The sequence below is a fragment of the Podarcis bocagei genome (assembly GCF_964188305.1).
Source record: "Podarcis bocagei genome assembly, chromosome: 9".
NCBI classification, from domain to species: Eukaryota; Metazoa; Chordata; class Lepidosauria; order Squamata; family Lacertidae; genus Podarcis; species Podarcis bocagei.
In genome coordinates this window covers 39,754,315-39,824,796 of record NC_138134.1, presented here as the reverse complement: position 1 = coordinate 39,824,796, position 70,482 = coordinate 39,754,315, and the positions used below count along the sequence as shown (strand labels likewise).

Sequence of the window (70,482 nt, the reverse complement as noted above, 5' to 3'; positions counted from 1 at the left end):
GTGGGCAGCTGGCCACTGCCCATAACACAAACTCACAAACCCAAGTGGAAATTTTCCTCTGGGCTGTGAATATTCATAATGACGACTAGTAGAAATTACATAATCATTATTAGCATTACCATCCCTGACGCAATTCCAGTATGTGAACAAATAGGTCTACTTTCTCGAATCTCAACCGTAAGCTTGTATTTTCTTAGAAGGTGTATTACATTTTTGAGTGTGGCCTCTTGAGTGCTATATTACTGTGCAAACTCCTGAAAGGTATCTGGAGGTAGTCCTTGGTCTGGATAATTAATTATATCAGTTGTGGGATTTAATTGTGAAATATACATTATCTACCATTGTTAAGTGCTTTAAGATTTCATTTGATCACAATGGGAGCGATTAAAGCACTTACGGTACAGTAATTGATTTTAATGCAGTAAGACGTAAGTGTTTAGCTTTGGTTAGATTGTTTTCCTTAGGTTGTTTTCTCAGTATGTCAGAAACAATTTCCTCTCATAAAGGGAACCCCCTTTTTTGTAGAAAGCATGACAGAGTAAATAAGGATGGCCCCTCTCCCTGCTTTTGGCGGGACAGTAAGAATGCTTTGCTGTTGTAATATCATTTCTGCTTACAGTGCATTGATTTCAGCTTCTATGGTGTGTCTCTGTAAATGCACAAAATCCAGCAAACCTAGACACTAAACACTGGACTGGGAATGCTGGCCTGGAATCACGCAGATAGCACAAGTTCATGCAATTAACAGCAGGGCCGATTTGTGCTTTGACTTGGAGTGGTTGCAAAGCATTGACATGAGTCTAGTAAAAATCAACAAAGGTGATGCCCCCTTAGCTGTAGTTGTTAATTATTAAGGAGACTTACTATAACGATAGTAACATTAAAAAACAAAAAAAAAACCCAGCCAGTACAGAGCAGGGCTGTGTGAACCCTACAGAAGCACATTCTGGTTTAAAATAATTAAGAGTTACTTATATATATAGGTGGTGGTGCTTGTGTGAGAATCTGAACTTTTAAAGGGTTTTTGCATAAGCCTGACGGCAAGCCTTCACCTTAAGCAGCCTCTGCCATCACTGCTTGTGTTTTTTCTTTCTTTCTGGGTTTCAAAACACTGACTTCTATCTTCTACTCACTATGTGCTGCTCCTGTGTGAACTGTCTAAGCTTCTCCCGTAGCATACCCTGGCCTCCCAGATACTCTGGGAATTTGTCAGAAATTATTAGGATTTAGTGACTTGGGGGAAGGGCATTCAGTAACAGGCTCATTTTCTAAGAGATGGTGACTGGAAGAAGCCAAAATACTTGCAAAAAATGAGTTGTTCCCTTCAATTCTCCTTCAACATTAATAGCCCTCTCTACTGAGTGTAAGCAGACATCCATGCACACTCTATTAATGCATTCAAACCAACAAAACTTCTAGTTCTCGGAACTGTGTTTACACTTCTAGTTAGATGGTTTAACTACATGGTTCATTCTAAAAAGAGAGAGCACTGCAGAAAGGAAAGAAGCATTTACAGAACCATGTAATGTTCAGTACACAAGCGTGGTGTAGACGTTGGGGAGCTTGGAGACATGGGTTCAAATGCCCACTCAGCCAGGATTGACTCACTGGGTCAATCATTGTCTCTCAGCCCAACCTATCCCACAAGGTTGTGATGAGGCAAGGATAAAATGGGGAGATGGAAATCCTGTGCACCATTTTACACCTCCTTGGAGGAAAGGCAGGCTGTAAATGTAATAATAATAAATAATGAATATTTATTACTTTGATGTACAGGTAAAAAATGCATGCATATCAACTTTTTCTATACATCAGTTTCCCTGTAGCCCAATTTTCTACCGACACACAATAAGCCTCATTAAAGATGGAATATAACTAATAATAAATAATAACAACAGTACCCAGACAGACTTAGAAAATATGTAAAAATAATAAAAATACATTAAGCTAAAACCAGGGGAAAAACACTTCTCAGAGTGCTCACAGTCAGATTATTCACAAGCTCACAAGCACCTGCAGACACCAATAAAAAGGTGCTTCATAAGCAATATCCAGAGCTGAAACAGAGAAGACGCCTAATGCGACTCTACAAGCAGGCAGTCCCATGAGGAGGGTGTGACACTGGAGAAGGCAGTCTTCAAGAAAGCAAATACAGTCACACACACAAAAAGTCGCGAAGAGGGCAGATGTAAACGTGCATTAGGTATGAATACTCCCATTAACAACCTACTTGTATCACCTCCTAATGCCCAAGATTCTTCACAAGACAGCAGTCGGTGATACACTACAATCCTATACATGCCTACTTGGAAGTAAGTCTCACTTCCAGTGTGGTGTAGTGGTTAAGAGCGGTAGACTCGTAATCTGGGGAACCGGGTTCGCGTCTCCGCTCCTCCACATGCAGCTGCTGGGTGACTTTGGGCTAGTCACACTTCTCTGAAGTCTCTCAGCCCCACTCACCTCACAGAGTGTTTGTTGTGGGGGAGGAAGGGAAAGGAGAACGTTAGCCGCTTTGAGACTCCTTAGGGTAGTGATAAAGCGGGATATCAAATCCAAACTCCTCTTCTTCACTGAGTTTGAAGGGGTTTGCTCCTAGGCAACTGAAAATGGCTCCCCAAATGACTTGCAAAAATCATTCCTAAGACAGAGCCTGTCCTCAAGCTTGCAGTCTAAAACTTCTGTGCTATTATGGCTCATTCATCTTTTCTGAATATACATGTTTCTGTGGTCTGGTATACCTCCCAGTTCCAGGGAGGGTGAAGGCAAAAAGCTTGTCTTGCTGAAGCCATGGGGAGTACATATTTTGTTAGCATCGGTTGCTGGGAACTACAGAAGGGATGCTTGCTCCTGCGCTCTGGCCCTGTTTGTGGGTTTTCCATAGGGGGCATCTGGTTAACCACTGTGAGAACAGGCTGCTGGACTAGATTGCCATTGGCTGATCCAACAGAGCTCTTCTGTTCTTAATTCTGATGTGCGTATAAATGTTGTCTATTCCACATGCAAGAACCTACATAGCAGCCTTTGCCAAAGATGATGATAAATTGACAATAAGGTTAGTGAGGGCTGTTGTCTAGGGTCCTGCTGCATACTAGGGGTTAGGGCTGGGAGAACTCAGGAAGGAGTATTCATGATAAGATGTACACAGGATGAACAGTTCTGCTGCATGTGCCTGCAGATCCAGTGGTCATGTGATATAGCTACCAGGCCACATGGAAGGTCTTGTTCTAAGTTCTGAACAACTCAAGACCAGGTTGCCTGAAAGAATGCCCACTCCTGTAGAAAACCTGTATGATCGCTACTTGTGACACCTCACCTTACAGGATATTTAAAGGGTAGTGACCCAAAACGGGCATTTTCTGCTATTGCCCCTGTGTTATGGAATTTCCACATCTTCTGCCATGTGAGGTAGTTTCAGGTACCTTGTAAAGACTTGGTCCAGGCTTTCTCTACCCCTGATTTAGGTATCAGAATCCCAGTGAATTCCTATTTTATTTGCTGTTATGCTGCTGTCCTATTGGCTTTTGGTTGTATTTTTTACATTTTAATGATCTTGTTCTGATATTGCACACCGCTTAGAGATTTTAAATACAGTGGTACCTCACAAGACGAACGCCTCGCAAGGCGGAAAACCCGCTAGACGAAAGGGTTTTCCGTTTTGGAGGTGCTTCGCAAGACGAATTTCCCTATGGGCTTGCTTCGCAAGACGACAGCCCATAGGGAAATATCCGGGACAGCAGGGAAGCGCAGCGCGTCTTCCCCACTGTCCTCGGACCTGCTCCGAAGCCGGGCGGTGGGGCGGGAACGCCTCCTCCCGCCACCGCCGGGCTTCGGAACGCTGCTCTGAAGCCGGGCGGCGGGGTGGGAACACCTTCTGAAGGCGGGCGGGGGGCGAAAGTCTTTGTCCCCCCTGCCTGCCTTCCCAGGGGCTTTTAAATCGCCCCGGACAGCGGAGAAGTCCTCCGCTGTCCCGGGGCGATTTTAAAATGCTGCCCGCCAGCATTTTAAGATCGCCTGGACAGCGGAGAAGTCCTCCGCTGTCCCGGGGTTTTTTAAAATGCTGGGGGTGGGAAGAAAAGCCCTTGTCCCCCCCCCCAGCCTTCAGAAGAGGTCCGGGGACAGACTGTCCCCGGACCTGGTCTGAAGGCGGTTTTCCTAGGAACGCATTAATTGATTTTCAATGCATTCCTATGGGAAACCGTGCATCGCAAGACGAAAAACTCGCAAGACGAAGAGACTTGCGGAACGAATTAATTTCGTCTTGCGAGGCACCACTGTATATAAAGTGGTTTATAAATGCTAGCTTGTCTTCCAAGACTGGCTTCCAGGATCCGGTCTTAGCCAAAGAAGGCTATCTGCACTTGAACTGGCAATAAAGTCTGCATCTACAGAAAGGCTTATACCTCTCCTGCTGCTCCCTATGCACAACACTGAGTGTGTTTATTTAGGGGGGAAGAGAGAAGAGCATCTCTGTACTGGGGGCCAATGTGTATTAAGGTATTTGCATATAGATCTTCACATCTGAAGAAGTGTGCACGCACATGAAAGCTCATACCAATAACAAACTTAGTTGCTCTCTAAGGTGCTACTGGAAGGAATTTTTGCATATTATCAGTTCTTAAATACTTCTCAATCTGCAAACTGCCTTATTAATGGTCTCAACAATTTGACAGCTTGTTTTGCAAATGTGAAACTGAGATGGAGCGACTGATTTGCATAAGGTGACCCGGTGAGGCTGGAGGACAGAGCTGTGGTTTTACATTACCCAGGTGTGTTGGATCCAAATGTGCACTGCCCATGGCAGCTATATTTATATCAGCTTCTTCAAATACAGTGGTACCTCGCAAGACGAACGCCTCGCAAGACGGAAAACCCGCTAGACGAAAGGGTTTTCCGTTTTGGAGGCGCTTCGCAAGATGAATTTCCCTATGGGCTTGCTTCGCAAGACGACAGCCCATAGGGAAATATCCGGGACAGCGGGGAAGCGCAGCACGTCTTCCCCACTGTCCTCGGACCTCCTCCAAAGCCGGGCGGTGGGGCGGGAATGCCTCCTCCCGCCGCCGCCGGGCTTCGGAACGCTGCTCCGAAGCCGGGCGGCGGGGCGGGAACACCTTCTGAAGGCGGGCAGGGGGCGAAAGTCTTTGTCCCCCCTGCCTGCCTTCCCAGGGGCTTTTAAATCGCCCCGGACAGCGGAGAAGTCCTCCACTGTCCCAGGGCGATTTTAAAATGCCGCCCGCCAGCATTTTAAGATCGCCTGGACAGCGGAGAAGTCCTCCGCTGTCCCGGGGTTTTTTAAAATGCTGGGGGTGGGAAGAAAAGCCCTTGTCCCCCCCCCCAGCCTTCAGAAGAGGTCCGGGGACAGACTGTCCCCGGACCTGGTCTGAAGGCGGTTTCCCTAGGAACGCATTAATTGATTTTCAATGCATTCCTATGGGAAACCGTGCATCGCAAGACGAAAAACTCGCAAGACGAAGAGACTTGTGGAACGAATTAATTTCGTCTTGCGAGGCACCACTGTACTGTAAAACATTTGAGTTTTAATCTTAAATGCTCCCGAGTGATAGATGTGCTTTCTCCCCAGAGATAAGAATCTTTTCTTAGGGGGGGGGAAACATATATATCTGACTGCAGGCAAAATGGCACTGTCAGCAGGCTCAGGGGAATCCCAAGGTTTTAGAAGTACAAGAACAACAGCAACAAAAGACTAGGAGTGGAAAACCTTAAACATGGAGCAACCTGATGTTTGGTGGCCATGGAACGCTGTCTCTGTATGGGAATGGGGGAACTGAAAAACTAAGGGAGATAGACTGTGCAATACAGTACAGTGATACCTCTGGTTAAGTACTTAATTCGTTCTGGAGGTCCATTCTTAACCTGAAACTGTTCTTAACCTGAAGCAGCACTTTAGCTAATGGGGCCTCCCGCTGCCGCTGCGCCACCGCCGCACAATTTCTGTTCTCATCCTGAAGCAAAGTTCTTAACCCGAGGTATTATTTCTGGGTTAGTGGAGTCTGTAAACTGAAGCGTATGTAACCTGAGGTACCACTGTATCTGTGAAGGCATGGGTAGAATCCTGTACAGGAATTCTCCACTCTGCAACGTTTTGTTGCAGGTCCCGCTCATTTTCTGATTTTTTTGTATTCGTGTTTAGTAATAAAAGCAATACAGTGGCACGTCAGTTTAAGAACAGCCCTGTTTACGAACTATTCCATTTACGAACTCCGCAAAACCGGAAGTAGTGTCCCGGTTTGCGAACTTTACCTCAGTCTAAGAACGGAATCTGAACGGTGGAAGGGCACCAGTGGCAGGAGGCATCATTAGGGAAAGCGTGCCTCAGTTTAAGAACAGTTTCGGTTTAAGAACAGACTTCCAGAACGGATTAAGTTTGCAAACTGAGGTGCCACTGTAAAACCAAGTTATTTTTCCTTATTTAAGCCTGTCCCAATTTTCTCCTGTGTTATTTTTTCTATATACTTCCAGCATAAATGTAATGTTTTGTGAAATACTTGCCCCCAAACCAGTTCACATCTCTTGATGTGCATGCAGGGTTTCTGCATGCGTGCTGCAACTGCAGGGTTTCTGCATGCATAAGAGCCGCAACCTTCACGTTGCACCAAGGGGCAATTCCACCTAAATAGCTAAAAAGGGAGAAGGCATATATTTGTGGGCAGGTGTGTAGGAAGTGCACACTGCAGGCTCTCAAAGTCACAATACTGTGATCAGGGTGACTGCTTATAAACGTGAGCATGCTTTGTTTACAAAGGTGGACCTGGCAGCAGGTGCTCCCCTCCCATTGTGAATCTGGTGTAACATGTTTTGGTACTACCTCCAGCATTAATTTGTGTCCCAGCCTTGCCTATCCACACAAATAGGCTGGATCTGCTGAACCTAGGAATCCTCACTACTGACACTGCAGGGATATGGAATTGAAAATGACATGGGAAACAATATTTAACTGAAAGCAAGAATGGAAGCTGCAGTGGCTTCAGCTTGAGAAACACAGTTCTTTTTCTCTCTCGTGTGTATGTGAGCTACTGTGCAAGATCTTTTACATATTCAAAGTACTAAAACCATAGGCTTTTTGGAGTGGAGTGTGGTGGAGTGGTTAAGAGCAGTGGACTCCTAATCTGGTGAACCGGGTTCGTGTCCCTGCTCCTCCACATGCAGCTGCTGGGTGACCTTGGGCTAGTCACACTTCTTTGAAGTCTCTCAGCCCCACTCACCTCACAGAGTGTTTGTTGTGGGGGAGGAAGGGAAAGGAGATTGTTAGCCACTTTGAGACTCCTTAGGGTAGTGATAAAGCGGGATATCAAATCCAAACTCCTCCTCCTCCTCCTCTTCTTCTTCTTCTTCTTCTTCTTCTTCTTCTTCTTCTTCTAGCAAATGCAAGGGATTTGAGCAGGGGGTAAAAAGGTAAAGGTAAAGGGACCCCTGACCATTAGGTCCAGTTGTGACCAACTCTGGGGTTGCAGCGCTCATCTTGCTTTATTGGCCGAGGGAGCCAGCGTACAGCTTCCGGGTCATGTGGCCAGCATGACTACGCTGCTTCTGGCGAACCAGAGCGGCAGACAGAAACGCTGTTTGCCTTCCCACCGGAGCGGTACCTATTTATCTACTTGCACTTCGACATGCTTTCAAACTGCTAGGTTGGCAGGAGCAGGGACTGAGCAATGGGAGCTCACCCCGTTGCGGGGATTCGAACCGCCGACCTTCTGATCGGCAAGTCCTAGGCTCTGTGGTTTAACCCACAGCGCCACCTGTGTCAAAAAGAATTAGTGAGAAGTGGCACTTGGCATAGCATTTCAACTGAGGTTTGATAGTGGAAAGAGTAAATGTGAAAACATGACGGCATCTCAAGTGGCTCTGTTTAACTGGATCCAATGTGGTGTGTGGGTGTCCCTGTGGCATTTCATTCATTCACTCCATACTATTGTATAGGGACGTTTTAATGTTTGATCATTTTATTTTGCTTTTATATTTGTTGGAAGCCGCCCGGAGTGGCTGCAGCAACCCAGTCAGCTGGGCAAGGTACAAAAAATAAATTAGTAGTAGTAGTATGGCCACCCAACCTCTTAGATCACTCTGTTTTCCCCTCCTAGGCCCTTGGTCACTCTGCTTTATGTTCAGGAGCATACCTGAACATATTGAGATGCAAACTAAGGTAAAGGAAGAAGTGGAAGAGAGTGAGCTCTTTGAACTTCCTCCTTCAGCACTTTTCAAGGGGGAAGGGACAGGTAAGCATTCTTGGCACCTCATGGCAGTGGGTGGGTACACATAATGAAATATGAATGGATTCAGGTTGTAGTAGCTGTGTGTGTGTATGTGTAATCTGATTCAGATCAGACATACTGAAATCAATAGACAAAGTCAATTTTTTCTGTGGATCTACTCTGAGTATGACCATCAAATGATTGGGAATAATAATGAAATGCATCATTTGAGCCTGGACAGAAGTTGTGGAAATTATCTATCCTTGAGTTTCTTCAGGAGATGGGATAATAAGCATCTTCGGGGAATGACTGTAGTGGGAAATTTCATCCCTGGAGAGAGTTTGACACTGACTATCAAGGTCCCTTTTCAGTTGTCCAATATGATACATATATTCATATTCATATGTGAGTAGCCTATAGATTTCTAAGGGATTGCTTTCATGTAATTGTCAGGCTGGTTGAGCACAAAGTGTGGAATGTCAGGAATGCATGCTAATTGCAATTTAAATTGTTATTCAACTACCAAGCAACCAGGTACCCACAGACATAATTAATTTCCTTTACATTGTGTAATACATTTTTATCCCTCTGCGTTTGCTTCATATTATACAACAAAAATATTACAGAGTCACAGATCTGGTAGAAGTTTCTTATTTGCCATCCACCACCCATCTCCTTTAGATTCAAATTCCTCCTATTTTAGCCTTCTGTTTCTTTTCCTGTGGAGCTATATACAAGGTGATCCACTCATATCCCCTTTCAAATACCCCCCCCCCTTGTACCTGTTTTGGGCATAACTTCTGAGGATCACCTAGCCCAACCCCCTGCAATGTAGGAATCTCAGCTAAAGCATCCATGACAGATGGCCATCCAACCTCTGCGTGGAAACCTCCAAGGAAGGAGAGTCCCTTCCCTTCTAAGGAGGACCATTCTACTGTTGAACTGCTCTGTCAGAAAGTTCTTTCTGATGTTTAGCCAGAATCTTTTTTCTTGTAACGTGAATCCATTGGTATAGGACCGGTTGTAGCTTGCAGCTTACACAGTGAAACCCTAGCTCTGTCTACACAGAACGTAGAGTGAATTCAGTGGGGCTATCTCCTACATAAGGGGGGGGGGTAGGATTGCGTCTTTCTGTACAAAGCCAAGAATCCAATCCTTTACTCCACACACTGTTCCCTCTGGCCTCGCCCTCCACTAGGATGCAGTCCATGAAACGTTGCAGAAGATGGAATGCAGTGCCCAGCTGAAAAAAGATCTCAGTGACTTTTCGCATGTAAGTGGACTCCTCTCCAGTCAATCTGTACTGAATCCCATTTTCAGTTTGCATTACTGAAATCCAGCAAAAAAGGACTGCAGTGAAGGGAATAAATGCAGAACAGGAGATACCGTAGCTTTACCTTACACATTCTAATTGCTCTTCAAAACTGTACAGAAACTCTCAAAAGTGTGGCTCAAGACATTTTACTCTCCAATGTAGACTACATTCTTAGCTACGGAAGCCAATTAGTCTGAAAGTTGAATCCTACTTCAATGGGATAGCATTCTCTACCATGTCACACCTGACGCAACACACTAATGGCGGCCATCTAAGGTGTTTGCAAAAGGCGGCTTTAGGGTAGTGCGACCGGTTCGGCTGCACTGGGTGCCACTCTGCAGAAGGTGCCACAACAATACTATAGAATGGAGTGCAAGAGGCAGGGGGCTCTGAATTGTAGCGTTGCACAGGACACCATTGGTGGTTGCTTCACTCTGCCATGCAGCAGCAAAAAGGCTTGCTTGTGTGCAGACAATGGGCGTGGCTTCTTTCGTTCTGTTCTCTTTACCAATCACTGCCCTATAGAGACTGTTGTGACCCCAGCTTTGCTCCAGAACTTTCCCCCTGTACTTTCCCGCCTCAATGGCCCTTGTACACGTGGTCTGGTCTACTCAGAAGCAAGCCCCATGGAGCTCAATGGGACCCCCACTCCCAAATCAGGATCTGCAAGGGTCCATTGAGTGGGGACCTATTCCTCCCCAGTGTAGGATCTGTGAGCCCCATTGAGTTCAATGGGAGGTCCTCTCCGTATAAAACGCCCAGCTCGCATCTGGGGCACCGCCGGCTTGCCGCTCAACTTTGGCCATTCATTCCCACGAGAGCCTGGTCGAACCGAGCGGCTGGGAGGAGGAATCAGAGAACCTATATAGGCAGAGTGTCCCCAGCACCAGCAGGAGCAGCGACTGCGTCTTTCGACTCGACTTGGAGAACAGGCTAGTGGCGTTACCTGAAACAGCCCCGCCTAACGCCGCGCCTGCGCGGTGCCGCCTCTCTCCTCCGCCCGGGTCCGGGCCGCAGTGAGAGCGAAGGGAGGAGGCAGAGCAGGCGAGGCGGCGGCGGCGGCGCAGCAGCTCTCTCTTCGCAAGAGTTGGACAGGCAGCGAGAGCGAGTCCGGCGTCCGCCAAGGAGCCCCGGGTGGCCGAGGGCAGCGCGCACACAGCTGGGGGCTCCGGGTAAGTCGAGGCAGCAGCAGCAACGGGTCGAGGGGGGGGCGGCAGTGGCTCTTTCCAGGGACAGGCTCTCGAGCCCCGTGCGGCTAAGTGGGGGCTTCCCACGCCCGCCCCGCATCCCTTCGCTTCATAGGGGTGCCTCGGTGCGCATCTTCTATGGGACCACGGAGCTGCTTTCCTCGATCTGGTAGCTCTCCCGCCCGCGCGACATCCTGAGCACTGCAATCTAGTAATCCGATCTGTAGGTGTCCGGGGGGGGGGGGATTAAAATCCGGGCACGGGCCCTTGGACGAGGGAGGACCCGGCTTTTTACTGTGGTCCTTTAGAATAACAGAAGCCGTGAAACCTCCCCTCCCCACGGCCCATTTAAGACCGATTCATCGCTGAGCCCCGGCAGAGGCTCCTGTAATTATGATTCGACGGCGGCAGGCGGGCTCTCCGGGGATCCTCGGCGCCCCCCGGGTGAATCTCCTTCCCGGATTTCTCCTCGCTCGCTCGGGGTCTGCTGGGTCCTTCTCGAGGGCAGCAGCAACGTTTGCTGGCCTTACGAGGCGGCGATCTGCGGCTTTCCTCCCGCCGGGTAGCGCGACTCGGCTGGCGAGCGTGAAAGGGGAGGGGAGGCTGAGCAGCCCTCGCAAGGGCAGACGGAGCGCAGCAGCAGCAGCAGCAGCATCGGCTCTCCGGGCGCTGCAAGATCATTTTCTTTCTGCTGAAGTTGGAAGTCTGTAGCTGCTTCTCCCCCGCTCCAATTAGTGTGAGGTGGGAGCGAAATAGGGAGGGAAGGAAGAAACCTCTCTCTCTCCACACTTTTAAAATTGGTGACCCTTTGATTCCGGCCGCCTCTTATCTCCTCAGGGCTGACCTAAGGCTGCCAAACGCGATGCTCTTACTGCCCTTTTCTTGGGAACCATCAAGTTGGGCGCGGGGTGAGGCCGGGAGAGCGAGCGAGCGAGACGGCGCACGTGAGAGGACTTGGCCGGCTGGCGGCGAGAGTTGGCGGTGGGCAGCCGCCGCTGGGTGCCCTTTCCCGGGGAGTCGCCCTCCGCTCTGTCTCCCCCCCCCCCCCGCCCGGCCAGCCTCGCGCGCTTCCCTCGGGCTGTGAGGGGAGGAAAACGGCGGAGATCTGATTACAAAGCGCCGAGGCCACCTTGGAGCAGCAGCAGCCGCCGCCTCCCGCCAGGCGCTGCTGCCGCAAAGTGCCTGAGGAGCTGGTGTGGGGAGGGGGGGGCGACGAGGAGGAGGACGCCCCCCCCCCCGGGGAGCGCGCCGGGAAAACAATAGGGCTGCGGAGAGGGCGGGCGAGGGGAGGCGAGCTTTCTTTCACACCCCGTCGAGGAAGGGGTATGAGGAGAGGAGGAAGCCGCGGGGAAAGGAGCTAGTGGGGGAACTCCCGAGCCGGCGTGAGGCGGAGGTCTTGGGACGGGGCAGCGGGGGGATTCGGGGCGTCCGCCGCCTGGGCTGCTCTGGCGGCGGCCGAGGTCTCTTCGCCGCCGCGGCTCCCGAGGGGCCCCCAATCTGGTCTCTGCTGCCGCCTCGCCCCGTCTGAAGAGAACAGGAGCTCCCCGCCAACTTGGTCTCTCGTGGCGGTGGGCTTGTTATTTTTAATTGGCCTGTTCTGTCTTTCTTTCTACCCCCCCCTCCAGGATCCGCCCCGAAACAAAACAAGCAATTAAATAATAATAATAATGATGATGATGATGATGTTGGGGAGGGTGATGATGAGGGAAGGGGCGTTTTACACTTTTGTTGCCGTTCATCTGAAAGGGGGGGGGGAGCAGAGAGAAGAGTCTGTCTCGGTTTTTTGTTGTTTAAATCACACCACACTCCCTATGAAACACTGGCTAACAATGGAGTTTCCAATTTCAAGTGTTGCATCCAGGCAACGATTGTTAACCAAACCAGGACCGGGGCAAACGTAGGTGAACCTTTTTCTTAATGATCAACTAGTAGTCGCATTTTCATGCCCAGCCCCTCTTGGGTGGTCTTGGGTGGACAAGACAATGCTATGCTTCCGAGTTCATGCCCCCTCCACTTTTGCTTTTATTAGCACGGAGGAGGTGCCTTTTAGCTTGTGAAGTGCAGGTTGCAAGTAGGCAAAAGAGAAATTAAAATTGTTTTTCAGATATTTAAGGGTGGGGTGTATTTTTTTTCTGTTGCAAAAACATGCTTTTTTACAACCTCCAGTAGCCTTAAATTGCATGTTGTGCTGCTAGCCAGAGGGACATTTGGGTTAATTGCTTGAGCTGGGACTATAACATTTCTTTTGGTCTGATTTATACAAAGTGTGTTGCTTTTAAGAGAACTCTCTTTTATTCCAGAAGGTATCTTAAGGTTGATTCAAGGTGCTGAAGCCCCATCCTTTTAGTGGCTCACTAGTGGTAGCCCCAAAGAACACCAGTGTGTCATTATATCTCAGTATCCTCTTTAAAGAGAATTGTACATAGGCTTCTGGGGAGGATATTCTCTCCAACTTTGCAAATTCAATTTTGCAAAGCAACATTTGAAAAGAGGGTGCTCTGAGGTTACAGGTGCCTGCCAGTAGATGCCAGCAACAAAATCGCCAATAACATTCACACATCACTTTGCTTTCAGTAGTTGTGCTACCAGAAGTAATGTTCACCTGGTTAGTGCAATATTGTGGTTTTCAGTAACAACAAACTGAAAACTGCCAGCAATGGATTTGCCTCTGAGCAATGGGGTATTATGTGAATTGCTGGCAAGGAACAATTAGCAATAGCACTGCATGGAAAGATTCCTTTCCATGGAAATAACATGGACTTTGTTCCCAGTTTAAATGTATAGGATTGGGCTATATCTTTTATTATGCTAAGCAAAACAGGCTTGTGTTTGTTTCTTTTTGGGAATGAGTAGGATTTCAAGTGCCATTCATTGAGCTCCTGCTAATGCATAACAGTAGTTGCTGCAGTATCTGTGGTTAGTTGCTCTCTTTACCAATTTTGTATGAATGATGATATGTTACATTGGAGAACTGAGTCGATTGAAAGGCTGTTCTATATGTGGAACTTCAGGCATCACAGTTCTGATATGTAAGCAGGTATTTTGAAGTCTATTCTGCACTCATTGCTTGTGGCAGGATCTCTGCCTCCTATGCTCACTTTATATTGAATACAGCTGAATATTGCTGTAGACCTTTTATTTTATTTTACAGATATTTTAATGGTAGCCCATTTGTTTGGAAGAATAGAAACAAATGGTGAAAAGGCAAATGTAGCTTATTTCTGGAGCAATCCCAATTTGCCTATGCACCCCTTGTGCTAATTACTATCAGACAGATCCAGACAAATGAACTATTTGTAATTCGTTGCCTAAACCTGGTGATGGTCTACTTGCTTTAGATGTAGACTGGAATGCTGTTCTCTCCCATTAGTCTTGTCTCTATGAAATAATAAAGTATAAATTGGTCTTACATATTCTAAGCAGCACCATTCCATTGCACAGTTGTCTTCTTCCTTTAGCACTTTTGGTATAATGTACTCAAAGGGATCTTTGCTGTGCACACAACATACATTTAAAGCAAATATTTTCCTTCAAAGAATGCAGGAAACCGTCGTGTGTGTCCCAAAGCCACAGTTTCCAGGTTCCTCTGGGGACAGTCATGTGCTTTAAATGTATGGATAGCTCAGTTGGTTAGAGTATGGTGCTGATAATGCCAAGGTTGCAGGTTCGATCCCCGGCTGCATATTCCTGCTTTTCGGGGGGTTGGATTAGATGATCCTCAGGGTCCCTTCCAACTCTACAATTCTATGACTCTGTGATTCCACTCAGCCTTGCGTGCGTGTCACTTTTGCAGCAAGGTGTTCAAGTTCCCCTGGTGTGGTACCATCAGTACAGAGGTCCTTGGCCCCACTAAGGAGGAGGAGGATGAGCAGAGAGGCTCTCCAAACATAGCAGAGCTAGCACACCACGGTTTTGAAGCGTGTGAAGTGATACACGTTACCAACCGAAAGGTGCCCCCTTCCTCTCCAGAGTTTAGAATTACCTAACTGTGCCATTGTGCATCAGCTTTTACATTGCAAAGCAGCTCTGAATATCTTTTTTTGTGCAGAACACAGGTGTGTATATGCTACGTATGATGGCGCTGTGAGAGTGAGCCTTGGGTATGCACATCCCCTTCCTGGCCGCCCAGCACTCACTCACACCCTTTAATGTAAAGCAGGGCCCTATGTGAGGCTCACTACCGCACCCCACCTGTGTAACCTGAACACCTGGGTTGTATGGGAACCAACCCTAAGACCTCTTGGAATTGAAACGCCAGTTCCTTTCAGACTGGTTGTTCAGGCTGTTATCCCACATGCAGCAAAGTGTGTGGCAATAGCCTCCAGTTTTACTCTCGTACTTGCTTACAGGGTAGGAGACACCTGCTGAAGCAAATTGAGCAATAGTTTTCCAGGCTGCTGTGTAGTTTGATAAGTCTCGTTTTCCTGAATCACTGGGGACTGTATGGTGAATTTGCCTTAAGGTAGACCTTGGGTAAAACAAGAGCATCAAAATAAAACCATATAATTCCTTCTCCAATTGTTGGGTTTCTGTGCTGTGCCACAATGAAGTACACCCTTGCCTAAAGCAGATACAACTGACACAACAGTGTGCGTGCATGTTTGTGTATACACACACACACACACACGCAATAAACAAAAATTGGGTGTTTTATCTAAAGCGAACCTTCAGCAAGACTAAGAAACGTGCCTGTAACAAACCTGAATTGAACTGAAATATGATACTTCAAATATAGTTCTGGAAGCAAAATTATTGGGTTGTACTGTTTTAATATTAAATTTTGTTCTCTGAAACATTTTACCAGGAGAAGCCTACTCAAATCTAAAATTGGCTACAGAATCTGGAATTGAAATACCAAAGTCAGATTTTCATCTGTGTCTGCTTAAATTCATTTTTATTATAAACTCTAGGTTTCCTTGAACATTCTGGCATTAGGTGGATTTGACAACTGGACAGCTCAGTTGGTTAGAGCATGGTGCTGATGACACCAAGGTCGCAGGTTCGATCCCCATATGGGGCAACTGCATATTCCTGCATTGCAGAGGGTTGGACTAGATGACCCTCAAGGTCCCTTCAATTTCTACAATCCTATTATTCCTATCCTATTCCAAAAAAAGCTGGAGTGGGTCAGAGATGTAAATGTGTCAAAGCAGCTTACAGTAAAAATAAAACCTATATTGGTGTCAATCTTAAAATAGAATAGGTTATGTCTTCTAGTCTTCTCCTCTGAGGGTGGTCACACAATACCTGAGGAAAAAGAAAGAAACATGTGAAATAGTGTTAGGCGTGTGATCATAGCAAATCCATATGTATGGGAGCTACTACCATTTGCTGTGCTTCTTGTCTGAATGGTGTGTCTTTGGTGAGGGAGATGGTGAAGCCTATCTGTGGATATCTTGCATGTGTGATTTCACTACTACCTTAACATTTCGAAAAACCTGGCAATTCTCTAGTTTTGCCAAGTAAAATGGCTGGAATACTGTAGAAAGAACTTACTGCAAATTGTGCATGGTGCCCAAATAACCACTGAAAGCTCATGTTATGTAGATATCTTCTTTCGCACCTTGCTGTTTCATTCTTTTTCTTTATTTCCCCCCTGCCCTTGAATTAAACTCAGAGACACTCTTCGTTCTTCCTTACAAGGAGGTGTATCTATTTCCTCCATCAGCTCCCAGAACAATGGTATGTTACTATTGGGAGTACCTGGTTGCTAACCACTTTTTTGGGCTCCTCTTCCGTTCCTTGCCAGGACTCACGGATGGTAACAGGATTTATCTGGCCAATAGGAGTAATTTTAGGATTACTGCCGCCCCCCCCCATGCAGCCTGTCAGCTGTAACCCAGCCTGCATCAGGGAACCCAGACACATCTTTGACGCAATCTAAGCGCGGGCGGCGCTGTGGGTTAAACCACAGAACCTAGGACTTGCTGATCAGAAGGTTGGCGGTTCGAATCCCTGTGGTAGGGTGAGCTCCCGTTGCTCGGTCCCCGCTCCTGCCAACCTAGCAGTTCGAAAGCACGTCAAAAAGTGCAAGTAGATAAAAAGGTACCGCTCCGGTGGGAAGGTCAACAGTGTTTCTGTGCGCTGCTCTGGTTCTCCAGAAGTGGCTTAGTCAAGCTGGCCACATGACCCGGAAGCTGTACAACGGCTCCCTCGGCCAATAAAGCGAGATGAGCACCGCAACCCCAGAGTCAGTCACGACTGGACCTAATGGTCAGGGGTCCCTTTACCGTTACCTAAGCTCCCCAAGGCCTGGCCAGCTCTATAGGGCCCAAGCACCTTGCTGTTTCTCAGCTCTTGTGGGGGCAGAGGAGCTTCAGAGAGAATTCTTTCACTTCTATCATAAAATTATGTACATAGAAGGCAGTTTTCAATTCAGTTTGTAAAACTTGCATGAAAGTGATGTGTAGAATAGAATTATTAAACAAAGCAGTGTCTTCTCTTGCCACTTCCCAACGTCTTTGCCACTCTAGGATGCTGCTCAGGAGGCATGTTTTGTGTCTTCTCCTCTTGACTATAAAGGAATCTCCTTCCTCAACCTCTTGCATCTATTCATTCTGCACATCAGTGCAGTATTAGGAATGTATTAATCACTTCCTTTTAGATCATCCATCACCTGCTTCCTTTACTGATGGACAGAGCAGAGAATAATTTGTAGCATTCATTCTTATCTTGCACATGAGATGTAATTTGGGATTACTGGGCTTCTGTGAATGTTATGTATGTGGGTGATACATTTAGAGTGGTTACTTATTAATGCACATATTGAAAGCTAGACGTCTAGTGTGAAAGGTAACTTCAATTCAGTCCTCCCTGTTGCAACAAAATGTCCTAAGTTAGATGTCTTTCTCTTAACCACTCTACAGATTTTCTCAATTAAGTAGCATGTTGTCAAGCACCCCTGCTCTGTTTTTGAATGCATCAGTTGTAGATCAAAGAAGCCAGTCTTGGAACAATGGCAGTAATCTCATTTAAAAAGCAACGTGATTCTTCAAAACGTATTTTAGAGCTGATGGTTAAGTACCAGTACCCTTCAGCAATTGGGCACAAACACATGCAAATTTGCAGTGACCGGGAATTGCATTAAAAAAACCAACACTGTGTGACTTGCAAAGAAAAAATGAGTTGCAGCCATGGAGAATAGCCAGAATAAGGGAAAATATCCATTTCTGTGGGTGTCTTGAATAGCTTCTGAAGCCACTTGCCATGCCGGCAAATCCTTGATATATTTCATTATAATTATTGCATAATCTAAAGAATCAAACTCATTTTTTTAATATCTCAGCAATCCAAAATAAACCTCTGTTTTTATAGATGATCTTTGTCCAGGATGTATTTACCTTTAATCCAACATCTTTATTCTGTCTCCCCCACTCCCAGGAAGTTTTAGTAATCTTTCAGTATTCCTGTAACAAAGAACTACATTGTTGTGCTAATGCAGAATAGTAATTGTGCTCTTTCTGCTGTAAGCTTTTTCTTTTCCAGGACTTGCTTGTGATCTTATTATCCTATGTCTGTTATGCACAGTTGAGTAAAACCCCTGCTAATATGCCTTTTTTTTGCCCAGCATGGTTTTAATTTCACCATATGCCTCAAAACCACTTCTTGGACCTTGTAGTCCATAATTCATCATGTATTGAAGCTGATTTTTTAGATCTAACAAGTTGCAGGATAAGGATCCTACTTCAGGTCTGTTAACTGGTTCCTGGTTACCATCAGTTTAGTAACTTGGCTCTGTGTACCTTTAGACACTGAAAAAGCCCACTGTTGTGCATCTTTGCACAACAACACTGTTGTGTGGTGTTGTTGTTGTTGTTTTGTTAAAAAAATTATAAAAATATTTATATACCTCTATTCATAAACATCAGACTAGGTTAGAACAATAGTGCAAAAAACCTATACAATAAAAACCATATTAAAAAAGTTAAAATCAGGAATCTGCTAACTACTGTGGAAAGATATCTTAAGTTTTCAGTATTTTATCCTAGTAGCTCATACTTGTGGAAGGAAGCACCATGTCCCAGTATAGTAAAATGTTTTTCCCCAAAGTATCAAGGGGAAGAAACTGCTTTGATAAACTTACATTTCCCCCTCTAATAAAACATTGTATGTGTGTAGTGTAGTGTAGTGTAGTGTAGTGTAGTGTAATGTAGTAAACTCTGCCACTGAGATGCAACCTAGCATATAGCAGACTTGATTTACAGATTGTGTTTTCATCTTTAAGTTAACGTAAATTGCTTTGCCCTTGCTTTAATGATAAAATTAAATGATAAAATTGGACACTAATAAAGAGAAGTATCACCATTCAATAGAATCATAGAAATGTAGAGTTGGAATGGACCACGAGGGTCATCTAGTCCAACCCCTTGCAATGCAGAAATATTTTTTGCCCAACATGGGGCTTGAATCCACAACTCTCAGATTAAGTGTCTGATGCTCTACTGGCTGAGCTATTCCAATAGCTTTCTTCAAAGGAAAGGAGAAAGCATACAAGAAAAACTCTGTAGTGGTATTGTCAATCACTTAGAGACAGTCATAGCAAACATTTGCTATATGCTATATGCAGTGGGAAATGATCTAAAGTATGGCTTGCATGTTTCTAAACATCTAGTAGACATGCACCTGGATGTCCTGATAGCCACAACTGCATAGTTATGTGTCACACCATAATACTTACTATGGCACCAAAAATCTGCTGCATCAAGCATGAATGGGCCCTTATTCAGTTCACTTAGTCTCACAACAGCCATATAGATAATTACTACTCCCATTTTATGAAACTCAAAAACTGAGGCTAGGAGTGAGGTTCTTAGGTGACTTGTCCTAAGGTTATTCAACAAGTCTCAAGCTCATCTAAGGTTTAAACCTGTTCTGTGTAGTTCCAAGTCCAGTACTATTGACCACAGTGTTAGTTTTCCTTGCCTGGGTTTTTTTTGTGTTTTTTTAAGTTGTACCTTTCACACATCTTTAAAACGTGGTTCATTGGATGTATCTGAAACCTATCTGGCCATTATACGGTGACACAAGAAAGGGCATTTTCTGTAGCAGTGGAATTCCTTCTCAGTGACAACTTCCCAGTATCATCCCAGGATCCACTGAAGACACAACTGGTCACTTGGGTTTGCGGGTAATGATAGCGATATTGAGCCTCAAAGTTAGTCTTTTTTTATTGCTGTGTTATGGAAATTGTTTTGGCTGATGGATATAGTTTAATACTCTTAATTGTTTTTAGAACCGGTTGTTTTATGTGTGTTTTGTCTATAAACCACCCTGGGATCCCATGGGAGGAAAGGCAGTTTAGAAATTAAGAATATGTGCCCTTTTTCTGCCATAACTGTGTCTGATATCCCATCTGCATGTTACGAAAATGAAAATATTTAGCAACTTTTGTATGTTTCTCTACACACGTTTAGGGAATGCAAATAGGGTAATTGGTTGCTAAAATTTCTGTTCTTAGCAACTGCCTGGTTTTGCTTCCTTTCTACCAATTCTGCTACATTTGTTTTCTTGTGGTTTTCCATTCACCTTTTTCTGTTCACTGTTTTCAAATGTTGTAGTGTTCCTGTAATGCAGTTGTGCTGTTTACCACATCCCTGGTTAAGCCCTCTTCCTTATCTGATTCTTTTGCTTCATCATTTGAATTAGATACGGTTTCACCGAAGCATTGGTAAAGACTGAGAATAAAGTAGTTGTTGTTTTAAAAAAAGAGAATGAATTTACACTTTAGGGTGATTCAGATTTCAAAACCATGAAAGACTAAATTTAAAAATATGTATTTGCTTCCAATGCCGTCTTTACTTGCTGGATGACGGCAGTACAATTATATGGTTGTTGTCCCGGCTTTTAAAGTTCCCATTAAAGTCGTATGAGGCAATCTGGACATACAGGTTTGCCTATGTAAATTCTTAGCTTTGCACATATGTTGAGTTTAAGGTACACATCTTCCTCTCCACATTGGATCATTTATTTTACTGACTTTGCAGTAGCAGTCTAAGCATTGAAGTGTGTCCATGGAATTATTATTTTTTTAAACCCAGTGCTGCTGAATTTCATTACGTAGTTTTGCCAACAGGTGGTTGGACTGTTGGGCTGCTCTCTTGTGGATCCTTGATTCATCCAATATCCAGAATTTGGTCTTCAACAATTATATTAATCTTACAAAATGGTTAATACTCTTAGTGTGTGGGTTTTAAGATTAAGACCATGGCTTCTGCAATAAACTGCCTATTACATTTAGAATGAAAAATACACTAGGCATTTCTAACTAGTTTATTATTTTAAATGCTCTTGTGCCCACCAGTAAAGGGTTAGGTTGTCTAGCATGACAGAAGCGGTCTTCTCAGTGGAGGCACCACAGTTACAGAACTCTCTTCTGAATAATTGAAGTATACTGGACCCCACTATAGTGCAGGCTCTCTTTTCAATGCTCCCCTTCCCCAAGGGTACAAATTGGGTGGCTAACCTGTGGCCCTCCAGACGTTGTGCTACTCCGACTTCCACCAGCACTCAGCTAGCATGCCCAATGGTAGGGAATGATGGGAGTTGTAGTCCAGCAACATCTGTAGCACCACAAATTAACCACCTCAGTGTACATGGTTTATGTGATTCAGGGAAGCTTTCGCATAGATAGCAATGTGTACCATTCTGATGTGTCTTAAACAGTACATCTTGTGTACATTACCTTGCGAGAGCATGGCTCTGAAAAGTGCCATATAAATACTTTGAATGAATTAAAAATTAGTCCATTGTACAGAGTCTCTGTATTACATTTGGACAGTTTATTAGCATTTCCTTTTATTGCCATGGGGATAGAGGGGTAAGATCATTTTCTTTGTATACTTTGTTACATTTCAACTAAATAGCTAGTTTTAATCTTTATAATGGTAACTGGCTACACAATTAGGTGTTTTTTAATCTGTTTTGTAATAGAGAGCCATTTTCTAAGGCAGGAAAAATGGCATTTGGTTAAATAGACGTTTCAGGTCCTGCTATGTATGTGGGCAGTGGTTCGGAAAGTCAGTGTGTGACTATGGCTGTGTACAGACTTCTCCTTTAAAATCTGAATTTTAAAAATGAGGATTTTAGTTGGTAAACACCTGACTCCAGAAAGTTGACAGTTCACAAGATCTCATATTAATTTCTCAGAGTTTAAAAACTGTGGCTTCCTATATGTACATATCTTTCATAGGAAGCCTTGACTTCTACACTCAGTTCAGGATAATTCTAAACTTGCTCTTCCATACAAATGTTACTCTGAACAAGGTGAAATGACTAAATTGCTAAACAATTCCAATTGCAATTAAATAAATGTTTGGCACATTGTTCTATTATTATTAGTCATCAAGTTCCCATGGCAAGCTTTTGTGGAGAGTCTTGCATGCTTAAGGATAACAATGTTAGATATGCAATATGTAAAGCGTGCCATCCTACTGTAGCTTGGCATCCATACTCGTGATATTAATGATATGAAAGAAATGTAAATGATAAGCAGTGATGATGAAGTGATGAGTCCAAGGTCTACAATTAACTTTTTGTTTTTAATGCAGTTATAACAAGGTTTTAAGTGTTGGTATGATGAGTTTGAGAAGACTATCTCAATATTTTTTTCATTAAGCTAGTGTAGATCTAGTTATCATAAAAGTTGCTATTAAGCGTTCGGATTACCTTTGTGTTGCATTTAAAACAAGGAAGCTGCATTTCAAGTGGAAATACGAAATAAAAGTGTTAGACAGTATCAAATTTTCACTCATTAGGTAAATGAGTGTCTTAATTTTTGAAGTACAGGCTATAGCAATACAGTAAAAAGAAGAAGAAGAGGAGGAAGAAGAAATTACCGTAAATTTCGCTCTATAACACGCAGATTTTTTGTCCTAAAAAGTTAGGTGAAATGTCTGTGCGTGTTATTGAGCGAATGTGTGGTCCCTGGAGCTCACTCGCCGGAGCGCAGGGGCAAAATAGGGAAAAATAAGATCGGGCGGGCGGGCGGAGGGAAGAGGGAAGGCAGAAGCTTTCCTGCATTCTGCCTCAGGGTCTTACTGCCCACCCGCTTCTGTTGCTGCGTTTGCTCAAACTCAACAAAGAGCAGGGAATCCCCTGCCCTCCTGGCAAGCAGAGGGTTAAGGAAAGGATCCCGTCCTTCCTTCTAATTCTACCCTAGTCACACACACTGAGTGCAGGCTCCAGCCCACCACTTCCTCCTCTCCGTGCTCTAGGGACTCTCAGGCAGCTGAAAAGCATGCAGGTGGGGGGGGGGGAGAGAGAGAGAGAGAGAGAGAGAGAGAGAGGGCTGGCTTGGGTGGTGGTGGTGGGGGAACGACTTCTGCTTTACAATGGTAGGTTTCTCATTTCTTTTCCAAAAGCAGAGAGCCCTGCCCCCAGGCCCCCTCCAAATTACAGCTTCTCCAAGCAATGTACTGCTGGAGGGAGACAGTATGCTTGTTTGGAAGAGAAACCCTACTTCCCTGCTCGTAAGTAACAGCAGGCTGGATTGCAGAGTGAGACATGGAAATCTCTGGATTTATATGCTGTATATCAAATATCTTAATCTATACTTTCTACACGTGGCTGGTAAATCAGAATCTCCTGAGCCAGGAGGATTACAGCATCTCTCCTCTCCCCTTCATTAAAAGCCTCATACTCTTCTTTGAAGAAGTATAACGTGAGAATGTTTTATATATATATATATATATTAAAGTTCTTTTCCTCATTGTCTGCTATACACTGATAATTGCTGCCACAATAACAATTGATTGAAAATGGAATTTAGTCTCCCCCCCCCCCCATAGAGAGCTGTTCTTCAAACGTTTAGCCTTAATACAGTGGCTGATGTAATACCCTTCTGCTTCACTAGGCATTTTATATAGGGACATTAAAATTGATTTTCTACATCTTGGCAGATGAAAAAAAGTGTGTTACATGCCCTATTGCCCAAAAGTGTGCAAGCACAGAGCAAAGGTTGCAGTGACAGAGGTGGCCAAAAAAGAAATACTGTAAATAAAAAAGAAATCATACTTCGTATATCCTGTCTGGCTTGGGGGGGGGGGACTTTTGCTTTCCTTCCCTCCCCATTTAAAACGTGGTGACAAAGCACGGATCCACATGGATCCTCAGGATTTTTGCATTGGGTCACCCCAAATTCACCATCAGATAACATAGCATGTCCATGGCTACAGCCTGCACCAAAAAAATCACGCACCCACTGTGGCCTAGGGTCGCAGTGATGCAAAAACGTGGTTACAAAGCATGGATCCACATGGATCCTCAGGATTTTTGCATTGGGCTACTCCAAACTCACTGTCAGATCACATGTCTGTGGCCACAGCATGAACCACAAATATCATACATCCACTGTTTCATTTAGAATATTTTTTTCTTGTTTTCCTCCTCTAAAAACTACGTGCGTGTTATGATCGGGTGCGTGTTATAGAGCAAAAAATACGGTATTTCTACCCTGCCCATATGGCTGGGTTTCCCCAGCCACTCTGGGTGGCTTTCAACAGAACATTAAAAACAGAATAAAACTTAAAATATTAAAAACTTCCCTAAACAGGATTGCCTTGGATGTCTTCTAAAAGTCGGGTAGTTGTTTATTCCCTTGACATCTGATGGGAGGCCATGCCACAGGGCAAGCGCCACTACCGAGAAGGCCCTCTGCCTGGTTCCCTGCAACTTTGCTTCTTGCAGTGAGGGAACTGCCAGAAAGCCCTCGAAGCTGGACCTCAGTGTCTGGGCTGGGGCAATGGGGGTGGAGACGCTCCTTCAGGTATACCGGGCCGAGGCCAAGGCTAAAATAAATTTTATATTTACTCAATTAATGGAATGAATAATACTTGTCCTTTTGCGAAGCTGTATATGTAATTAACATCCCATATTAGCTCAGTGGTAGAGCATCTGCCTTGAATGCAAGAGGTCCCTGGTGCAATCTCTGACATCTCCAGGTAGGGCTGGAAGAGCATCCCTGCCTGAAACTCTGGAGAGCAGTTGCCAGTCAGTGTAGACCAGGCACCCCCACACTCAGCCCTCCAGATATTTTGGGACTACAATTCCCATCATCCCTGACCACTGGTCCTGTTAGCTAGGGATGGTGGGAGTTGTAGTCCCAAAACATCTGGAGGGCCAAGTTTGGGGGTGCCTGCTGTAGACAGTACTGAACTAGATGGACCAATGGTCTGATTCAGTGTAAGGTAGTTTCCTATGTTTCTGAAAAATAAGTAACAATGTCCTAACACTGGTTGCATAATAAACTTCTTTGAGTATCCCTGTGGATTGTCATGGCTGTCTCCTTCATTAAGGTGCCGCCTTCATTTGTAGGGTCTTGATTTCATTGCTCAATTTTACTGCCAAAGAGGCAAGGTCCTTTGGTGTTTCAACAGCACATTGACCCATTAGGAATGGAACTACTTCAGTAAAATCATGGGCATCTCTCATGTGCATGACCTCCTCCTTTGGATCATAGTATGTTCAAGCCTTGGGCATGAAGGTTTAAAGCAATGGTCCTTGCCTCTGTTGTTTACAAACACGGCACTGAGGTGTCTCCTAGAGCCCAAGAGCCATAGGGTGGGGCTACTAATTGGTGTGTCTGGATTGGTCATCCTATTTGCACACAGCCTACAAATTGATGCTTCAACCATGCTACTCAGCATATCCAGTCTAATTTTGTTTCTCTCTGCTATTATTTTGTTGCAGGTTTCTGAGAAATGACTGATTTCCTGCATTCCCCGTCACTGATGGTAAATTAACAGTTCTGGTGTGCAGATAATAAGTTGCTGCTGTGTGTTTGGTGCTCCATGCACATCTGAGGAAGTAAGTCTCTCTCTCTCATAGAGAGAGAGGCTGTAAAATGCACGTTATGAATTGTGTCTCTTTGGTCAATGACAAAGAAAATGGAGCTATTTCAGTTGAAGCTGGATTAATGATTGGAGATACGACAGAACCAGAAGAACAACTGCCTCCAGCACCACCACCGCCGCCACCTCTACCATGTCCACCTGCAGAAGCTGGATTTTCTTCACTAGAAGTGGTGCCACCTCCTCCACCCCCTCCACCTCTAGCACTGAGCAGAGCTCCACTGCCACAGCTGGTAAATGGGCATGGCCACCAGAGCAAGAAAAAGAGACTACGTAGCTTCTTCTGGAAAACTATACCTGAAGAACAAGTCCGTGGCAAAAACAATATCTGGACTATTGGTGCTAAACAGAATTATCAGATTGACACAAAGACAATGGAGGAGTTCTTTGGCCAGCAAGAAGAGACGCCACCCCGAGGTTCCAAAACCAAAACTTTAAGGAGGTCCTTTAAAGATACTAAACAAGAGGTAAGTGTGAGCGTACTTCCTCTTCGTTAAAGAAAACCTTATGTGTTGGAACTTCTTGCCTTCGTTTCCCTTGCCCACTGTTCTTGTGCTGTAGCCTTATTCCTATCAGGAAAAATGTTTGTTTATTAAATCTGCACACTACTCTTTATCTGTAGCTAGAGCCTAAATTTGCGTGTCGCTTAAAATTGATGGTTGAAGGTGTCTGTAGATCAAGATGCAATGAGATGGGGTTAATGTATTTGTAATTTGACATTGCCTGAAGTATTTAAGGATCGTTGGGACTTTGTATATTAGTGTGTGGTTCAGATACATCTGCTCTCATGAAAAGGGCAAGCCCCTATCTCTCATGAAAAACTTGGACAGTGTCTCAGAACTTGTGCTGTCCAGAATTCCCACTAGTTTTTTATTTGTTAGAGCTTGAGTGGACTCTATGCTTTACTAACCAACCCAGTATTTGTTACCAGAACACACTCTCTTTACCGGGTAGAGGCTTGCCTGAAATGCAGCTCCTGCTCCTCAAAGTCCCAACAGTTCAGAGCTGGAGTGCGCTGAGGTTCTTTGTTCCTTGGCGCCTCCACCATTCGAGCTCCAAGCTTCCAGCATCGGAAGGGAGAGGTGAACTGTTTTGCTGTGCCTCTGTGCAAACAGGTGCTCAGAGCTGGAAGGGAGAGGCAGAAGCTGGTTCTGCCTCTATGCCTGACTCGTGTTTAGGAGCCCTCATGCCTCCACCTCTTCATCCCAGCTGCCAGAGCTGAAGGTGGGAGGTAGAGGCTTGTAATGGATCTATGATAGCACCCAGTAAATCAAGAGTGGCCCTACCATTGGGCATAGTGAAGTGACACCTCAGGCGGCACATGTTGGAATGGTGGTATTGCAAGAAGCTCCCCTGGCTGTTTCTCCAGTCTCCCCCCTAGCCATTCCTGTCTGTTGGTGGGTGGAGACTCTTTTTTTGCAACTTGGTCTGTCCTGCCCCCTCTCCTGCCAAAAAAACCCCACACTATCCTGCTGTCTCACGTGCAGTGGAGGATATAATCTTGTCACTAGTGATGAAGTAAGATTCCAGCACCAGTCTATAATTAGTTTCTCTGCTGGGAAGGGGTGCTTTACCCATCTTGATTCATTTAATTTTTTAAATTTGAGGCAGTGTAAAATAGATAAACTAAAGCAGGTTTGTTATATTGCATTATTTTGCGTGTAGCATTTGCATTGTTTGACACAGAATACGTGAGAGTGGTGGTATTTTTCTTAATGCATGGCTCTGTAGTCTTCAGCTCACTTATTTTCTTCTGACTTTGAGGCAGTGGAGGTGACCCTAGTACCTGGAGCAACGAACCTTCCTGAGTCAGTATGGGCACACATGTTTCTGGTGTGCTTAAGGTCTTTGTCTTGGCTACTTGTTAGATCTGTTTGCACATAATTCATTTCTTCATTCAGGAAAATTGAGGCTGCTTAGTGAATGCACACTAAGGAAGTCAGATTATCCTCCACCAGGGCCAGGGCCTTCTCAGTGATGGCCCCGACCTGGTGGAATGCTCTGTCCCATGAAACAAGGGCCCTGCAGGATTTAACTTCCTTCTGCAGGGCCTGTAAAACAAAGCTATTCCACCTGGCTTTCAATCTGAACTTAGCCTGATCTTTCATTCCCCTTCCTTCCCTCCCCCTCCCCTTTTTATGAAGATTACCCGCTCTGGGATCTCACAGCTAATTCTCCCCTGGTCTCCTCGCTGGCCCAAATAGGACTAATTTAGCCAGCTAGCCCTGGTGATCATCTAATGTTTATTGGATGGTTTTTCCCCCTAAATTGATGTTTGAATTCTGAATTTATTGTTATTCACATTTTATATTGTATTTTATGCTGTTTTTTGTTGCATCAATTAAGTGTTTTGAATTTGTTGTTAGCCGCCCTGAGCCCAGTTTTCTGAACCGGGAAGGGCGGGCTATAAATTATTATTATTATTATTATTATTATTATTATTATTATTATTAGATCTGTACTAATGAGCTGATGAATATTAAAGGGATAAGGAGGTTGGGCCACTAGCTATGTACAGTGGAAAGAAGTAAAAGCAGTCTAAAACCTGGAGGTTGGGCACTGCATGCATGGAGGGCTTCCATCAGCAAAGAAATATTTGTGTCAGAAGTGGCTTTCTTTTCAGGAAATGCTGTATACAAAATGGTGCATGGAGCCATTACCCTCATAAAGTTAGTTGTTTGGATTGTAGCCAGAAGAGTTGGTAGGCAGCACATTTGCTGCCATGCATCCTAAACTGTGTTCGGGTGTTAGGGTTGCAATCCTAAGCACACACATTAGTGAGTCAGCTCCTTTGAGCTCCGTGGACTAGCAATCCTAAGCATGTTTACTGAAAAGCATCACATGATAGGAACATGTTAGCTGTTCTTGAAAAATTACAAACCGATTTAACTTTTATCTCATGGCAAATGCCTCTAAAATAACTTATGGGAGATTATTACAAATGTATAAGGAAGACTAAATCCATAAAACAACACTGCATTTTTGTGGAAATATCCTTGTCTAAATATTTTATCAAATTATGTGTTCTCGAAAAAAATAATTTGATACCTTGTGTATATCATAAGCAGTTACACTGCTTATTTATCATTCATAAGTGTATGTTCTATAAACTGATCGTTCTCTTTTTATAATATGCTAATATGTTTGGGCTGTGCCTTTTGAAGCTTTTGCCTCTTAGCATTACTGTTGTGTTGAAAATGCAATCTAGACAGACTTTTGGAAAGCTGCTAATGTTAGGTTTTGCTAGGTTGGGTGTCTGTGTGGGGACGTCATCATGTGGTTTGGGAAAAATGTCTAAGATAGTGTGCAAGCACAATTAGAAGAAAATAATGATGCAGTCTCTGGTAGAAATTCGCAGAAAAGACAAGTTCATGCATATAGAACTCAACAAGAACCACCTGATAATTCTAGGAGCACATTTAGAAAAATCTGCTTGGAAGCATCTTTCTGTCTGACTACAGATTGTTACAAGTTGGTAAAGGAGTTTGTATACTATGACTAAACACATACACATATTTGGTAAGATTGAAAGGGAGGGTAGCAAAGTGGGTGTATATACTTAAGTGTGTTAATCATAGCTGTGTGTACATTTGAAAAGTTACTTCAAGTTCTTGTCCACCTCCTGCAGAGAGGTTGCTATCTGTAGTTTTTTTTTTGTTGATTTTAATAGCTGACCTCAAACCACTTTATTCCAGAGTGGTTCTATAAATGTTTAATGGTGTTGTCACACAGAAAATAGTTTGAGGTCTCAAAACAAGTTATTTCATTGCCATGGAAAAGCAATATATACATAAAAGGTAAACGTAAATGACCCCTGGATGGTTAAGTCCAGTCAAGGCAACCCTGGGGTTGCGGCGCTCATCTCGCTTTCAGGCCGAGGGAGCCAGCGTTTGTCCACAGACAGCTTTCCGGGTCATGTGGCCAGCATGACTAAACCACTTCTGGTGCAACGGAACACCATGACGGAAGCCAGAGCGCACAGAAATGCCATTTTACCTTCCCGCCACAGCAGTACCTATTTATATGCTTGCAATAGTGTGCTTTTGAACTGCTAGCTTGACAGAAGCTGGGACAGAGCAACAGGAGCTCATCTAGTTGTGTAGATGTGAACTGCTGACCTTCCAGTTGGCAAGCCCAAGAGGCTCAGTGGTTTAGACCAGAAAACATACTGCATGTAAGCAAAATGTGATGATCTGAAGGAATTTAAATATTTTGCGTGAAACTGTTGGGTTAGATTAAACCCCTGCCTAGTAAAAATCTGCAGTGAAGATCAGGTTGTTCTATGGCAAAGGATGCAAAGTTGACCCATGGCACAGTTTAGCTTGCCCATCACTGTGTATCTGTAATATTTAACCAAACTATGGATTTGTATGAGTGCAGACAGAGGCTGGGGTAAAGACAGGTGTACCATTAATACTAGGGCTCCGGACTAATCCCGAATCGGGCCAAACTGGATTGATCCAGGATTTGCCACGGAGCAGGCTGAGGCAGTCTCTTGAATGCCCTGGGTTAAGGCCACCTGGAGTGATCTGGGGCTGCCATAGCAGGAGGGGCAGTTGGGCAATTGGGCATGCTTCTACCCCCCAACTACATGTTCAAATAAAGTTTAAAACCCTGATTAAACATGTGGTTTGGAGGGGGATCACATATTTAATTAGGATGCATCATAGGCATACCAACTTCCAGACACTGGTATGCAATTATGATGGTAAACTAAAAGTCATTCCATGCTGTCTTCAGCATGTGGCGCAGGCATGTGTATGCCTGGTTCAGTGTGACTGGAAAGCAGCAGAAATTGATCGGAAGCTTTTGATTCCCACTATTACGATCCTGAGAACAGGCCCCTAGAGAGCAGTTGAACAGCTGAACCACAAATGACTGAATGCTTTACAGCAGGCACAGACAAACTATGCCTGCTTTCCAGTGTTGCCGTGATGAAAAAACATGGATCTGAGGCATATCTCCATATAATCCCTCATAATTTTTACAAGAGATTCCACCTATTAAACAGTAGGCCACTCAGTATATGAGTTCTGTGATTTGGTGATGGGTTTTCTTGTCAGCCTATGTGAAAATCATGAAGATCCATGTGGATCTGTGCCTTGGATCAATGTCTTTGTGGCAAGCACTGGATCTGAATATATAGTTTTTTCTCTGCAATCCACCAGCATAAACTTAATTTTGCTGGTGTTTTGGGGAAATCACACAAATTCAAGACAATCCAATTTAATTCCGCTGCATCTGATTTTTATCCATATCTCGTGGAAATTGAAGAATGTGTGCACACACAACCACATATTGTGTATTTCTGTTTTGGACAAGTGACAAGGGAGGGAGAGGGGGAAGAATGAACCAGAGGGACTGAGGTGCTATGACACCTTTTCATAATTCCAGGTGTGATCATGGGGTCCAAAAGAATGGTGACCCCGGCGGGAGAGGAATATACAGTGGTACCCCGCAAGACGAATGCCTCGCAAGACGGAAAACCCGCAAGACGAAAGGGTTTTCTGTTTTGGAGGCACTTCGCAAGACGAATTTCCCTATGGGCTTGCTTCGCAAGACGAAAGCCCATAGGGAAATCTCCGGGGACCTCTTTTAAATGCTGGTGGTGGGGAGCAAAGCCTTTCCCCCCCCCTCCGGCCTTCAGAAGAGGTCCAGGAAGGCCGGCGGGGGCCGAAAGGCTTTGCTCCCCACCGCCAGCATTTTAAAAGCAGTCCGGGATAGCAGGGAAGAGCTTCCCGCTATCGTGGACGGCTTTTGAAGGCAGGCGGGGGGAGCAAAGACTTTTGCCCCCCGCCCGCCTTCAGAAGAGGTCCTGGACCTCTTCTGAAGGCGGGCGGGGGGCGAAAGTCTTTGCTCCCCCCTGCCTGCCTTCCCGGACGGCTTTTGAAGGCAGGCGGGGGGGGGGGCAAAGACTTTCGCCCCCCGCCCGCCTTCAGAAGAGTTCCAGGACCTCTTCTGAAGGCGGACGGGAAGCAAAAGTCTTTGTCCCCCCTGCCTGCCTTCCCAGGGGCTTTTACATCGCCCCGGACAGCGGAGAAGTCCTCCGCTGTCCCGGGCGATTTTAAAATGCCGCCCGCCAGCATTTTAAGATCGCCCCGGACAGCGGAGAAGTCCTCCGCTGCCCCGGGGTTTTTTAAAATGCTGGGGGTGGGAAGAAAAGCCCTTGTCCCCCCCCCAGCCTTCAGAAGAGGTCGGGGGACAGACTGTCCCCGGACCTGGTCTGAAGGCGGTTTCCATAGGAACGCATTAATTGATTTTCAATGCATTCCTATCTTGCATCGCAAGACGAAAAACTCGCAAGAAGAAAAAACTTGCGGAACGAATTAATTTTGTCTTGCGAGGCACCACTGTACAAGTCTTTGTTGATGCCCCAATATTATTTCTTTATCTGTCTTGTGATTTTTATCTGCAGCTCTAGAGCAAGGGTTATCAACCTGGTTCCTACCACCCACTAGTGGGCGTTTCAGGATTCTAGGTGGGTGGTAGGGGGTTCTACGGCACAAGCCGAATCCTTCTTTCATTGAGCGCTGGTGGGCGGTAAGGGAATTTTACCATCAAGAAAGATGCATTAGTGGGCGGTAGGTATAAAAAGGTTGACTACCCCTGCACTGTCCTAATGAATGGAGTGTAGTGTAGTGCTGAATGTGGATATTACTTTACATTGCTAGTGAGGAAGAAGGATATTGGTCAAAAGGGTTGGGGAAGGGGAGATGATTGGAAGAGAAGACATCTTGGAATTTCATTTCAAAATGCAGTGGTACCTTGAGTTACAAACGCCTCAGGTTACAAATACTTCAGGTTACAAACTCCACTAACCTTGAAGAGTTACCTCGAGTTGAGAACTTTGCCCCAGGATGAGAACAGAAATCATGTGCCGGCAAGGCAGCGGCAGCAAGAGGCCCCATTATCGAAAGCTCGCCTCTAGTTAAGAACAGTTTCAGGTTAAGAACGGACCTCCAGAACGAATTAAGTTCGTAACTAGAGGTACCACTGTGTTTCTCTTGTGCAGATGACAAACTTAAGAGATTTTAAAAGATTAATGTGTGTTGGGGTAAATTATAATTCCAGATTTTTCCTATCTAGAAGAATACATAACTTTTATGCCGAATTGAAAAATCTATGTAGACTAAAGATGTTTGGGCTTGAAATAGCAGAATCTGGTTTTCTGTCTATAGATCCTTCCTTCAAAAGTCACTTTTTTCTACATTCAAATAACTCAGTTATTAGACTCCCCTGTCTCTTGTACATTCATAAAATATGGGATAAAAGTGGGATTCACTTAATGACTCTTGAAGAATATCAGGAGATATGACGCTTAATAAATCTATGAGCAGCTGGTTATCCAAAAAGAATGGAAATGGAACACCTCAGATAAAAGATGGTGGTGAAAGAGCCTTTGAGCTCCATTTCAAGACTGAGAAACATGATGAAAATTGTAGCTTGAGCTTTCAGTCCAATGCACGTGTCTTGCAAGTTTGGCTTCAAAGGCAGGGAAAGAACTAGTGTATTCACTTTCAGGTTGAATCAAGTTACAATCTGTTTAACATCTTTAATAGAAATGAGCTATCAACATTGCACTGAGTGTAATTTTAGTTTATATCAAGTGCTTAATCTTGGTCATCTGTATGACTAAACTTTATATATGACTTCAGGTCAGGAGGCATGAGGTTGCAAAGATGCTCAAGTCTCAGGACTGTAGAGTAATGAAAATGTGGAAATATGCTGGCATGCCTTTTAAGTAAGTGCAGAGCCAAGCCCCAGAATGAGGTGATGGTTGTCAGGAATGCCAAACAGGATTTAGGAGTGATAAAAATGTGGCATTTACATGTAAAAGCACAGATGATAATTGCCATGTGCTGAGCAACACTTTAACAGGTTTTAACTTTTGTCCTTGCTTGTCTTCCTGGATTTTTGAGCACTTCCAAAGGGTGGGTGCTTATTAGTTCCTGAGGCTTCCTGCTAAATACAGTACTTGTTTGAAACATCTGAGGGCAAGTGTTCAAGAAAGCATGTTGCATGAATCAGTAAGCAAAAGGGAGAAATTTGTTGGTAGAGTGTGGAAAAAGTAATGCTTGTTGAACAGAGAGAGCTCTTTTCACCTTGCCTGTTGCATCTTCTTCAGTATCTGACTGCACAGCTCACTAAGAGGGTCTGATAGGTAGATGTTTGCAAAAGAAAGAATATGCCTCAAGTTAGTACCCACCCAAGGAGATGGTGTACTTTTATCTATTTCATGTGGTAACTTCAAAATTGCCCCCTGGGGCTTATGTTTGCCCCTCCCTTTAACATAGTGATCTGGTATCTTTTAACACATCTTATAAAAATTATAAAGGATTCCCTTGCATCTAAATATGGGTTTACCAGTTAGCCAATGAAATTGCTGTTCTAGGGGTCAATGAAAGTACATTCAGGAAAACATTTGAGAACAGATTAGATAGTAGATACAGCTTCTGTAATGACAGTTCAGGCCGTACTATATGCATACGTTTTCACTTAATCATGTACTCCTTGCTTTGGCAAATATTCAGAAGGGGTTGTTCTTTATATAAGACTGGACTTGCACTAGAAACATCTAATTAAAAAAATAAAACTTAGTATTAATGTTTTAGTTACAAACAGCATATTGTAACAAGTGGGGACTATTGTAATGTTTGTACATTCTCAGATAAACACCAACAGTAATTTATCAGGAAACTTAGGGTCTTGTTATCAATAGTTACGGTGTTCAAAATTAGCAAGGTGCCAGGCACATTTTGTACCCGACTATTGCCCACTTGCAACTAAGTGAAGATGCCTGGGCGCCGGAATAGTGCCTGACATCTCCACCATCTGGAGGTACATGCCCAGGGATCAATGGATCTTGGCTATTTTCACTGCTTACTAAGAGTCAGAAACAGTGCAACTTAGTCTGTAACTACTTTCCAGACCATAGAGTGGTTTGGAGGAGAATTCTGATGTCACTTCTGTTATCAGTCAACATTATAGCATTGGAATGACTAACTGATAACTCTGACTTTGCATGAGTCAAACAACTGTATTTTGTGAGTAAAGGTAAAGTGACCCCTGACCATTAGGTCTAGTCACGGACGACTCTGGGGTTGCGGTGCTCATCTTGCTTTATTGGCTGAGGGAGCCGGTGTACAGCTTCCGTGTCATGTGGCCAGCATGACCAAGCCGCTTGTGGCGAACCAGAGCAGTGCACGGAAATGCTGTTCACCTTCCCGCTGGAGCGGTACCTATTTATCTACTTGCACTTCGTGCTTTTGAACTGCTAGGTTGGCAGGAGCAGGGACCGAGCAATGGGAGCTCACCCCATCGTGGGGATTTGAGTACTACCACACAAAAACCACAATTCACATTTTCACCCCTGCTTCAGGGAATTGAACAATATGGTATATTTTTAGTTTTATATTAGCAAGTGTGGTATGCTATGCTATCCTAACAGGAATTTAACTGAGGGCTGCTAGACTAATCACTGTGTATGATGGAGCTATTCTTGTACAAAGACATTATGCTTTTGGGTATCTGCCTTTGCTGGCCGACAGGTGACAGTTGTCATAAAGCAGTTTTCTGCTGCTAATGAACTGCATGGGGGTTAATAGCAGCAATGAAAGCCTAGTTACCAATGTAACGTTTTTACCTAATAACATAAGGTGGCATCATTCCAGGTAATTGTTTCTGGCTATTTAATATTCCAATGTGGAATGTGGTGAAGTACTGTGTCTGGAGTGTGCAAAATGGAAGCCACACACTTATTTGGGCTTTTAGCATTTCAAGACTAGCCACAGATTCAAATGGGTAGGCAGGTATATCAAAAGGAGTCAAGAAAACTTTAGAGGGTTAAGATAGTCTTCAGGTTTCATTTGTATTGTATCTCCCTCCCACCCCCCAGGGTCCTACTCGAGTGTAGGACAGGCTCTGGACAACATTTTCACCTTTGTTTCTTATCATTCATTTGTGCATGTGCAACTATGCACAGCAATGTTGGCTAACCCCTGACTGGGCTACAACTCAGGGTCGTTTGCAGGAGCTGATATAGTAATTATAGTATTAGTGCTAAGGTAAAATGAATTTTAGTTAGCATGAATGTGAAAACCGTGGATCCAATCTATATTTGTTTTTTTTGTCAGATGGATATTAAACAAATAGCATCATAAAGATGCAATGCTATTTTAAAAAAGCTTAAAGTGTATTATTTATGTTCTAAGGCAGCAGTACTTAAAGTCAGCTTCATTTTGTAGAGGTGATGATGTTTGATGTGTAACAGTATGAACTGTTAACAGTATTGTGCTGGATACATGCATTGTAAAGTTTGTATAGGGAAAAAAAGAGAAGTAATTTCTGGTTTACAGATAGTTGGCTCTAATGGCAACTTCTTTCATGGTGCATGAATGTTTACACAGTATTTGGGATTATCTGCATATCACAGAAGAATTATCCTTGCATTTGCTATAGGATAGAACTTTCTTCTGCTTTTCCATGCCAGGAAATGTAAGCAAAGTAATCCAGCATTATTAAAACATTCTGTTTGAACAAGCCTTTTAATGCATCACTCTCTTTTTTTCAGATTAATATTTTGGATGCCAAAAGAAGTATGAATATTGGGATCTTTCTTAAGCAGTTTAAAAAGTAAGATGTTACATGACTATTGCAACTGTCAGACATGGTGATAAAAATATGGTAGAAAATGAGAAATACCTCCCCATAAGTAATATAGCTACAAGCCGAATCTAACTAAAAAATGGGGTACAGATGCGTAAACTTTACTTGTACTGTATTTTCCTTATACATGTGCTATTATTACTGTAAAGTTGAGCAGTCTATAGTTAGATACTTCATTTTCAGTTGAGCTCAGTGTTTCTCTTCAAGGATTCAAACCCATTATAGTTTGAAGATTAATGTTTTATTTTTCTAAAGTCATTTATTTTATGTGTGAAAAAGGCTAAGAGTAAGAATTGTGGGTTGCATTGGCGTTAATGCATTATTGTTCTAGACAGTTCTATTCATTTCAGTGGAACCTGCAATGAGGACACATATGAATACCATGCATGGCCACTGAAAGTTGTATAGCAATGAAGCTGTCATAGCATATGAAGCAAAAACAGCTTGGTTGTGTTCTTGAACATGCAAGAAATCTAATGTTCTATCTTATGGAAATGCAAACTTCCTAGATGAAACTGTATGTCTTTCTTATATTTCCCCACCAAGATCAGTTGAATCCATAATTGAAGATCTCCACTCAGGAAGAAGTGATCTCTATGGTTCTGAGATACTACGTGAACTCATCAAGTTATTGCCAGAAACAGAAGAGGTAAGAGGAGGATTGTGTTGAAAAACTTCTGTAAATTGAACAGGGACTATTAGCTACATGTTCTTGAAGATGAGAAAGATATGTCTTGGGGGGGGGCTATGCATACTGACCAAGATAGTGAGTCAGATCCAGACTTGATCCTGTATGGATGGAAGGGTTTCTTCCATTGGTTCTGGGAGCTAAGATCCCGCAAAAGTTTCTTATTCCATCTGCAGCCCAAGTACCACCTCAAACAATGTTCTAGGGGGTCCCCAAAATTCCCAGGGGCAGTTTTTAAGGGAGCAGTGGTGGCTGTGGAGAATAGGAGGGGTGATAGATAGATAGATAGATAGATAGATAGATAGATAGATAGATAGATAAATAAATAATTCACCCTGCCCCCTTTCTTCAGCAGTGGTGGAACTCTGCTGAACTCAGGTCAGGATTAAACCAAAAATATAATGCTTATCCTGTGACTTGCTGACTAATGTCACAAAACCTGACATTACAGCAGCCTTAAAGCAATGTTAAATTTGAGCAAATGTTGTTTAGGAGTATGCTAAAGCTATATCTTGTAAAGGTGGTGTTATGGAACCATGAGTATACATTAGGGATCTTAATTACTCCTTTCCTGTTGTGCTCTTGAGCATTTTTTTGAAAACATTTTTTGTTACATATTCAGTCTTGCTTAGTGGAAGGATTGTATAAGTGATGAAACAGTGCTGATGGACAAGAAAAGACAACCCTAAGGAGTAGGAAGGCAGTGGCCAGTAACAGAATAGGCCAGGAAAATCTTTCTGGGGGGAAGTGGATTGTGTGGAGGAACTAAAAGGAAGAATGGAAATTTGAAGCGCAGTAATAGAGAAGTTGTTCCAGGCATAAAAGCAGCATGGTTGAGAGAAGGTGTTCTATGTGCTAACAAAAAGAGAGAGAAAATAAATAGATTGTTGGGGACTGGAGAGTAAAAAAGTCCATGTAACTATAAGAACAGAAGTTTGTAGATATTGAGTATTTCATGGAAAACCAACTCTGACATCCAGGACCACCACAGAATGTTCATGTGGAATTGCTCCTTGGAACCTTCATACAGAATCTCTTTTCATATGGAGGACTATGTCATATACTTCCCTGAATATATAAACTGGCTTGCAGATGTTATCATTAAAGGGAAAGGTGGCTTTAGCAGAGACCAGTGTTGAGGCCCAGGATGACCCAGTCATGAAAGAGTGTCCCAACAGTAGATACAAACAGGGGGAAATGACTTCTTTTAGATGGGGGGGGGGGGGAGGAACCAGAAGTTGTAAGACGTCTCCTCCTCCAGCTTGTGTATAAGAAGAGAAGGAAGGAACAAAGATGAACACATGGCAAAAGTTGCATATTTAGGAACAAAGGGAAATAGGTTTCTCTAATGGTGGTTCCAAAGGAATAGGATCTGTGTATGTGTTTGGGGGGGGGTTGGGGGGGGAGGGAAGGTGAGCAATGATTTCTGCATTCAATCTCAGATGCAAGAGAAGGGAGAAACATGTATGTGCACATGTGTGAGCATAGGCCCAAAGTTCTGGGTCTGAAAAGTGTGGAATGTCAAGGGTAGCCTTGGGAGTCTTCTAAGGAAAGTATAGCTGATTCCATGAGCACGTGAGTTCCCAGGAATGAGAAGAGTGACAGTAAGCATTGTTAAAGACAAAGAGCTGCCAAATGAGATGACTTTACATAGATGGACTGGGAAAGAAGAGAGGGTGGTGTGCAAAGCCAAAGGAAGTGAGGGAATAGTAGTATTGCAATTAGGGTTGTGTTCAAGTGTATGCCATATCATGGATGCTTTTGGTAGAACTCAACATCAACATGCTTCGACTTGCACAGTTTTACTGCTACGGTGCAGAAGTAATGAAAATAGTCACACTTTGCAACATTTTGCTGGATTGCAAGCTAGCTCTTTATTGAAGTGTTAGCTTGAAGATCTGAGCAGGCTAAGAAGCTAGCATGTTAATCCCCAACTATTGTTGCACTTTAAAACAAAACAAAATAAATAAAATAAAACAAAACAATAAAAAATTCCTTCCAGTAGCACCTTAGAGACCAACCTAGTTATTGGTATGAGCTTTCATGTGCATGCACACTTCTTCACACGAAAGCTCATACCAATAACTAACTAAGTTGGTCTCTAAGGTGCTACTGGAAGGAATTTTTGTTTTGTTTTGTTTTGTTTCGACTACGACAGACCAGCATGACTAACTACCTGTAACTGTTGCACTTAAGGCAGCATTTTAACTACCCATATACCCGGTGCACTGTGTGCTACAATTCTTTTCCTTCTTCTTCTTCTTTTTTAGGGAAGGAAGAGTGGAAATTTGTTGTTGTTGTTGATTATTTAATCTCTGTACAGCTTAATATATTTTAAATATATATCTTAAGCGGTGTACAGAAAATAGAAACAACAACAGATAACTAAAACAAAATATTACAGAAATACACAGTTACATATAAAAATGTTACATTACTACAAAGTTACTAATATAGAAAAATCAGTATCAGTTGTGTGCTACAATTCTTTAGACATTGTATTTGCTACTGGGTGTATAATAAAAAACATTCTGGCTTTTATTACGAGTTCAGAAAGTAAACAGAGTTCAGAAGGCGGCAGCAGTCACGCTACAGGATCTTCTTGCATAGCTCCCTGAACACATACAGAAGTCCACAAATGCCGTGCCCCTTTCCTAAGTTCTCAGAAGACAGAAGGGCTCAGGATAGGAGTAGAGTCTCATCTCTGACTTCACGCTGTGCTTTGGAGCTGCTCAGAATGTTTCTATAAAGTGTAGCATGGAGACTGGGAAACTTCCCCCTACAAGCTTAGGTTCAGGAAAGAGGCAGGGCCTTTTGAAGCTCAGGAAGTTGAAGATGAGGGCAGGGATGATTGCCAGAGGAAGGACGGACAGTTTCCATGGTGACTAAATTTATGGACTTTCGCTTAGTTTACATTGTTAAAGAATTCAACTTTCATTGATTCAGAGTTGAACAATGTATCACCCTGTTTACAGGTCCCAGCCCTTGAAATATTTCCTTTGCATAGTATTCCCTGCCAAAGTATCTTTCTATCCATCAGTAGCAAATGGCTCATTAGGAAGCAATAGGCTACTGAAGTTCTTCTCTCAAGCAGTTATTCCTTATTGTACCTGCTCAGCTAGAAAGTTCATATTTCTTATTTGTCAGAGGCTTGTGACATTTGGAGCAAAGTGCTTAAGCAATGTTCCAATCGTTGGGTTGTCTTTTAAAAAGATGTACAAAAACTGAAATGCAAATAGGTTGGGGGAAAGAAAAATAGAAATCAAGCGTGAAGATAGAGAATTGGCAAGTGGCTTGTGTTGTGTTGTGTTAAATAATACATCATTTACTTTGTAACATTTTTTCGGGGGGGGGGGGGTATGAAATATTCACACGAGTTGCATTGTTGTATACTCAAAATAACACCAAATCCTGAATGTGCGAAACTGTTTTTGGGCCAAATCTGTACTTAATCGCATAGAAGTACCTTCCCTGTAACAAGATCTTACTGTAGAGTGGTGCCTCGCAAGACGAAAAGAATCCGTTCCGTGATTCTCTTCGTCTAGCGGTTTTTTCGTCTTGCGAAGCAAGCCCATTGACGGATTAGAGTATTAGCGGCTTTTAGCGGCTTATCAGCTTATCGGATCAGCTGATAAGCGGCTTAGCGGCTTAGAAAAAGGGGGGAGGGGAAGGAAAATAACCCCGCAGGAACTCGCAAGACATTTTTGTCTTGCGAAGCAAGCCCATAGGAGATTCATTTTGCGAAGCACCTCCAAAACGGAAAACTCTTTCGTCTAGCGAGTTTTTTGTCTTGCGGGGCACCACTGTATGCAGAAACTATATAGGTAGGACTTGCTTCATTCTTTTTCATTCAGTTGCTGCCCACCTCCCAGGCTGACAACTGATAATATATGTGATGTCCAACTCATAATTCTTATACTAAGGTAATGGGTTCCATTCATCTCTTTGGAAGAGTTCCAATCTCTTAAATGGGTGGTGGACATTGCATATTTTCAAAGACCCCGTTCATAAACCACCCTTGTTTTATAGATTGCCACCAGATAGATTCTGCTCTGCATTTGGATACAGTGGTACCTTGGGTTACATACGCTTCAGGTTACAGACTCCGCTAACCCAGAAATAGTGCTTCAGGTTAAGAACTTTGCTTCAGGATGAGAACAGAAATCATGCTCCGGTGGTGCGGCAGCAGCATGAGGCCCCATTAGCTAAAGTGGTGCTTCAGGTTAAGAACAGTTTCAGTATGGACCTCTGGAATGAATTAAGTACTTAACCCGAGGTACCACTGTATTTGCATTATCTGTTTCCATACCAATGTTCATAGTCTCAGTGGAGGGGAAAATGGCAGGAATCCACACAACCCATGTGAGTGACATCACTGTGTTACTGACTTTGTGAGGGAGCCAGACATTTGAGTCTATAAAAAATAATGGTAATTGAACAAAGGGATGTTCTCCAAGTTTTAAAACAGGCTTGGTCAAACTCCGCCCTCCAGCTGTTTTGGGAATACAGCTCCCACCATCCCTAGCTAACAGGACCAGTGGTCAGGGATGATGGGAATTGTAGTCCCAAAACATCTGGAGGGCCAAGTTTGGCCATGCCTGTTTTAAAACATTTGGATATAGGTAGGGTTTGTTTAAGTAGCTCTTCGGCACATCCCAGATCTAAAAACATTGGGGCTCAGTTTTTGAATGTGTACAATACAGAGGGTCTTTGAACATGTGCAGAATGCTTTTGCCTTCACAATGCCTAATCATACCAATGTATCTCCACCCCACCCCCTTGTCCCGTTACAAATCTGGGATTTAGTTTATGGATCCATACAGTAAGGGGTGCAGCTTCTTGCCATGTTTCTCACTTCTAGTTTTAGAAATCAGAACCAGGTGTGCAAAAGGGTTAGGGTACGATGGGATGATAGAAGCTGTCCACCTCCATTTCTGCCTAAACAAGCCTATTAACTCCACGCCTTATGAAATATGCCTGCCCTGATAAAGCATAGCCAGTTAACGTTGCATTTGTATTTTGCCTACCCTTCTCTTCAGCGTGGGTGCCTTTTTTTAAAAGTACCTTATGAGTACTGAAGCCATCTGTACACCCACAGCTTCCACAATCAGTGTCTATGAAGGATTCAAGGAGCACTAAACAAAAACATAACAGATATTACGATCATTAATTTGCATACTAAGTAGGAGTGCTTCAATTATCTTTGCAGCAAAGCAATTATTAACTTTTTAAAGAGGTTTTTAAAATTCTTACAGGTTTGCTTTAGGTGTTGCAAGTTTAGAAGTATGTAAAAGTTTGATTTTAATTTTTTTAAGTAAACTATTTTCCTCTTCATGTTCTATTAATCTACCCACAAATTGTAAAGTATGTAGGCTCACGTTTTCCAAAAGTAATGTAGATACCATATCCTTGTCTGAGTAAAGGCCAAGAATGTGTGAAATTGTCCCCCTAAAGGAGAAAGGGAGGGAGGGAGGGAGGGAGAAATGAGACACAACTTGTTTTTGATAATTTCCACGGTAATGTGTTGGCAGGCTGTCTCGTGCTGTCTTGTAGCACTCAGTACTATTAACTGCCAGGTGTGTTTGCCTTATGCCAGTTTTGTGACAACATGGAGATTGATCTCGTGGTCCTCTGCATGCCTGATACCTGTCAGACAAAACATTTCAATGATAAGCAGTCAAATGAACACATTTAATGCTTGTGGAAATCTCTGCTTTTCCTAGCAATGCACTTATTCATTGATGCTTTCTGCTGCCCCAAAGCAATATTTTGCATTCAGGCAAAGTCTGAATCGAGCCCATGTTTGAAACAGAGGCGTGTGTGAGTGACAGTTAAATTTGGGGGGGGGATGTACCAGGCTCCTATCATTTTTATATTTCATTACCTGCTGAAAACGTTGGTTTTGCCCAGGTTTTCTAGATAATTAACTGAATTCAGTGTTGTTCGTTTGTTCTGTATTTTATTATTTTATTATTGTTTTAATTTTTTTATTGTACATTGCCATGAGATTTGTTTTGAGCTGATGGCTTAAAAATACTCTTATAAACAAATAAACAGTTGAACAACTCTTTGCCCCCTTGTTAGTTCTAACCACAGAGAGAACTAGGCCATTTTTCTAGAGTCTGGCTTGTTTGACAATTACATTTTCAAAAAAGTATGGTTGAAAGAAGAGCAGGTTTATCGGACACAGTTCAGCCCTGCAGACACACCAGGAGCTATGTAGGAGCAGCTGGGAAGGTTTGCTGTGATACAGTTTCCAGACAAGGACTACTTGCTACACATACACCATGCCTGAGCACACAGCAGCTCAGGGGCTCATAACTCACAATTCCATTTTCCCCTGATAAGGAACAAATGGTGCACCACAGCTCAGCAGTTGGCATGTGGAGAGAGGGACTCTGCAAAGTTCCTGTCATCAGTTGGCAACAGTGTGGGTCCTGGGAAGCCTTTGTCCTGCCTTTCCTTTATGAAGTGCAGGCATAGGCAAACTTGGCCCTCCAGATGTTTTGGGACTACAACTCCCATCATCCCTGACCACTGGTCCCGTTAGCTAGGGATGATGGGAGTTGTAGTCCCAAAACATCTGGAGGGCCAAGTTTGCCTATGCCTGGTGAAGTGCCTTGCTATGAAAGCTAGTATAAAAACATTTAAATAAATAAATGTGGGGGCAAAAGAAAGTGTAAGCTTGTTTAAGTAAATGCATTTCAGGCATGGTAGCATACTTCCTAGATGTATGCTATCAAGCTTTGCCAAAAAGAAAGCAAGAAACAGAAACAAAAAACCCAACCCCACCTCTAAATGTTTGTATTAAACAAAGTGTCTTGGGCTTGAACTAGATCTTACAGCAGACAAAGGATCCTTGTTGGAAACAGCAGCCCAGTGTCCTATCTCTCCCCCCAATGAATGTTAGTGGCAGAAAATGAATGTTGTGCTGTGATATCCTGATCCTGCAATAACAGACAGGTGAATCTGGGGAAGAGAAATTTAAAGGACAATGGCAAACCCGATGTTACTTGGTAATATATGCATGGGCATTGCTTTTTGTTGTAGCTATCTGCCATAAGATCTAGTCCTAGCACCAAAAGCAATTTTTAAAATCATGGTGAGCTCTTAAATCTCAGTTCATTCTTTAACATTGGTTTGAGCAGTGACCAGTTTGATTCTTATCAACCTCTTATCAACCTCTTGTCTCTCTCTCTCTATCCCATTCCTAGGTAAAGAAATTAAAGGATTTCAATGGAGACCTATCAAAACTGTGTCAAGCAGATTCTTTTATGTACCTACTAATCCAGGTGCCAAAGTAAGGAAACGCTAAGCCCTTTTCTATTCACTATAAATTCTCTCTCACTTGTATACCAGTTCTAAATCTTAATTTGTTTGTTTTTCAGCTATTCACTGCGACTCGAAGCCATGGTGTTAAAAAAAGATTTCTCCCCATCTTGTACTTCTCTTCAGAAAGACATGACAATTATAAGAATGGCTACAAAGGGTAATTAAACATGCTGCAGCATGCATTAGGCACTTGTTTTTCTTAGCAGGTTAATCAACTTAACTAGAGAGATGAGATCTGGAATTTCAGGTACCTATTAGCTATTTAAAGGAAGCTAGCCAGCTCTGACACATTCCACAAAGGTGCGTGTGTTATCAGTCTGATATGTGTCTCAAAATTCTTAACTTTGATCACAAGGCCACATTATTGAAGTCATTTTCCCACTTGTTTGTACTGATGATACTCCTTTCCTGTATATGAAATATCTTGCAGTATTTTCTCATTTGTGGAGTAGTGGCATCCATTCTGGTAATTTTCAGCTGGGACCCCTCATACAGCCAAAACACATGTCCATTTTTTTCACTTTATATTTCTATGGTTGTAATGCTGTCATTGTGATCCACCTTGAATCAGGTTGTGATCAAATCAGAGACCATGGTTTGATGTTGGTTTACAAATTTCAGCTTGTATTTAACCATGGTTTCTCATCACACCAGATCTTGCATTCCTGGCATAACCCTGGTTCATTTTCATGCCCTGCCCCAGATGCCCACCTGGCTACAGAGCAGTTACAATTAGGCAAAACGAGCCACGGTTACGTGCTCATCTACAAGACTGATCCTGGTTTGTACTGCAAACCACAGTTAAAATAAACCATAGGTTAGTATCCTATATGACTGAAGCCAATAAAGCCTTGAGAAGTTCTCCTTACCATTACTCCAGGCCCTACACTGCATTTCTCATCACCATTTCAGGTAGGCAGGTGTGCGCACTCAGGCTTGAATCTGCTTTTAAGAGCTATAAGGTCATGGATCGCTACCCACTTGCCAAGTGCACAGAGAAGTGTTCTGGCATTAAGGGGTAATGGCTTTATGGTAAGCGCTTGAAAATGAGAAGGGAAGCATCAGCATGGACTTGACTGTACATAGAAAATGTACACTATTTCAATACGTTAAGAATTGCATATAGGTTAATTATTCTGGTTGTTGTTGTTGTTTAGTCATTTAGTCGTGTCCAACTCTTCGTGACCCCATGGACCAGAGCATGCCAGGCACCCCTGTCTTCCACTGCCTTCCACAGTTTGGTCAAACTCATGCTGGTAGCTTCGAGAACACTGTCCAACCATCTCGTCCTCTGTCGTCCCCTTCTCCTTGTGCCCTCAGTCTTTCCCAGCACCAGGGTCTTTTCCAGGGAGACTTCTCTTCTCATGTTGTGGCCAAAGTATTGGAGCCTCAGATTCAGGATCTGTCCTTCCAGTGAGCACTCAGGGCTGATTTCCATCAGAATGGATAGGTTTGATCTTCTTGCAGTCCATGGGACTCTCAAGAGTCTCCTCCAGCACCATAATTCAAAAGCACCAGTTCTTTGGCAATCAGCCTTCTTTATGGTCCAGCTCTAACTTCCATACATCACTACTGGGAAAACCATAGCTTTAGCTATGCAGACCTTTGTCAGCAAGGTGATGTCTCTGCTTTTTAAGATGTTGTCTAGGTTCGTCATTGCTTTTCTTCCAAGAAGAAGGTGTCTTTTAATTTCATGACTGCTGTCACCATCTGCAGTGATCATGGAGCCCAAGAAAGTAAAAACTCTCACTGCCTCCATTTCTTCCCCTTCTATTTGCCAGAAGGTGATGGAACCAGTGGCCATGATCTTAGTTTTTTCGATGTTGAGCTTCAGACCATATTTTGCGCTCTCCTCTTTCACCTTCATTAAAAGGTTCTTTAATTCCTCCTCACTTTCTGCCATCAAGGTTGTGTCATCTGCATATCTGAGGTTGTTGATATTTCTTCCGGCAATCTTAATTCCGGCTTGGGATTCATCCAGTACTATTTCTGATACATTTTATTTCTTGCTGGTCAGTGGTTTAATTGTGGTTTTTTAAAAAAACTATTTTGTAGTGTTTATTATGATGGTTAACTTTCCTAGGCTCTCCCAAGAGGAAGGGTGGGATCTAAGAAAAATAAATCATACTATATTTGTAGCTTTGTTTAAACACTTCATACATCCAAATTAGCATTTTGCAGTTCATGAACTGACCCAGAAACTGCAGCGTTTACTCAAACAGACCATTCTAAGTTCCTGTTTCATTTTCTTGCTTCCTCCCACATACTCCTTATAATGTATGAATTTAATTGTGGCCGGGTACATAAGCATTGGTTACAGGAAAACCTTTGGCCTTTAGGTCACATCTATTGAACAAGAATAACAGTGGCCTCTTTCAGAAATGTGCAAATTAATAAGTTGAGGAATAAAAAGTGCTTGTAGGCTGACAATAATTTGTTGGCTTCCAATGCAGCACACTAGGTTAATCAGTGTATTGAAAGAACTGTGACTCCCCAAGATGATGTTGGACTACATCTCTCATGCTCCCTGACTGTTGACCATGCTAGTTGGGGCTGATGGGAGTTGTAGTCCAGCAACATTTGGAGGGTTACAGGTTAGTTGGCCCTTGCCTGACAGCCTTGGTGATACTCAATAGACAAAACTGCTTGTATATTTTGCCTCTTCAGATTTCTCAGATTACTTGCCCTTCTTTTATTGGTAAGCGAGTGACTGAAAACATTTAATAGTTAGGAATAGAATCATAGAACTGTAGAGCTGGAAGAGACCATGTGAGCCATCTAGCCCCAACCCCTGCAATGCTGTAATCTTTTGCCCAACATGGGTCTCGAACCCACGACCTTGAGATTAAGAGTCTCATGCTCTGCTGACTTAACTATTCCATAAATAATGTCAAGCACCTTATCAGGCTGTAGTGCTGGTTTGTACATTGCTGTTAAGTGAACAGGCAATCTGGTCAGACTCTTTGCAGAGTTGGTTCCAAAATACTCAGTGTGCCAGTCAGCTTGAGGCTTGGCAGTAGGGCTTTGGCTTTTCACTTGCCTTGCTTGGGAACTTTCCTTTAATCGCCCTCCAAAAAAATTAATAATGCCTGGTTTGACTGCAATTTTTCTGGAGCAACAAAATCTTTCTTGGATGCCATTTGAAAACAGCCCATGGATTCAGAACCTTATGTTGTTGTTGTTTTTGCAGAGCTAATGTGCTGTGAAGAGTTACATTCCATATTGCACTTGGTCCTTCAGGCTGGGAATATTATGAATGCAGTAAGTGGACAAGCTTCAATTTGGGGGATTGGGGGAGAGGGTCAGCATTTACAGTATTGCAGATTGACATCTTGTACCTCTTCTGTCTGTCTTTTCCATCACCCCCTCCCCTCTCCACTCCTTAGGGAGGATATGCTGGCAATGCAGTTGGCTTTAAGCTATCCTCATTACTCAAGTTGGCAGATACAAAAGCAAACAAGCCTGGGATGAATCTGCTTCATTTTGTTGCTTTGGTATGTAAATAACAATCATTTCCAAGATAGCAGGCTGCAGAAATCTAAGCAGCAGGGGGAGGTGATTGATAGGCGGGGGGGGGGGGGATGCCAGCCACATAATTTAAGAGCAACATTTAATTTTAATTGTTATTGTTAAGCTCTTCGCGGGTTTCATTAATTTATTATTGCAATGCTAAAATGTGCAGAGTAAGCATGCAGTTAAAAGTCTTGGAACAAGCACTTTCTGGGTATTGTATTTAAAATTCCCAATTCTAGATTGTCCTGTCTACCTAGCTATGCCAATCTTAAACTGTTGTTTGTGAAGAAGCTACCAGATCTGATGGATTACTTGCTGATAATACTTCAGGGTGTGTGCGATTCTCATAAGATTTAAGAGGAGGGCAATGCCCTCTTATTCCTTTTCAAACTGGTTGCATAGATCGAGATTTTCCTTACATGTATATAATTGTCAATTTGCAATTAGTTTAACCTTGATGGTGATTATAGTTAATCTTTGCCTAGTTTGCTCTAAGTCTTAGCATTAGTTTCTGTGACTTTGTGAATATCCCTGTGCAAATAGGTTTAACAGCTAATCTGAAGGCGCTGGGGGAGGGGGGCAGAGAAAAGAGGGGATATTAGGTGGAGATTAAGCAGGAAATATTGTATTAGATTGCATACATGGCATTAGTACACTGCTTTTGCCTAATAGCTCTCCTTAGTGCACCTGGGTTGAATTCACTGAAGGATTACTAATTCTCAGGCTCTCTAAAATAGAAAATGTCTTTTTTACCTTGTTTAATTAGATCCTTCCTAGCCTTCTAAAAGAGTGTCTTCTAAAACAAACACAGCAGGTATAAAACAGAAAGCTCTTCGGCTGCACTTCCAAAAAGACCTCTAAGTTTATGTACTGTTTCAGCATGGGAGTGGAATTTTATGGGGTCATCTTGTTTGTTTTAGGAAGCCCAAAAGAAGGATAGAGTTCTTCTAGCCTTTTCAGACAAACTACAGCACGTTCAGGAGGCAGCCAGGTAAGCAAGAAAACCGAGAACGTTGACTGGGAACTTTTTTCTTTGTGAAGCACTTCAATACATGCACAAAGTTTTGGCATGAAAACTGAGATCTTAACAAGTGTTTACTATAGACTCTGTGGTTTCATTTTCACTGTGGATAGAACTATGCCTGAAGCATGCCTTCATGTTTAGAGGTTTTCTGAGTTTATCTTTAAGGGCTTTTCAGAAGGACTGCTAACTCGTTCAAGGTTATTGGTCTCCACATAATTTTGTTGATAGAACAACTGATTAGAGTTAAGTATTGGTATTACAGGGGATTATTTGGTGATTTAACAACTTTCCTCAACTGACCTAGGTAGGGTAACTCTCTTGGGGAAGAATTATCCCTGTGGTTTGGTGACAAATCCTTAAAAAATCCTGCAAACAGAAAACCAAACTTTAGAATCAAGTTATGTAAGGTTGAGCAGAAATAGTGCAGTGGTTTATTATTTTTAAACTGAGAGCTGATATCAATTTGCAGGGAACTAATGAACTGAGAACAACAATTGGTTCTCTTTTATAATGTGGTTGTTAAGAAAACATACATGTTTCTCTCATCACCAGGTGGGAAGCTCTGTTACGGGGGTGATGAGACAAGTGACTAGAGCGTCTTAAAGCACCTGATAGGCAACCTGTGACCCCAGAGGCCACATGCAACCATGCCTACTAAGCTGTCGCATTCTTCCATCCCATTAGAATTCCTTCCTTATTTTTCCCGGCTTCTTAAAGTGTTTTCTCACTTTCTGTGTAGGTTTACAACAAGGAGCAATAATCTATTTGATTAACGTTTTGTTTCCGTCTTTTAATTTTTCTCTAGTTGGGGGGAAAAACACTCCTACCCTACCCCACCAGTCAAGATGTTTGAGAGCATATTGGTATGCTTCTGCCATGCGTGTGCAAAAAACGCTAATGTTAGAAAAGAATTAACTCCCACTTGCCTATCAGAACAGTAGCTGTATTGGTCTGTTACACGGTACTAAAAAAACACTCTGTAGATCTGAAATTACCCACCAAAACAAGAAGCTTGCTGCTAAATAGGGTTGGGATTCTAATCTAAGGTGAAAAGGGAAGCAAATTCTGGATTAGTTCATCCATAACACTTTACTCTCTGTTTCTGCCCGCCATTGGTCTGTGTCTCCTGACAGATTATTCCCAAGGAAATATTGCCCTCAAGAAAAAAAACATTGTGCACTCAGGCCCTGCCTTAAAACTTAGTTAAGTTTCTGTGGTGATGGACAGGGCTGCACAGAACAGGAGTTGTAACATTGCAGATGTTCCACCACTGTTACGACTCCTTGGGTGCCCAAGATCTGTGACTTGGGAATCCCAGGCTCTTTTAATTTAGTGACAGGTAGTCTGGGTAAATATTTTGCCCTTTGGTCAGAGTCCATTACTGAAACTTCTTGATGAAATTGCTTTGGCATAAAACCTTGATCACTGAAAATAATGGGAGGGGAAATTATTAGGTCATATCTTCTACTGTGGGAAGATTTGCTAAACTGGCAGGTCCAGTTTGTTCACCTCGTTGTGTTATAACACTTGCTGTCATGTGTGTGTTTTTAATTAGTTAGGTAGTCAGCACTTATTGGTGGGTAACTCTTCTCTCTAAAATTGCTTTCAATTACAACTCTTTCCTTGCAGAATATCTCTTGAAAGTATAGAAGCAGAGCTCCATTCACTCTCTGTCAAAACAAAGTCTCTTAAGGATAATATTCGGCGGGACTCCGAACTGTTTCACCAGATGGAAGGCTTCCTCCAGGTTTGTTGGGAGATTTCTGCCACCTCAGTTCCTTCTTATGCCCATATTCTGCACCCTTGGTGAATTTCACTAATGTCCTTAAAAAGGCTGTAATATTTAGTCTAGGAGTGCCCTGCCACAGTGCTTCATACTACTGGTAAGCATTTCAAGGGAGCCTTTTTACAGAGAAGAATGCTGAGTGTGGGGGCAATCAGGCTTAGGCAGCTGCCATTAATAGATAAAGTAAAGGGACCCCTCATCGTTAGGTCCAGTCGTGGCCGACTCTGGGGTTGTGGTGCTCATCTCGCTTTATTGGCCGAGGGAGCCGGCATACAGCTTCCGGGTCATGTGGCCAGCAGGACTAAGCCGCTTCTGGTGAACCAGAACAGCACATGGAAACGCCATTTACCTTCCCACTGGAGTGGTACCTATTTATCTACTTGCACTTTGACGTGCTTTCGAACTGCTAGGTTGGCAGGAGACGGGACCGAGCAACGGGAGCTCATGGGGATTCGAACTGCTGACCTTCTGATCAGCAAGCCCTAGGCTCTGTGGTTTAGACCACAGTTGCAATTTTATCTGCTACTTTGAAGAGCAAGGATACATTTCATCTTAAATTAGGTGGCCCTAAACTGTATTTCAGTAATGCTTCTGAACTAAATTATTGATTTTATCTTTTGCTTGTGAAGAAGTAAAGATTTAAAAAAAAAATTCCCTCTAGCAGACACCCCCTCCTATGTGCTGCCTTTATCCCTGGGTTTGTTGGTTGGTTTGTTGTTTTTTAGAGGGGGTAGCTTTATTTTAATTTGACATGTTTGGATATCCATTGCAAACAATTCCACAAAAGCTTCAGTTTAAATACTGGTAGTCTGCAGGGAAGATGCTGATGTCATCCAGTGAATTGCACAACTTGGCTTTCCCACTTGGCTTTCCTGGGTATGCATCCTGAGAACCCCAGCTTTTTGTAAAGAGGAACAAGTTTGTAGCTCTCCCAGTTATGTAGGGAAACGTAAAGATTCTGGCTGCTTTCTGACCCCTTTCTGACCCCTTCCCATAGACCTGTTTGCTTCTTGTGAAATGCTTGATGGAGACGTTAGAGGAGATGAGAAACAGTCTCATTTGTCTCTGTACATGAGTACAATAGTAACTGGAGAAACACTTCACCAGTGGCAATGTCTCAGAGAATATGTGCCTAGCACATCAGATTTGATTGGTTTATAGCTCCCAGATTTTTAAATAATTTGCATCTTTCTCTTTCTATGGAACTTTGATTTCTGAATTTCAGGAAAGCAAAGTACCATGCTTTTGTTTTGGGTTTTTTTGTTGTTGTTTTTAAATCAGTGAGGTTATTTTATGAGTGTCTGAAAACATCTGTAGGAAGCAGCATTTGCTCGTACTGTTTTCTAGCAATAGCTGCTAAAACTGTAGAAAGGGTTGGCTTTGCACTAAACAGAAGCAACCACGTTTCCCCCCCAAATCCTTCAACTGTAGCTGAAGGCGGGGACCTGCAAATCTTGCTCTCAATGGCTGGGTGCGAGAGATAGAGCTTAATTCTGGTTTCTTGCCTTACCCCTGATTTAAGATTCTGAGTATGCAGTGAAATCATGGCTCAGCTTGCTTAGCAAAGCTCATTCCCTGGTGGCTATGCTTGGAGAGATAATAGCAAGACCTGCTTGTCGCGTGGCTTGCTGGCAGGCAGGTGGGAGAATCTGGAATGCTGCTTTAGCCCTGGTTTGCTTGGAGCAGATGTATAAGCATGGTTAGCACAAACCAGAGTCTACAAACCCAGTTCAAACAGTAATTTCATAACCTGTTTTTGTGTTCACACTTTAGATATTCAAGTGCAATTTATTTATTGCTCAGGAGAACTTTAGATTCTGTGCTGCACATTTCCTATAGTTGGCTCTATATAGGTTCCCATGCGCTGCTCAGCATATTTGTTACCATGTCTGAACAATTGCATTCTGCCCCATTGCTCCTAAATTTGCTGTATTAGGCCATGTTTGGAATCTCTTTAGCATCCATGTTTTTTGTTTTAAACATCAGGAGTAATTCCAAATGAATCGCTCTTCATTTTACAAGGTTCACCTTATATAACACTTCCTAAAAATGGTGGGTGAGTAATCTGATTTAAAATTTGGCTTCTCCCATCCTGGTGAATAAGCTACTAATATGAAAGGTGGAGCCAATTTTCCATGTCGCTCCTTTAGCTTATCTCAATAAATACCTTGTTGAGTGACACTCTTTTTTTTTTTTCTTTTTGGATGGCTGACAAAGTGAAGATTATCTACCCTTCTGAAGGCAACATTTACATGCTCCCCATTTGCAAACCCTTGGGCTCCCCATTTGGTTTCTTGCTTTGTAAGGGAAACCACCGAGAAAACAAAGATTAATACATTTCTGGCACTGGCTTCATTGTTAAATAATGCTCTTTTATTAGATGAGTAAAGGTTTCTGCAAGTACCTGTGTGCATGCTTGTTATGAACAAAGGGGGATAGGAAAACAACAAGTTAATCTTCTTAAAATCCATGGCTGCAACATCTTATCTTGATGAAACAAATGTTGCTTGAACAGTGTTTGTCAAATCTCAAACTGGATTTGAGTTTCAAACTAAGTGTTCCTATAGGCAAATTCTCACGATGTTTGAAAGGCAGGTATAAGGCTGAGTTCTTGCAAGCTGTCTAAAAATGTGTTGTGCTGGAATTTTAGTGTCCATATAAAAACATAATATAAGCTTGCTGGGTCAGTCTGGCATCCTGTTCTCACACTGACCAATCAAATGCTTGTGGGAAGTAGGGTTGCCACCTTTGGCTGGGCAAAATACAGGACATAAATATCATTTTCCTAAATGGATATCATAAATACAACCGGAGAGCAAGAGTTTGAGCTGACTCACCACCACCATTGCAAGGAAGGCGTTTCCAGCGTTTTATGTGCTCCGCTGCACTCCGGACGCTGTGCTGAGTATGCTCAGTAAATTCTTTTTCTTCCAATCTTTTCTACATTTCGTTTATTATTTGTTTATTCACTATTGCTTCTAATAAACTGGTCTTGAAGGTTTCAAAAATCCTGTTCGGCCAGTGGAAGAAAAGGTATATAAGTTCATCTAGGGCAGCAAAGCTTCAGCCAAACAGCTCCAAACACTATAGTCCTGTAGTCTCGAGCCAGTTAACATTAATAATAATAATAATAATAATAATAATAATAATAATAATAATAATAATTTATACCCCGCCCATCTGGCTGAGTTTCCCCATCCACTCTGGGCGGCTCCCAATCAAGTGTTAAAAACAGGACAGCGTTAAATATTAAAAACTTCCCTGAACAGGGCTGCCTTCAGATGTCTTTTAAAGATAGGATAGCTGCTTATTTCCTTCACATCTGAAGGGAGGGTGTTCCACAGGGCGGGCGCCACTACTGAGAATGCCCTCTGTCTGGTTCCCTGTAACCTCACTTCTCACAATGAGGGAACCACCAGAAGGCCCATTAATCCTAGACTTTAACAGATGCTAAAACTGGTCAGTCTCTGTTTGGATCTAATTTTTATTTCGGTTTTATTTTAAGTTTGCTGTAAAAGAGATAAAAGAGCTGGAGCGCTGGAAACGGGAACTGCTGAAGGAATCACACGCCCTTATGGACTTCTTATGCGAAGATAAAGAAACCATGAAACTGGAAGAATGTTTTCAGATATTTAGGGATTTTTGTCTTAGGTTCAGCAAAGCCGTTAAGGTAAGAAGAACGTCTCTACAAAACTATGAGAGCAGTATTCAGCTAAATTGTACTTGGCTTTTTGAAATTAACAGATCTAACTTAATCATGCCGATTGACTTTAAAGAATTTATTCTGAGTAAAACTTCGTTGAATATTACCTGAAATATCCACTGACATTTATGCAACTAAACTGCATTACTGTTGGATGATTTTAATAGTGGTAATCCTTCATATGATATGTAAGGTTACCAGATTTTTTTTCAGTGAATCCGGGGACACTTTTCAACTTCAGTGGATTTTGTATGGCGACTGATTTGTAAATCCAGGGACTGTCCCTGGGAAATGGGGACGTCTGGTAACTTTAATATAATGGAACAAAGTTGTGTGTGTTGTAGGACACCTGTTGCAACAATGGCTTCTTCCAACCTCAAACCAACATTTTGTTACAGAAAAGATTTTATTAAGCTATAGCTGTTTAAATTTCATTGTTTGCTGGGCACAGTTTAGGATTATTTTAATTTACTTACTTATTAAATTTGTATAGTGCTTTAGATCTCTGCAAGCAAATCCCCACAATGCTTTTTCTTGGTTTGTATTAATGGGTGAGGGGAAAGGGGCATTATCAGGTCCATTGTCTTGTGTAGTCCATTGTCTTGTAGCCCAGTTTTTTTGGGTGGGAGCAAAGACACCACCAGCCATTGTCTAGAGATAAAACTGCAGGTGGCCACACGATTGGCCTCTGTGCCCGAGGCATGCAAACACTGCAATCTTTCTGGTGCTTTTTTAAAATGACAATAGGCAAAGTGCCTGGAGTCATATATGTATACTTGGCTCCTTTTGATCCAAAAGGTCATGCATCTGTGGCCTTGAACAGCAGTGTAAGCAGGTGCACTCAGTGTACGTTTTTTAGTATGCAGCAGGTGTTGCTTCTCAGAATAAAAATGCTGCTAACTGGATGAAGAGAGTGGTGTGTGCCATTTTATGTTTCAGCTCTGGGGCATCCATTAGAGAGAGAAGTGTTAAATGGAGGGGGTATCCATTAGAGTTTGGGACATATGGCAGTAGGAAACCTGGGTTGCAATTCCTACTCCTCCATGGTTCTTCTTGTATGCCTTTGGTAAGCCTCTGGGTGGAATTGAATGCTAGTCTTTCGCAGAGTACACCCATTGAAATGAATGAAGCCAGGTTAATCATGATTGTACAGTTCTATGTTTATTAACTTCGGTTGGTCTACTCTGAGTCGGACTAGCATTGAACACCTCCCATTGGGCAGGAGTCACCTAACAAACCCCATCAGCAGAATCTGTGGTGGACTTTGGGCTTTAAGATTTCAGCAGCATCCTGTGTGACACCAAAATTTGGTGCCCCCCCCACCTCTTGCCTTCCATTGTCCATTGTTGTTGTGGCACCCTCTCATCTTGACACCCACTGCAGGCAGACTGCTCACACTCCCCTAAATCCATCTGTGGCAGAAGTCCCAGGCTGCAACAGTATTGCAACCGATCCAAGGATGCTCAGGAGGCTAAACCCTAACCTAACTGTTATACCTTGATTTATAGATTTGCATAGAAAACAGGGGAAATCCTTTATCTGTTGGGTCAATTTGCACATATGTTGTGTGAGGAAAACATATTTGGCTGTAAGCTGCCCAGAGTGGCTGGGGAAACCTTCTACTGAATTTGACTTTCCTTACCAAATTCAACCCTTGCTCAGAAATTGAATTTAACCATAGTGGGGTGTCAGGCGGTGAGGTGGTTGCTCACGAGTAACCAGGCAGGTTTCTGACCTATCTTTAGCAGGTTTTTATTTGTGCAAACTATTTACAGTGCAGGACCAGAAAGTTCATGTCCGTCTCAACACTTGCAGATTCCGGGAGTGGCCCCTTCCGGTCCCCCCCCCCCAGCATAAGAACTTAGACACCCCAAATCTCCGCCTTCCCTCCTTGTGTTTCACCCCTCTGCGTACTGGGCGACGGAAACGGCGTGCCTGTTTCCTGGCCGGCTGGGCTAGGTGAGGCGCTAGGGCTCTCAGTAGCATCTTTGAGCCCTCACCTCGCTCAGCTTTCCCATTCCCCCTCTGCTCCACTGGAGGTGTGGCTTTCGCCACTGTTGAAGGAGGAGCTGCTCCTCAGAAGCGTGGGCAGCTCTCTGTATGCCCATGCCTACAAGGAGCTGCATGCCTTGTCTAAAAAGATGCACAGTCTGACCAGGTATAAGACAGCTTCACATGCTCCACTTGTAAGTGTTCCAAAACCACAAAATGTTTAGTTTGCTTTAGTGCTTTTAGGTTGCATAGTGCTTTTAGGTTGCATACATTCATGTATGAGCAAAGGTTTAGAGTTTCCTGTTCAAGAAAGAGCAAGAAACATCATGTCACAGGCACCTTTGCCCTTTAAATAAACAGCAACTTCTTATTTGAGAGAGCACTTTGAGACTAGAAGTAATAAATATCTAAGAATTTATCCTTCTGTGCCCAATATACTCTGTTTGTGAAAGTTTAACCTGACCAAGAATTTTATTACATTTACCAGGCTGACCTGCATTATAGTTTTCTTGTTTTCTTTTTTAATTGGCGGCTTCCTTAAGCAGTACCATTTAACTAGGGTTCAGAACAATATTCAGATTAAGTTGAATTGCAAAGAAAGCTGCAGGATAATGAACCTGAGCATGAAAAGCAAGTATGTCATAACATCTTCACCAGCCAGGCCTAAATAGATGCTTTGGAGGGAGGGAGAGTTTTCCTGCTTTAACCGGTACCTAAGCAGAAAATTGTTGTCATAGTAATTTGTACTCAAGAACCAAACTCAAATGGCAGGGAAGAAAATGTAAAAATGTTAAATTTTAAAATTTTGAATTTATTTCCCCCTCTCCTTCTCTCTTTCTAAACAGGAAAACAAGGAAAGAGAGGCACAAGAACTTCAACAGCAACAGCGATTAAAGGAGTTGGAGCTAAAACGCCGATCCTGGGTTGCCGGGGATCTTGGAGCTTTTGGCAGGAGCAGCAGTGAAAATGATGTTGGGATGTTGACAAAGAGAGGACTTGAAGAATTTCTGCCCTTCTTGCAGCAGAGACCACAAAGTCCTTCTTACAGAAATGTCAGCACCAGGCGTTCCCGGCATTCCCTGGGAGTCACTGCAGACAGAGAGCTGTTGAGTTTCCTGGAGACCTCAAAGGGTGAGGATCCAAACAAGTCCAACAGCCTTCCTCGTGAGCATGCAGGTCAAGCAAGACCCAGCGTGGCCTGGACTGAATCTAGAGAGCCTGGAGATCTTGGTTTAACCAACTTGCACTTGCACCAGGCACCAGAAGAAGGCGTGGAGTGCAGCTACTTCCAGTTGCCCCCATCTCATTCTGATCACATGGTAAGCCTTGAGGACGATAGCACTGCCCATGCTAATCTCTACAGCGACCAAGAGAGTGCTGACAATGACAAGTATAGATTCGATGTGCCTTGTACGAAAGCCACAGATGCAGCCCCCTGGGACTTGTCCCTTGAAGAAGATGAACATGTTCCAGGGCTGCTGAAGCTTGACCCCCATGAACCAGATGATGTGGAGGACCTATCTGCAGTACATTTTGAGGCTGATGTGAGAGGTTTGGAGACTCTGGGTGACTCAAGCTTATACACTCCGGGCATAGTAGCTCCACCTGTACCAGCCTTCAGAAAATCAAAAGCTGACCATGCAGCCAAAGTAGCAGGTCATGCCCCTGAGGGTCTGGAACCAGGCAGTGATAGCCCCACATCCTCAGATGGTAGTGTTTCAGGAAATAAGGCACATGGACCAATGTTCTATGTATCTGAGACTTCTGACTGTTCTTTGATGTTTGATCTGCCAGAAGGAAATGATCCAAGGCTCGGGGGCAACAACAAAGTGAACAGCAAAGACGGTGCTATTGCCCCTTTTAGGAATGATCTTCAGGCTGGTGGTGATGCCGTTTTGGGCCTGAACTCGCTTTCTGCTGATAAGGATGACTCCGGCAGCAAGTCAGGTCTCCCAAAGGAAAAACCTGTGAGAAGCAAAGATGCCGTGGGGCCAAAGAGGAATTCTCTGAAAGATAAATCTTCAAGTGCTGCAAAACCCGGCAGTGGTCCACTCAACCCACCCAGACCGTCAGTCAGAACGCTGAATTCTTCGGAGAACGCAAGCATGAGAAAAGTAGTGCCCATTTCCAGATCAACTAAAGCAGCACCCCCAAGCTGTACCAAAAAGCCAGATCCTAAGCCAGCACCCCGAGACACCGGTGCACCTGAAGCACGACTCACGCGTCGCAACTCCATCCGGGGCAACTCCGCAGAGGCAGCGCCAAAACCTCAGTACAGGCAGAGCACATCTGTAGAGGAGCCGAAATTCCAGAGGGGGGCGGCAGCTTCAAGTAGCGGCCATTTTGAGAGGGAGCCGCTCCAGCACAAGGGCTCCTTCAAAAAGCCAAGCTCCAAACCAGTCAGGTATGTCCCCAAGTCGAAGAATGACGAAACCAAGATGTGCCGCTCTTTGACCAAACCCCCATCCCCTACAGAAGCCAGCAAAAGCACAACGGCCCCTGTCCCCAAGACACCAGCTCCAGTTCCGAGCTTTGCAAGGAATACAGTGGCCTCTTCCTCAAAATGCGCCAAGGTGGATTTGCCAGTCCCTTCCAAAGCTCCGGCCCTCACAAGGTCTCTGTCTCAGAGGCTTCCTAGGATGAAGATGACAACAGCCTCTGACGATTCTTATCCAAGGGAAAGTGGTGGAGGCACGCTCAAGCGGGCCAACAGTGCTAGGTTTATCAAAAGGAACACTGACAATGGTGACCTTCTAAGTGTTAAAGCGGAGCCCGTGCTAAAGGAACAAATGATAATGGAAAGGTCAACATCCCTCAAATGTAAAGATGGAAATCAGACTACAATAGGGAAACTGCTGAATCACTTTTGAAAATAAAGGGTGTGTGTAGTGTTTGGCAATACAGAATGTGAAAACCAGCTCTTTTAAACACTGCATTTTCCTGCTGTGTGAAATAACTCCAAATGTTAACGTATTAATAATACCAAATGCAAACTAAAGGTACATTGTGTGGATCCTGTTGTATGTCTGAACTGAATGTATTGACCATTACTGTGATGGAATTGCTGTAACAAAGTTCCTTTGCTTTTGGGAGATAGTACCTCTACATGAATTTTACACGCTAAAGGAATGGATCTGTTTAATGAAAAGGAAAGGAAAACAGAGCTAGGGATTATGGCCAGTTGTATGAACACTGCTTTTCTGAAAATGCCGTCCTGAATTCTTTCTTGGGGAAGTATGGAAAGCAGATGTGGATCGCTTTAATTCATTGGGTCCAAGAAAAAAAGTGTCTGTTGCTGGGTCCATTGCTGGCAATTGGACACAAAGAACCTCTGGCCTATAATAGGATCAAACAGGATATTGCTGTGTTGCGGTGGGGAGGGGCGTTGGTTGTAATATCATCTGAGGGATTTGCAGCATGTCTTAAATTGTATGTGTGTCTGTAGGAAGGAGGGGAAACTCTGCTGGGCAGAAGGTTTATTCTCCAAGAGTGTGACAAAACTGCCTTGCATGTACAAATAGAATAGCCAATGGAATGACTGTTGCTGGAATTAGTAGGATTAGCCTGAAGGTTGTGACTTTCAGAAACCACAAGTAGTAGCTGGGGGGAAATGGCTACAGGTGACTTGCCTTGTGTCAGTTAACATGCAAACTTGCCAGCTTTTGGCATATACAAAAGTGCCATATTTATATTACACATCACAGATACTACGAGGGCTACAACCTCTAGCAGAGCACTTTCCCTGCCAATTCTCATTCCCATTCGTTTTTAACTACTGTCAGGTGACTTTAAAATGCTGCTATGGCTCTTATGGGGAAGAGCCTTTGATTTCCCTGCTGCCTATTTTCTTTTATCAAAATGACCAGCTGGCCCAAAACATGCAAGTTCCTTCTTTGCGTGACAAAAAGCTCCCCCCCCCCAAATTTTTGGTAAATTAAGCTTATTTTGCTCCTGATGCAGATTTTAACACTACTTTTTAAACTTCACTTTTTTGATAAGCTTTGTTTTTATATATAAAAAAGACTCTAGTTCACTGCAAAAAAAATGACATCAGGTCAGACTAAGATACAGAGAATGAGGAAAAACTTGTCACTACGAGTTCTGCCTTCCCTTTGGTCCCTTTCCAGATACATATATGTAGGTGGGGAAACTGGCTGTTGCTGTTCAGCCTATGTACTTAAATAGTTGCTATCCAAGTCATCTATGAAAACCCTTTTTATTAAAAATACCCATGCAATGGAAATAGTTGGACAGATGACTTTGAGCTGGTCATCCCTCCCCATTAACACTTCCCACTTTTTCTTCCTTCCTTCACCTAATACTAAGCGTAACCAGTCACAACAAGACACTTGCACTGATGTGACAATTGAATCTTGAGAGTTGAGTCCCTCCATTGATGGGGAAATCTTTGATCTAGCAGATGCTTCCACTAGCAGAAGGAAGACAATTCTCCCTTCCTTCTGCAGCCCCCTGTCCGACTCCCATCTGCTCAAGGGAGTGGGGGAACTTCAGGAGTGATGTGGTAGATGTCTGCAGGAGAACGGATAGATTTGCTAAAATAAACTCCCTCCATTTCAGTTCATGGAGCCTCCATTGGCTCAGACTCTTTTGTCAGCAGAGAGGCACCATGCTGAACTTGACTCCACCAACCAATTCTACTATTTCAGTTCATGGCCTTACATTTTTATTTCTTTGTCCCATTATAGAAATAGTTTTCAGAACTCCTCAGAAAGTATGCCAGAATGTCACCAAGTGTGCTATTGGGCCCTCTCAGACAAGACACCATCTCAGTGTGATAGTTGACTTGGGCTCCCTCTTTATAGTAAAGGTGCTTGGAAGGAATCCTTGTTGTTGGTTTTATAAGCTTCTTGGGTACTCCTCCCTCCATGGTTTGAATGCAGTAATCTGTCCATTTGGCGCTACCTGTATCTTTTTGTGTGCTCATCTGCAAAAGCAGGTGTTGGATTTTTTTTATTACCTTTTGATGGTAGTAAGCTTGAAAAGAGAAAATAATTTAAATGTTACATGTTCGGAAACTGTAAGTAAATTTCTATATAAGAAGTATCTGTAAAAATGAACTGGATGTATTTAATGGACCATTTATACATTTCTGAGTTTATCTTGCTAGTTTAATAAAGTTCCCATTTATGGGGGTTTGTGCTATATGTTTCCATTATTCCATTGTAATTTTGATTAATGTTTGAGGCTCACATTGGAGCAGATCATGCTTAATTTGGTGTCCCTGAAAGGAAATGAATCCATTTTGAATAAGGTCTCAAATGATGGGTTGAAAACATGTTTCTTTTCAATGGTTAAGCCTTTCTGAAACTAAATGAGGCGTGCTGGAAATGGATCTTGAATGCCTATCACCCTCATCCTAGGAACATAGAAGGAACCCTGTTGCTTTAGATCCTAGTCCATGCCTCAGCCAACCAGCTGCATATAGGAGGTCCACAAACTCAACATGAGGGCATTAGTCCTCCCATGTTGTTGCTCCCCAGCAACAGGTATTCAGAGTCCTGAAGCCTCTGGTCCTAGAAGTAGCATATAGATATCATGAGTTCTGGCAAAGGCTTATGGGAGTTGTAGTCTATAATCTGGGGGGCACCAGATTGGGGAATGCTGCTTTAGAATACAAAGATCTAAGATCAGATAGCAACTGTGGTCAAATGAGGCCTTTTTGAATGCAGATCCTTTGACTCTTTCAGTGCACACACTTCTAATAAGATATATTCTTTAATACGTGTCCTTGTTTTGCTGTCAAGGATTGGCAGTGGAGGGTAGAAGAAAATGGGTCTGTGTGTGTTGTAGCAGCCTAGTAAGATTCAAGGTCAGAGTGGAGAGGTGTGATTTTTGCACACACACCCTGGGCCTTAGCCCTTGATGGGTGCCAACCTAGCTAACACCCAGGTACACCCCAAAGCCCTCCATTTGTTGGGGGCAGCACTTAGACCCCGAGGATCAGGGAATGTGTCTCTTCTTTCCACCTTCCCGAATGGGGGAAGAATGTTTGAATGAGGTTAACAAAACAGTCAATGGAGCCACAAAAACTCTTCTTTTTTTAAGAGTGTAGCCTTTGGCTGTTTATTTCCACAGCATAAAGCACATGGCTTCCTCCAAAGAATCATGTGAACTGCAGTTTGTTAAGGGTGCTGGGAACTGCAGTTCTACAGAATTTTGGGGGGGAAGCCATATGCTTTAAATGTATGGTGTGCATGTGAGGTAGAGACTTAGCAATGATACTAGAAGCAGCTGGGCCTTGCTGGATAACTCTTTAAAGGCATGGCTCTATTTATTTCGATTAAAAGACACTGCTGCAACAGCGTGATATGTTAACTGCCAATTGTCATTTAAAAAGGGGGTGGATGGATTTAAAATAACGTTAGGTGGAAAGCCTCCTCCCTGTTGATAGTGCCTGTATGCCAAGAGGCTCAAAGTTATTCTATATTAAACAGCAAGAAAACAAACCTGTAACAAAGGACTTGAGGTGAAAGGTCTACATGTGGAGGGACTACCGCATCCGGCCGTGATACAGAAAGCACAACAATGAAAGATCACGAACCCTGGACATGCAGCCAAAGTTAAAACCTTTCCCAGCCAACCAAGAGAATATTAACCATGTCTATCACACCTAGTGCTATTTTTATTTGGTCTCGTATTCTTTCTCTCATATCTGGGGTTAGCCAATATTGAGGGTTTCTATAAAGCGGATACTCATTGCCAGTTCCTTTTCTCAGGAGATGTATATGTGTTTGAGTGGCTATATGGCCTGAATATCTTCAAACATCCCTGTCATGTGGACCTATTCAATTCTGGATTTTGTATTCCTATGTGATTCTAAATGCTGCTTTTCTACCTGTTGTGTGATCTGGTGGCTTATATTCTACAACTGGATGAATTGCCTAAGAACAATTCCCACTTGGGGCATTTCACTGCTATTTTTTTCAGACACTGTGGGCCTGACTATGACTCTAGCAGGGCTGTTGCTGAAAAAGGCATGCCACAGTTTTAATAGAAAATGCCAGTTGTGTACAGATGAGCGGGTGTGTTTTAAACAAAAATTGGCCCTTCCCTAACCATGGCCAATCTTCTGTGAAATTAAGGCATGCTTTAAAAATACATCCCCCAAACAGCTGCAGCACTTTAACATTTCATTATCAAACTGCTGTCCCATTCCCTGTTGCACTTGCTGACAGTGACTCAAAGAAAATTTCAAACACGACATCCATTGACCCTGAGAAACTAGCAAAGGAACTGCAAGCTGCAAAAACCCTCCCCCCACAACAGGATCACTTCCTTCTCTTTGTTACTCCTTCCATGTGATTTGGATTGTGGATTTCAATGCAAAGATGACTATTAGCATAGTGAATTCATGTTGGGAGGGTTCTTGCAGATGCAGAATCAGTCTGAACAGGGGGGTGGGGTGTTCAGAAGAGGGTAGGAATTGCATAAGTTGTCAGCTGAGACTCCATAGTAAAGAGTGTGGGAAAATTCCATCTTCATGTCGCTGCTTTGTTAGGAGCAGGAGCAGCATCGCATATTCGCCCTCGGTGTTTTTTCACAAGCTTCACATATTTCCCTTCCTTTCCTAAAGTTATGTGTTAAATACTCTGACCCATAAGCTAAGTCAAGAGGATCTTTTTAATTCAAATACCTTGCTGTCCAGCTGCAGCAGATTGGAAACACAAGCAAAACTGTAGACCACCTGAAGCAGATTACTGTAATTGCAGCTAAGATTTGACCATGTCAAAAAAACAAAACAAAAACTGCTGGTAGAATAGCTGTAACTTTGGCCAAAATGGGTTTGGTTCTCTACTCCCCATAGCTGTGGAGTTTTTTCACAGAAAGCAGCAGAAATAAGCTTTCAAGGTGAGTGTGTAGTAGTCTATTAAAATAAAATAAAATTGTCATGTGTGCTGTATGTTGGCCCACCTGTTTGCTAACACAAGTGCACGTTAGTTTGTTCTTAAATACAGTTGCAGAATATGGCTCTTGTGTTCACCCCATGCTGAGGAAATGGGGAAATTTGCATAGAGATTTCCTCTTCATAGTGAGAACTATTGAAGCTACTCCTATGTTGCAGGGGAAATATGGGTAAGGAGTGGGAAAGAGCACTAACCTTAGCAGATATACGGTTTATATCACAGTATTAAAAATACCATATTAAAATAAGTTTAAAACAAATTGCAGTCAATAGGATGGGTCCTAAAATACGTATTGCTAGTGTCAAAGACCAAAGAGAAGAAGAAGAAGAGTTTGGATTTGATATCCCGCCTTTCACTCCCCTTCAGGAGTCTCAAAGCGGCTAACATTCTCCTTTCCCTTCCTCCCCCACAACAAACACTCTGTGAGGTGAGTGGGACTGAGAGACTTCAAAGAAGTGTGACTAGCCCAAGGTCACCCAGCAGCTGCATGTGGAGGAGCGAAAACGTGAACCCGGTTCACCAGATTACGAGTCTACTGCTCTTAACCACTACACCAAGAGGTATGTCTTCAGCATACCTGAAGATGGAAACTGACTACATGATAAAGGTGCCAGACACACCTCTGTGGGGAGGAAATTTCTGCCACAAATTCCTCTCCTGGATCACCACTACCCATGAACTTCTGAGAGCAGTGGAACAACTAAGAGGGCCCCTCTGCTAATCTTAAGACCTAAGAGACTCTGTGGGGAAGGAGGAAGTCCATCAGATATTGGGGTCCTTTTGGGTTTTAAACACTAATGTGAGCATTTTGAATTTGGCCTAGAAGCCAGTGCAGCTGTTTAGAAAGGGGGTAATATGAGTTATAAATGGAAACCCAGTCATTAATTTAGCTACTGCATTTTGGACTAGTTGAAGCTTCTGAGTTCTCTTCAAGGACAGCCCCATGTAGCGTGCATTGAAGGTTAGAAGTTACCAGAGCATGCAGTATGGCAGCCAAATTGCCTCTGTCCAAAAGGAACCTGTCCAAAATTGATTTGGGCTGAAGGATCTGGATTTTACTCATTTTACATATAGACTAATCTGTGTGTAGCGAAAATTATAAAATATTATTCAATAAAAAGTATAAATTTAAAAAGGCCATTTTGTGATGGGAGGGAATGCTTCCATCTCCTATGCTGGGGGGTTTTTTTTTGGGGGGGAGGAATTTCATTCAGACATAATTATGCATAAGTGCTAGTTAGTGCATGAAGAGGTTAAAATTACAGAGTTGTGTTCCTAGACTCAGTTCAACTCCCCACTTTCTCCAACAAGGGAGAAAGTGAAGCTTTTTCTTCTTGTTCTCCACTCATCTTTTCCCTGTGCCAGTAACTGATCAAGGAGGACTTGCCTAAGCAACCTCCAAGCTAAGAGCATGTGTTTGAATCTATCTTTCTGTATGTTCTATCCTGCCTGTGTTCTCCTTGCTGCTGCTTGTATAAACGCATGAATCTGACCTTTGGAATGTTTTGTAAGTAGCAGTGTGTGGTCTGCTCTTTGCAAGAGGGGCAGACTAAATGGGATATGCAAAAGGTTTAACAGCATACATTCCTAATGCTTCACCTTGCTGCTTGACTTCGTGAATTTAAACTCTGCTACTAGGGCTCTCTCCTGCTGAAAGGTGCATCTAGCCCTGTGTTTTGAATCCAGGCACTCAGCCAATTATTTTATTTATGCCCCCCACGTGTGTCACAGAGATTTCTATTTCTCCCACACACACAAATTTGAGATTGTAATAACTTTATTATTCTCCCTACAAGGTTACTGCACTGAGATCCAACATGGCTAGGTGATCGGTTCATGACATAGCTAATGCAGCATGGTTTTAGTTCATTGCATACTCTCATCTGAATCCCAAGAACCAAAATCCACATAAGTCCCCCCCCTCCCCTGGAATAACAAAGATTAAATCTAATGCTTTACCTGGTACAACTTGTTTAGCCAGCTGGCTGTATGCAAATGGAATTAAGATGTCACAGAGCAGATTCAGGTTCAATATTAGGAGCAACTTCCTAAAGCATTAGAGCCCGTGAGCAGTGAGAAAATTTGCATAGGGATGTTGAGGAATTTATTCCTGTGTCGGGCCTTTGAGAAGGGTCTAGATGGTCATCTTTCAGAAGTGCTGTACGTTTTAAGTTTTCTGCTTCAAGGTAACAATGGCCTCACCTCTTCCCTCTGTTCCTGCCGCTGAATTGAGGTGCTAAGAAGTGCTTCAAATGTCTTATCAGGAGCTGAAACAACATTACAAATGAAAATTCATTCCAGTGCATGCACTATCAAGGCCTTTTAAACAAAATTTATTGTAGCTTTGCTTACTCATATGTACAGCACTTGTAAATAACTTTTTTGCAGCCCTGTTTAAGGTTCTGCACTTAAAAAAAAAAATGGTGCGAAAATGCTTCACCTACCGCAGGGCTTGTTTATTATAATTATTATTTTCTATACCACCCTTCATCTGAAGATCACAGGGTGCTTTACAGTATAGAAACATAAAAATACATACCATAATAACAAACAAAAACAACAGACCATCCCCAGTTTAAAAGTCCATGGATTGTTTAATTAACCAAGGCCTGAGAGAAGAGGAATTAACCTGGGTGCCCAGGTTTAGGTTTCTTTTGTGTGTGTTTGATTACAGAATTTCCCCAATGCAGAGGTTGTTAATGATTCTATATAAAGTTGTGGTTTTAAAAAATAATAATAATAAAAATCTTAAAAGTTGCAGTATTTTTAAAATATTTGCACGTGCGCTTTATGTTTCCCTTACCAGTCTGATATTTTGGTTTTTCTCTAATTCCGACCCTCCCTTTAACTATGTTCAGGACAATTTCCTCCCACTCCCATCCCCTTTATTGTCTCTTTTTTCCATCCTTCTCTAACAAGCCCTGCTGTAACTTATATTTTCTTTATTCAGGTTGCAAAGGGTTTTTTGTTCCAATGGCTTCTTTCTTCCTTCCAACCAAAAAACAAAACATCACAATAATGCAGTTCTGTAATTTTAAATTCTGAACATAACTGTCATCCAGACCACATCTCTAGATAGTAATGTTTATTACTTCATTCATTTCAAAATGTGGTTCCGCCAGTGTGGCTGCCTTTTCATATCCTCATTCTCATTTTTCTGCCCCAAAGCCAAGCCACCTGATGGTATCAAAGCTGGTACACTTGAGCTTTTAACCTGGAACACCCCATCCTCCAGTTTCAAATATATGATACCGACCTTATGAGGGAAGAGAAGCTGGGGGAAATACCAGACTACCTTATGGAACAGTGTCTAAAGCTTAAAGCTGCCACTTCATTGCTTTTCTGCCATCATGCTGAACAATGGTTACTGACCCCAAATAGAGAAACTGGACTTATTGTACAGAAAATGGATAAAGGTTACTAATAAGATATTTCAAGGGCAGTTATAGGCATGAAAATATTTTCTGCCTGGCCAGAGATTCCGCTGATACAACTTTTCCCATCACTGCATCTTTGATGCAAAAAAGTTGTACTGTATCAGCTATCAATACATCCCACAAAACATATTGATACACAACACCCCAATCTCCACTGAGTGGACAATGCCCCACTCAGTGGAGATTGGGGCTTTCTCTTGGGCATTGTCGGCCAATTGGTGTCAAAGAGGGATAGAACTTTTTTTATGTATGCTACAACAGCAGCAAGAATACTTATCGCGAAGTATTGGAAGACACAAGATCTACCCACTCTGGAAGAATGGCAGATGAAAGTGATGGACTATATGACATTGGCCGAGATGACAGGCAGAATCCGCGACCAACGAAAAGAGACGGTGGAAGAAGAATGGAGAAAATTTAAAAGTTATCTTAAGGACTATTATAAACTTAATGAATGTTAAAGTGTTGTGGTTCTTAGAAACAAAGGGATACAGTGATATAAGATCAGAATATAGAGAGGACTAAGATGACAGAGGTTGGAAAGTAACAACTGGGAGTTGCTTTAAAATTTTGGACATTGGGATGCAGAAAGGGGGGGTATGGGGAAGTCCCAGAAAAGAGGTTTATGAAAATATGTTATGAAATTATACGTGTATGTTTGTCTTTTTAAGTGTTTGTTTGTTTTCTAAAAACTCTGTAAAACCAATAAAAATTTTATAAAAAAAAAACAATCTCCACTGAGTGGATGCACAAGATTCCAGACACTCACCCAGTTGGGCAAACAAGGCACAGCAGAGACTAGTGACTTTAAGAAATATGGTTTATCTACACCAGGCACCCCCAACCTTCAGCCCTCCAGATGTTTTGGACTACAATTCCCATCATCCCTGACTACTGGTCCTGTTAGCTAGGAATCGTGGGAGTTGTAGGCCAAAACATCTGGAGGGCCGCAGGTTGGGGATGCCTGATCTACACGTATTTACACTTGGATCTACTGTGGAGGGAGTTCAGAACATTACATCTCAAAATGCCATCTAGATCCAGTGACTGTTCATTTTTAAATTTGCCATTAAGAGCTAAAACTTAGTGTTTTGTCCCCACTTTTCACCTCAGTTCTTCAGGCCGCCTTCCTGAAAAGCTTAGTTCAGCCACAAAGATCTGCCCTATATTTCCTGCTGTGAACAAAGAGACAAAGACTTCATTCAGCTTCTCTGCAATCTCCTTTTCCTTCACTTGCACACCTTTGACTCCTTTGTTGTTCAAAGATCTTATTGCCTTCCTGTTTTCCTACTTGTTATATATATAATTGTGGGACCTAATATTTTAAGTGATGGGGCGCATATGTGTGTGTGTGTGATCTCTTATTATCTGGTTGCATATATTTTGTCTGAGTTTGTGTCCCCCTTTGTTCCCCGCATTTGGACAAGGCTCCCATTTTCTAAAGAAAGCCTTCTTTCCCCTCATAACTTCTTTGACTCTGCTCCTTAACCTTGCTGGCGTCCTCTTGGCCCTGGGGGTACCTTTCCTAATTTGTGGCATAAATTCTAGATGAGCTGCTATTATTGAAGTTTTGAATAATTCCCAAGCATTCTGGAAATATTTTACCCTCTTGATTTGCCTTTTCAACTCCTTTTTTTAAAACAAAAAACAACAACAACCAATCCCCTCGTGGTGAGGAAGCTTCGTCATCTGAGCACCAGAGATGAGGAACCACCAGCTACTGAAGCCATCCTACTTTGTCTGGCTCCACCCCTGGCTCCTCCCAGCATCCCTGCATCACACACACATCATGCATATGTCATAACTTCCCTGCCCCCCAATCTTCTGCTCAGGGTGGCACCTCTGAACCTAGCAAAAACTGTGAGGGAAGGTGCAAAGCAGGTTAGTGGGGGAGAGACCTGGAGGGCTGCATTTGATTCGCTCTTGAGCCTGAGGTGCCTCACCCCTGACATGTATTGCAGGGAGGTATTAGAAAAGACACTGCTGGGAAAACAAGTTAACGGCTGCCAGGGGGGGGGAAGTAGTAAAAGAAGCAAGAAAATAGGAAACCTCCATATGACCATATGAGGAGGAGTGGTTACAAAATGTTATTAGATAATATAATCATACAATGTGCCATGAGAGGAGAACATAAATTGACAAGGGATTTTTGTGCCAGAGCGCTGAATGCCTGGGGTGACCATTATGCAACATCATGGGCTCTGTAAGCTAAAAATCTTTTAAATAAAATCATGTAAGTAATAATATAAAGAGAAAAGTGGCTGCCTGTCTTTTCCACCCTCTGCAGCTGCTATTAGGGAAGGAATTATAGTGGTAAAAGAGAAGGAGGGGTCTCCCCCAGGGTGCAGTTCCCGTCCAGTTGGATGTCGGCCACTCCTTTCATGGTTGCTTTTAATTATAAAAAAGGAGAAAGGTCTGGTGATGGATCTCCCCCATCTCGTGTAATCTGGCTCTTCTTAGATGAACATCTTAGCAAATCAGGGATTTCTCATCCAGCCTTAAGGTTATTCACACACAAGACCATGAGAAGATCCTGCAGGATCAGGCCAAAGGCTTAGCTAGTCCAGCATCCTCTTCTCCATTGACCAACCAGATGCCTATGGGAAGCCCATCGTCAGGACTGGGATGCAACAGCACTCTCTCCACTTCTGATTCCCAGCAACCAACATTCAGAGGCACATTGCTTCTGCTGATAGATTGCATTTGTATTCCACCTTTTCTGCTAAAGAGCTGAAGGTGATGCACCTGATTCTCTGCTCCCTCATTGAACCCTGCAGTAGATAAGGCTGTGAGACAGTGATGGAGCCAAGGTCACCCAGTGAGCTTCAGGGATTTGAACCCTGGCCTCCCAGATCCAAGTCC

General features: G+C 43.1%; 1 protein-coding gene across 2 annotated transcripts; it reads left to right on the top strand.

Moving 5' to 3' along the window:
* Positions 1 to 9,994: 9,994 nt before the first annotated feature.
* On the top strand, positions 9,995 to 61,421 carry FHDC1 (FH2 domain containing 1). Of its 2 annotated transcripts, XM_081208327.1 has the most exons (12): positions 9,995 to 10,694; positions 25,395 to 26,022; positions 36,126 to 36,187; positions 36,767 to 36,869; positions 44,123 to 44,208; positions 44,297 to 44,397; positions 47,431 to 47,501; positions 47,627 to 47,734; positions 48,674 to 48,744; positions 50,407 to 50,524; positions 54,069 to 54,233; positions 57,104 to 61,421. In XM_081208327.1, the coding sequence occupies exons 2-12, from the start codon at positions 25,549 to 25,551 to the stop codon at positions 59,126 to 59,128; spliced, it is 3,384 nt and encodes a 1,127-aa protein (XP_081064453.1). In that variant the 5' UTR covers positions 9,995 to 10,694; positions 25,395 to 25,548; the 3' UTR covers positions 59,129 to 61,421. The 2 variants fall into 2 exon arrangements, with proteins under 2 accessions (XP_081064453.1, XP_081064454.1); XM_081208328.1 differs by lacking the exon at positions 54,069 to 54,233 and having other exon boundaries at positions 9,996 to 10,694.
* Positions 61,422 to 70,482: the final 9,061 nt, after the last annotated feature.

Bases quoted from the DNA above. Each gene is read 5' to 3' on its own strand.
- FHDC1 (XM_081208327.1), top strand. From the start codon at position 25,549: ATGCACGTTATGAATTGTGTCTCTTTGGTCAATGACAAAGAAAATGGA. The intron at 47,502-47,626 runs GTAAGTGGACAA...TCCACTCCTTAG, and splicing joins CTGGGAATATTATGAATGCA to GGAGGATATGCTGGCAATGC. The intron at 54,234-57,103 runs GTAAGAAGAACG...CTTTCTAAACAG, and splicing joins GGTTCAGCAAAGCCGTTAAG to GAAAACAAGGAAAGAGAGGC.